The sequence below is a fragment of the Pholcus phalangioides genome, unplaced genomic scaffold (genome assembly GCF_987345545.1).
Source record: "Pholcus phalangioides strain wild (caught in Gottingen) unplaced genomic scaffold, Ppha-v1.0 ptg000024l_1, whole genome shotgun sequence".
NCBI classification, from domain to species: domain Eukaryota; kingdom Metazoa; phylum Arthropoda; class Arachnida; order Araneae; family Pholcidae; genus Pholcus; species Pholcus phalangioides.
Window position 1 is genome coordinate 14,826,757 of NW_028301616.1, and position 60,948 is coordinate 14,887,704.

A 60,948-nucleotide genomic window follows, 5' to 3' on the forward strand; every position below is an offset into this window, starting at 1 on the left:
TGTTTTGGTTTTAACAACCCCGGTATATTCTCATTCTCAATTACACGCCGGAAGTGGAAAGCCTACGCCAATGCATACTCGGTTAGCTTACGATTTCCGGGTAGGTCAGTCTGCCCGATAGGCAGATCTGGGGGGGGGGATATGGGGCGCGTTCAGGGGGAAAAAAATGGAAGAAATTGACATATATAGGCGGAAGAGTAGATGGGAACATTAGCCCCCGCCCGTCAACTATGCATACTTTCGGGGATTCACTCCCCCCGGGGGGGGGGCGTATTCGCTTATAGCAAAGGGTGCTCAACCTTTACGAGAGTGCGGACCACTTCATTGCTTTGAAAATGTGTCGCTGACCGCTTGAGTGATCTGAAACTGTGCCACATGTCACTTAATTGATCTGGGAATATGCCGCGGGTCACTTAGGCGATCTAAAACTGTTACGGATCTATTAAATTATCTGGAAATGTGCCGTGGGTCACTTGAGTGATGTGGAACAGCACCATGGGCCACTCTAGTGCTCTAGATTAGCCAGGCCAAGACTAGTAATATCCAGGAGGCTTTCGCAATGGGTCGGGTGTCTTAGACCCATCATCGAATACGTTGTATGAACAAATATTGAAACAGTTTTTTGCTTATAATATTTTGATTGATTAATGATTATATCATTTCAGTTACATTATAAATTGTAATTAAGGGAAATTAGCGAGAACTTCAAGAAAATAGTTCCTGCCACCTGTTGGTAAATCAGAGAAAAATACATGCGCGTGCGTCTCACAGACCCAACCCGTGCACTCGAGGGTTAATATTTCAATATGTGTTCAGAAATTGTGTAAGATATTTCAGGGTGCGGGCCCGGGCACGCAATGGAACTATATCAATATCTCTATATCCGCGTTTTCAACATTTCCATGCCAAGGCCCAGTATGAAACGATTCGACGGACCACTAATTCACAGCATGAGTGAGTTGACCATATGTCTCTATTTTATGATACAATTTCGTATTTCCACATACCTTTGACCGCTTTGAGTTCCTTCATACAATTGCCTAATTCTTTCAACGCGAAGCTTATTTGAATTTATAATCTTCACTAAAATCGTGAATGGAGTCAATTTTAATAACTTGTAAAACTATGTTGGGGAGCGATTATAGTGCACGCGTGTTTCCGATTCTGGAAAGCCACATCGTCTCCGATTGCTTAAAAACCTGAATTTCAACTTTTTTTCAGCTTGAAATTCGGGTTTTCAACCAATCGGAGACGGCGCGGGTTTCTAGAATTGGAGACACGCGTTCACTATAATCGCACCCTTATGTATGATAACTGTTGTTATAATTCATAAGTACGCACATTGATATTGTTGAATTTTTTTTTTCTTCCCTGGAAGTGTACTTCGATTCGCTACAATACACAGTAGCCCTTCATTTCTCTCTACCATAAATATATGTACTGTATATATTTTTAAATTTAACACAACAATTGGCGATTTTGCAAGTTCTGGCAACGATTTTGGTGACAATTGGCGATGTTTTTTTTTTTTTTTTTGGCCTTTTTTAAGTTTACTATTTTCAGTGTTTCTTTCAATTAAACATGGTTATCTTATCATGATGAATTTTTTTTTTCTTGCATGAAAGGCATTTTTGTTTACTGCAAAATTCGTAGCTATTACCCCATATTTCCCTGCGCTTTAGCAATTTTGGCAACGATTAACAAACTTTTAAAAAGTTAAATTTTTGGCTACAATTATATAGTACTTGGATCGTAATTCCCCGAATTTTCCCTCAATGCGATAGAGTTTCCCCCATAATTATAAAGATCTAATTTTTTTCCCTTATATCGGAATACCTACCTATTCTGTATAGCTAATACCTATTCTGGGGAATCCCAACGTCACCACAGTGGTGGTGGTAGTCAGCTGAAGTTGGTTTTCCGTGGTTTCGAGGCTCGGAAATACGAGCCAATCTTCTCCCTTCAAAAGATCTCCCCACAGACAGCAACAGGCCCACAACGGTACAAATTAGGTACAATTCAATCATTACACTTCCCTCCTGAAATATAGATGGCAGCGCTGAAAAAAATCACACAAAATACTAGACATGCATTCAGACTGTTAGGTACACGCACTCAGATTTCCGGCACAACTCACTCGGTGGTTAATTGCCCATGGCGATAGACCGGAGTTGTGTTCGGTTTGAAAGAAAGAAGGGACCAGAGGTTGAGAAACGTTGCTCTTATATGAATTCATAAAGCAATTCTTGTCGAATACATACAAGGGGGTGGTTCCATAATTGCCGTTGCCGCATTTTACTGGCGAACCGAACTTCCAGTTAGAAAAATTATCCAAGCACCGTGCAGAGCTCAGATACGCCATTCATGTTGTAAGGGTTACCAAAATAAAATTTAAAAAAATCAACTTTTGATACATACGCTCTGTGCTCAAAACCAAGTAAGTTGTTAACCTGTCTCTCCTGAAGCCAACAAAAAAGGTTCCACTTTCTTAAATGCAATATTCGCTGAGACATTTGAATTTAAAAATCGGGAAAAAGTTGGGGGGGAAAGAGCACCCCTAAAAGACGAGCTCATTATGCTCTTCTTTCTCAATTTTCCTTCGATTTTTGAATTCTAAGTGCAATATCACAGCGAATATTTCCCTTAGAAACGTGGGATTTTTTTTGTTGGCCACAGTAGAGACAGGGCAATAACTTTCTATTTGGGTTTTTGAGCGCAGGGTGTCCGTATAAAAAGTTTAATGGCTATACAACCACTTGCAACATGAATGACGTATCTGGAATTCTATTCTTTATGGAAGTATACCTCTAGGAGTCCTGGAGGTATACTTCCTCCAGGGCCGCAACTAGGGTTGGGGGAGCAGGCGGGTCTCGTGCCCCGTGCGCTGGACCAGAGGGGGCTCAAATTCTATTCTCAAACCTCTCCTTCAACATTACAAGGGGCGCCAAAATGCGCCCTCTCCCCGGATGACCAAGCATCTAGTTGCGGTCCTGCCCAGGATTAACTGTTCGCCAGTAAAATGCGGCAAGGGGTGTATATGAGTGTATCTAATTTATATAATTTTTGTGTTTCCCCCATAGAAAACCCGATAATATGCGATTGCCGCCTGAAGTGGATTGCCAACGCCCAACAGAAACCCGGCCAGATCTTCGCCGAATGCCAGAGCCCGGATGACTTGAAGGGGACGTCTCTGTCCACTCTTAAAGCCTCTGACCTGTGGTGCTGAAAACGCAATGCGACAACGAACAGGTGTAAATACGCGCAGAAATTAAATTAGGAATAATTCAGATCGTGTGTGATGGCAATTATTTTATCATTTCATTTCCCCTTCCAAGAAATTGCCAGGTTTATTTATTTTTTGCATATGGTTCTCAAAGTGTGCGCCGCCGTTCTCAGAACAGGTCGCCAAACATTTTCTGATATGCGTCCGCATGATATAGTAAGCAGGGCCGTTTTAAGAGCATCGTAAGCCCCTGGGCAAACAGATTTTTCTGAGCGCCCCCCATCTGACTAGAAATGGCTGCATACACCAATTTATTTATGCAATATTGTTGGCCCTGGGTCTCAATATTGGCCCTGGCTCTCCTCATCCTCTCGTCTAGCCTATACGAGAGTACAGGGCCGTCATTTCAACTTTTTCCAGGGGGGGGGGGGGTGCAAAGAACATGTACTCAATGTATTTATAATTTCATATATATATATGTACCATTTTTAGTGTATTTTCAAAAGCTGGGGGGGGGGGGCAACGGCCCCCTGACCCTCCCCCTCCCCTTAGCCCAGCGGTTCTCAACCGGTGCTCCGCGGAGCCCTTGGGGCTCCGTGTGCACTTCTTAGGGGCTCCGAGGTGACTTAAGGAAAATAAAACAAATAAGTAAATTTGATAGGTATATATAAAATGAAAAAAAGAGGCCTACATGGTTCCACCATAAAAATTACATACAAAAAGGGCTCCTCGAGTCAAACAGGGCTCCTATTTAAAAGTTATGTACTGAAAAGGGCTCCGCGAGTCAAAAAAGGTTGAGAACCGCTGATCTAAGTTGTTCCTGAAACGCGGATGTGTTTCCCTTTTGAAGCACACGTTACAAAACATCTTAGGAAAATAGCTTCCATAGAGTAACATGGGTAGAGAATCCATTCAAATGTCATTTCCCACGTTCTTTTTTGTTTTGCGAAGACATTGCGCATTCGTGATTCTGGCATGACGTAGCCGATATATTGGTTATTGTACAAGTAGAATTTGACAAAATTACATTACAAAACAAATTACAGTATGATACATGGTAATTAGCTCAGCTGAATAAAGGCATTCTTTAGTTTCGACATATTTTTTAATAAAAATTACTTATTTGTAAGTTTTAGTTTTGGAGAATCTCTCAAGCCCCTCCCCAACCTCACCTCAGTTCATTGACATGACCCACGGTTTGCGCACCACTGTGATTCGCTCTTACCATAGTTGAATAACAATGTGTTTCAACAAATGAATCACTTTCTCGCTCATTATTGAGCAACGGAATCTCTTAAAAATACATTTTGGAGCTCTTGAAGCGTCTGTTGAAAATCATTCGTGTTGGAGATTCCATTCCGGTAAGACGTGTTTGCATCTAACCTCGAAGGAAGGCCTCTGTATGAGGCTTAATCGAGATTCAGGTAAGAATTACAGTTTTCAGGGCTTTGGTCGTGGGCATTGACACGGTTAGGTAGCTCTGGGAAGGGTTCCCAATGTCTTCGTTTGACGTTTTTGTGGTTTTCGTTAGTGTTCTTTCTCCCCTGTTAGTTTGGCTTAGCTCTGTGGACCAGAGAGGTACCGGGCATCGTGGCCCCCGGCAGTTTGAGTGAGCGAACCCTTTGCGTTCGTCCTCTCTGCATTTGGAGGTCAGTTGCTCAGCCACTTACACTGAACATCGTCGTGGCAATGGTATCACTGGCTCGTTGTTTCGAGTCACTGTGCCAATGGTGCCGGGTTTTGAGGTGGTGGGCTAAGGGTTCGCAGAGCTGGGCAGAAACCGTTTCATTCAAGACTACTACAGTCAAACTTAGGTATGTACACTAAACCACTGTGGTGGTCGAATGCGAAAACCCGGGTTCGAACTCTACCGTCACCACAGCGGTGGCGAAGTTGGTTCATCTGAAGTTGGTTTTCTGTGGTTCCCGTAAAATTTTCATCGGGATGGATAGGATTGACCACATGAGTTATCAATACACCGTCAATAGACTGCTTCGACAAGAGGACACTAGTACCGTTTGAACTGTCTGAGCGGAATGGGGTGCTCCACCCCTCTGTCATGTAATCCTTGATCGATCAAACTTTTGATTGCTCCTGTGATATGATTTTACACAACTTTCTATAATTTATTATTGGTGCTCGTTGCACTTAGACTTTCACTTGATTTATTTGATTCTTCGATTTACATAATGTTCATTACGATGCACTACATCTAATCTTTGGCATATCAATAAATTCTGGTTTTACCCGAGATACCCACCACCAAACCAGAACATGGCTCCCACTCTGTCCCAAGATAGGGATATAAGCGGTTAACGAAGCCACGCTGGAGGAACCCGAGATACCCGGTTACCCCCCCCCCCGGGGGGGGGGGGAGATGAAGTGCTTACGTTGATTTTTGCGTCAGTCTGGGTGTCTCGCGGTTTCTCCAGTTACAACCGAAGTGACTCCACGCTGATCCAAGGAAAGCCGCCCATTATAAGTAAAGCCACCCATTTGCTTAGCTTAAGAGATTTAGAAAGTATTAATTTGTTTACTAGTGTAATTAATGAGATGATTAAGTACAGTAAAACCTCTCTTTTGCGGTCACTGGTGGGACGAAAATAAAATTCGTCTGTAAAAAATGGGTGACCGTTTATCAAGGGTTTCAATGGCATACTTTTATTACACCAGGGGAAAATACTACACTGGTGTAAGAAATTAAGAGAATTTGCAGACTTGGTCGATTACCTTTAGAACTACTGTACCGATTTTAATGAAATTTGATATGTACATACATTGATACAATACAAAACAAATAACCATTCAATAATTGTGTAATACACACGCATGATCGTGCATAACACTCGTTGGAGTCGGAAGGTATGAAACAGCGGTTGTAGAATAAACAAAAAAATGGGTTAATAGATGGGTTAATAGGGGGGTATGGTCCCCTCTAACAGATATACAGGTCTCGCAGCGTGATTTCATACTTGAAATAAGGCAGTTTATGGCAATTGGTCCCACTCGTTCAGCAACGCTGTTTTCATTCCCTGGATGGTTCCCCTCCCCAGAGCGTCCCAGACATGCTCTATAGGGTTAAGGCCAGGAGATCTGGATGGCCTATCCATCCGGCGAATGTCCTCACTCTCTAGAAAATCGTCGAGCAGAAGAGCTCTATGTGGCCTCGCGTTATCATCCATTAAAATGAACTCAGGGCCAACTGCACCCCTGGAAAGGCGAACATAGGGCTCCAAGACCCCATCCCTATACCCCACACCAGTCACAGTGCCTCTTTCAAAGACATGGAGAGGTGTGCGGCCATCCAACATGATGCCTGCCCAGACCATTAAACCTCCTCCGCCATAATGGTCGATTTCGCGGACATTGGAGGGTAGGTAGCGGATCCCTGGTTCTCTCCATATGAACGTACGACGAGAATCGGTGCTTAGGCTGAACCGGGACTCATCAGCGAAGAGAACGGTCGCCCATTGATCCATACTCCAATCTCTATGCTCTCTGCACCATGATAAACGGATTCTCCTGTCCGTAGAAGTGAGCGGGACGCAAACAGCAGGTCTTCTTGCAAACAACCCTCTCTCATGAAGTCTTTTGGAAACAGTCACCCTTGATACACGGGTTCCTGTGGCTGCATACAAGTCACGAGAGAGCTGAGAAGCTGTAGCACTCCTGTTACGCCTCCACGCAACCCAATCAAACATCCAAACTAGGCGTGTGCGTGTGTTATTCACATTGTATTTGAAAAATAGTTACTACAAAAAAAAAATTCGGTGGTTTACAGTTTCTTCTACTTTTTCTTTTCCAAGTTCACACGTTTGAAGTCTGACTTTTGGAAGAAATCAAGCACGACTGGATTTTGCTAATAGCGTAGATCTGTGATCTAGCTATCTCTATCTCCTTTGTCATATCCTTTAGTTGAGGCCTCTGTAACAATTTAAGCATATCCCTCAACTGTCCGAGTCTGACTGGAGCACTACGTAATAGCTCTCTTATACAATCGTCTCTCTCTGTACCATTCCTCCCCCACCCCCAATTTCTCTTTCCTTTCTTCCATTTTTTAACGTGGAACAAGGCTACCACACTTATTGCCTACACATCTAAAGGCGCGTATACACTAGCGCGCGGATCATGCAATGAAAGCATTCGCAATTGGTTGTTCAGTAACTTGTACGGTGTTGTGAACGATTCTTGAGCTGTTTTCACTGGACCCACCTGGAATCGGTTTCTTGAACGAACACGAAGGAAAGAATTTGTGTACCCATGAGCGGATTAGAACCGCTGCAGGGGGTCGTGCGTTGCAAGATTGGCTCGCTAGTGTATACGCGCCATAATACAAATCATTCAAATTTATCGCCAGCAGCTTGCACGCGAAGAGATTAAAGGGAATGGTCGAATCTTCTGAAGATGTAGGATGGTTTAGCTATGATACCAGAAGTATCGAAGTTGAGGTGACCGTGGAAAACCTTATATAACAAGGTTAATCGGGAAATGAGACGAAGAGTGGAGAGAGAACGAGGAGATTAAGTTCGGACACGGAAACAAAAGGTCGTGGATGAATCGGGTGGATTTATTTTGGATTGATTCGAGTTTGTCTATGTTACTGGAGATGTAGGGGAGGGGGGTTCCCATATTTCTAAGTGGCGTAGAAGAGAACGGGAGAGGTACAGGGTGGGCAAAAAGGGTGTCGTGCCTTGTGCGACCCGTGCCCTGAGCAGCCAAGATTGATATAGTCGTGCCTTGAGCGACCAAATCCTTCTCCATTCTTTACTTGGACAAATCCTTTCTTTTGTGATATCTTTGGTGAATAGAGTAATCTTTCGATTAGATTTCCTTTCTTCCTTTGTATTGAAACTTCTCTCAAATCATCAATATAGATGAAACTATAAGAATACAGTAGATACCGTTTATACGACCTTCTTTATCTCCTTTATGGGATTTTCCCATTTATACGACGCGTGGTGAGGTATTTTACCCGAAAACCTGGCTAAAATTATTTTAACATTTTCAGTGCACTATTTTGGGCTGATATGTCGACTAATTTATCGTTAAAAAACCGGAAAAAATAACCGAAATAAAAAACTTTACAGGGTTAGCATCGCTAGATCACTGGAATTTTTTTAAGACACGGAAAAAAAACGGCCGATAGGTGGCGCTGGTACGACCGACTTCGGTGGAAATACACAAATTAGACGGTTATAAGAACTTGCGCTCCTAATCCACAAACAGTTCATCGCTGTAAACCGTGTACGTGGACCTGCAGCACTCTGCCGTTGCAGGATTTGTGACTCGCCTGCGATGTGTTATCCCCTGTGGTGGTGGTGGTCATGTGGAACACATGCTGCTGTAATAAACGATTTTTGGAGGCATTCTGTTCGTTATTTGCGTATGTTTCTTTGACTTGTGTACGCCAGCGCCACCTATCAGCTGATTTTTTAGTTTTTTTTTTCCTGCCTTAAAAAATCCCCGTGACCTAGCGATGCTCACCCTGCGCAAACCGATTTTTATTTCGGTTATTTTTCCGGTTTTTATGAATTTTTAAAGTTTCTACGGACTTTTTGCCCACCCTGTATAGGATTGGGTAAGAGCAGTCCGATATCCCGATTGGAATATTTACAAGATTGAGGCGGAGGAAGAAAAGTTTGTTGCTTGAGACACAACATTTCTGGTAAACGTAGTCAACATGTTTATTCCAACGTAGGTCGGATAAGATTATGACACCGAGGTATTTATAATTTGAGAAGCAATTCACTCTCATGTGAACTGTTTTTGAGATATTGATAGGCATCTGCCATAACGAACACCAGTCACCGATAGAAGCCAAGTTGTGTTGGAGAAGTTCTTGATCGGACTCTTGGCGAATGATACGGTAAAATTACAAAGAGTTCAATTCACGTGCTCAATATAGAAAATTATATCCAGAACTCATTACATATATATATATATATATCATGACGCCCTTCCCTTTTGCACTTGAGGCTCCCCGGGCAGTGGCCGGGTGGACCTCCATGCGTTATGACGGCACTGATGATACCTAGAAATAAGAATTGGCCCGACAATAATTTGCGCTACTGTTATTTCTATGATAGCGTCGTGGGTAATATAACCATTTGAGTGATGGGACCATGGGTGATTAAGGGGGGTATATGGATTGACATCAGGGGCAAGGGTATCCATGGGTGAACCAAGGGTATAAAAACGGCTATCAGGGGCAAGGGGTCACTGGGCGATTGAGGGGTATGGGCAACGGAACCAATCATGCCGCTGTGGTGGTTTAGTTGTCATAGTGGCGGACTCGCATCGCGAGGACCGGGGTTTTGAACTCCACCGTCGCCACAGTGGTGGTCGACTGAAGTTGGTTTTCTGCGGTTCCCGACTTCGAGATGCGAATGCGAGCCGTGATCTCCCAATAAAAAAAGTCTCGCCACCGAGAGCAACAAGCCTACAACGATACAATTATTCAAACATTACACTTCCCTCATAGTTAGAAAAATTGAACGGCAGATGGCAGCACTGCACATAACAAGCATTTCACAGAAGCAAACTTCACGTTAGGTTCACAACACATACATGTACAGCTTCCGGCATGACCCGGATATTCGACTACCTGCTAAAATATCTCTTCATTAAGACGGAGCGGCGGGCCATGATCTGGTTAGGAGAAGGTAAGGGGAACCAAGGGGTAGGTGAATAGCTAAGGAATGCGTGGGCGATTGAGGGGAGAATATGGAGTACATGTAAATGACCATTATAGAGGATGTAATGGTCTTAGTAAGGGTTAATGGCCCACTTGAGGGAGGGTCATGTAAACGTTAGGGGCAAGGGATAAGCTAGCGTTTGAGGGTATGATAACGAAACGGAGGGTATATATAAATGGCTATTAGGGGATAAGGAATCCACGGCCGCTTGAGGGGGTATGGGTTATGGAACCGGCGGGTATGCAAATGAACATTAGGGCAAGGGATCCGTGGGCGCTTGAGGGTGATATGTAAAGGGGAAGTATGTAACTGACCATGATAGGGGCAAGGGGGATCGTTGAGCGATATGGAGTAAGTAAATGACCATTACGGGCAAATGACCCGTGGGAGCTTGAAGGGTATGAGTCAGGGAACCAAAGGTATGCATATGACCATTGGGGGGCAACGGGCACGTGAATATGTAAATCATTACGGTGATCGTGAGTATACGTAAGAAATCGTGAGTACATGAAGGGTAGATAACCATTAGAACACTGGGCCCGTGAGTAAATGGAGGCATGGTAAGGGATCCGCGGGTCATTAGGTGCTTTGGGTTAACGAGGGGTACATTACTTCAAGAGACCCACGGGCGAACGGATGGGGGAAGGGGATAAAGTTACGGAAGCGCGGATAAATGAGCGTTGATAGGGTAAGACCCTAGGGTATAGACTAGTTCAAGAGATGCACTTGCTAATGAGGGGTCTGGGCAAGGGAGCCGCGGGTGAATAAGTTCTGGTGTAAGCGAGCCACGGATGACAAAAAAAAAAATGTTCGGGATCTGGTTCCCCCGGACTCGTTAAGGCTGGTGGCGATGCGAATGATTTCCAAGGCCATTATATTTGTTCAATCAATTATATGAAGGGCGAATGATTTTTTTATAGTTATCACATAAATAGGCAGCAGGTGCTTTCGGTCTCGGTGCCACACACACGCGCGCAGGGCATAGATAACAAGACTGTACATGAAATATGGCGGGGGGGGGGGGGGCGGCAGGCCGAAATCTAATCGTCAAAATTGAAACAAACCTGCTGATGTTTCTCAGAGTCTCAAGATAGTCTTCATAATAAAATATCGCGATAATATTAAAAATAACAAAATGGCTACATTGTAATGTGATATGATTATTTCACGGAATTATATTTTCGTGTTCACGTGTGTGGACCCCGCCCCCCCCCACACCACCAAGCACATCATAAAATGCCCACCACAGATGTGGGCGAAACATTAGGATGTCAATTTTCCCGAAAGATGGCCCCAAAAACCAGAAAGTTGCATATATTTCATATTCCACACCACTAAATGATCTACTACTACTAAACCATACATGCACCTCGTTCGTATTCCTCTAACGAATTGGTACATGCGGGAATGTGCGTGTACGTGTAGTGAAACCTGACGTGAAGTTTGTATCTGTGTAAAAAGGCTTATTATGTGTAGTGCTGCCATCTGCCGCCAGTTTTTCTAACTATGAGTGAAGTGTAACGATTGAATAATTTATCGTTGTAGGTCTGTTGCCGTCTGTGGCGAGACTTTTTTTTTGGGGAGATCGGACTAAACCGATCGGAGATAAACCGACCACCACTGCAGTGACGGTATGGTTCGAACCCGGATCCTCGCGATGTGAGTTCGTCATTATGACCACTCGACCACCACTCTTTTGACTCGCGGAGCCCTTTCTGTATATAATTTATTTATGGCGGACCCCTGTAGCCCACTTTTTTTAAAATTTATCTATCAAATTTACTGATTTATTTTATTTTCCTCGAGTCGCCGCGTAGCCCCTGGGAAGTGCAAACGGGGGCTCCGCGGAGCACCGGTTGAAAATCACTGATATAAAATCAAAAACTCGAAAAGGGCCCGTTTCTATGCAAAGGAAATTGGTGACGATTTTGTTTCGGAAATCTGTTACGTTTTTCTGTTACGTTTTTCTGTTACGGAAATCGGTTACGATTTTGGGCCAAGTTTTAATTTAGCTCTTGAATATATCGGGAACAAGTTATGTGTATGTACCGAAAGGCAGGGCCCCTAATCTGGGATAGTTGGCGGGCCCCTCTCGAACCAGCTTTTTGGCCCATCTGTGGTTTATTTATAGAGTGCAAAAATCAAAAAGTGATAAGAATCGTTCCGGGCCCTGTCAGCCCTGCCTTTATGGGCCGTGCCGAGAGAGGTATGTATAATATACAGGGCCGAAACTAGTGGGGGGGGGGGGGAGCAGGCGGGACTCGTACCCCGGGCGCTGGACCAGAGAGGGCGGAAATTTTATTCTCAAACCTCTCCTTCAACATTACAAGGGGGGTGCCAAGATGCGCACTTGCCCCGGGTGACCAAACATCTAGTTGCGGCCTTGATAATATACATACACATTTATCACCAGTGCTCCCGACACACATGGTCGGGGTACCCAGGGCGGTTCATTGCACATACACGTTCATGGGGAAATTAAAAGGTTTCATTTTCAGGGGCCCTTGATGGATCTCACTGTGTTCTTGCTGCTTCAACATTGAAAAATTTGCAATAGCGGAAGCCCAAGATGTATCCAGTCTGGGGGTCCCATAAAAATTTGGGAATTTGGTCTCGGGTAATTGGTTGGGCTCCTAGATTTTATTCGTTGTTAAAATGTATGCAAGTGAAAATTTTTCGTGGCCCTCACAGGGGGGGGGGTATATCTGACAAGCCCCAGGGTCGAGGCCCCCCCATGGAAAAGTCCACAGGTCTCATTTTGGGGCCCCCCGGAAAAATCTCAATGATTTTTATTGTTTAAGATTGTGAAATTTGCAACAGCGGAAGCGCGAGATAAAGCCAGTCTGGGGCCTACTAAAAGTATGCGAACTGAGTTCCGGATCCTTGATTGGGGGCCCTGGAATTTATTTGTTAGTAAAATTAATACAAGTGAAAATTTTTCGAGGTCCAACAGGGCTCAGGTCTGGGGACCCTCACGGGGAACTTCGTTCTTCCAGGGGTGCTTGATGAATCACATATTTTGTTGTTTATTATTGTAAAATTCGTCAGTAAGCTGGTGCTTGCACATTCCACTTTTCATAGCACTCTGATGGAGTGGGAGCAAATAAACAAGATATGTTGTGAAGAAGGGGAGTGGGGAGGGTTGGCCGTCAAAGGCGGAGAGAGAAGCGGAGGCCCCCCCCCCCCCCCCCAGTTTCGAGATAACTTCAGTAATCCGCGGCATATTTCCAGATAATAAAATTATATATTAAAATTTCGAGTCGTGATTTCACCGAGCATTTTGTATGGGTGGGTGGATTCCTCTGGCAAAGAAATAGTTCCCGGATGCCATCGGGGGCAGGTCGGGGTAGCCATTATGCCTTCATAACCCTCAATCACTCACGGATCGCTCACAAAGGCCTCCAGACCAACCGTGGCCCCCGCTCTGTGCCCCTAGGAAGATATAAGCTGGCTCGTCTCAGGAGCTGTGGGCCGCGGTGGAAAATTCGACATCCAAGACCGGCAAACCGCCCGCACCAGGCCAGACAGCCCCAAGCTAACCAACAGCAGGACTCCTCCCGCAATTCTCCCATTTACTGTACATAAAATGACATATTAAATACATAGATATGGGGGGGGGGGAACATGGGCAGGTGCACAGGCGCACATCACCTGCAGGCCACGAATGGGGAGTGGAAACTAGTTATACAAGTTATTAAGCGTGTCAGAGGAAATCTGGGAACATCAATGTCCACGTTACACACACAAAGGCCAGTGTGCATACTCCATACTCCTCAATCACCCACGGATCCCTTGCCCCTCCCCCCCCCATAATAGCAATTCACACATACACCATAACCCCCAATCGCCTCCCCATTCAAATTGCATCGAATAATTCGCATTTCGGCCGGTCTTGATTAAAGCTTATATCAGAGTCGCCATATGGGTGTCTATTCTTCAGATATGGTCTTCATGAACGGTGTTCGCTGCTGTATACATACCTGAGCACCAACAACAAATCGACCATGACCCCCCCCCCTCCCCGCGCATAGGTGGAGATAGACTTGGAAGTCTGGGGGGGGGGGGCACGGTCATTATTTTTTGGGGGGCACGATGATGATGATGTCAATTCATATATGCATATATACATTAGATCAGTCAACTTCACCTTTGACACTGGCCCCCCCCCCGCATCTCCGCCCATGTCTCCGCGTCACCTAAGTTCTGTTACCTGAGCACAGAAAAAGCTGCAGGTGAAACTATATAATGTACAGCAGATTATTGCTCTGGCTCTAACTAGGAAACCCCAGAGATAAAAAACAACAACAACAACAACACCCGTTATCTGCAATCGAGTGCTCACTTTTCTAATCTTTATTCCTATTAAAACCGAATGTTCGGCCCGAGATCTACGCCATTAACAACAGCAATGGCACGAGGCAAGGCGGCTTTCCTGCTGATCGCAGCGATCCAATTCCTATCCGGAGCGAGAGGGGACTGCCCCGGGGTCAAGGCGCCGTGTTCCTGCGCAGAAGGACGCTACGGACAGAGCCTCGTCTGCAGAGACATCACCTCGGAGCTCGAGCTGGAAAATGCCGTTCAGCAGAACACCAAGGAATTCCACCCTGAGGAATTCGTCCTCGAGGATTCCGAGCTCAGGTTCATCACTCACGACACTTTCAAATCGCAGACGTTCCTGGTGAGTTACTTTTTACCGTTGTTGTGGTCACACGCTTAACCCCCTCTACGATCACGTCCAGGCGCCAGTGGAATAAATTCAATCCGATTCTCCGTGCCGTTTCCTTTCCCCTCTCCTCACCATCGCGTAGCTTTATTGCAATCCTGTGAACCAAAGTTGTTTTTTTTTTCCCTCTCCGTTTTTTCTATACTCCTGTTAGTGATCCCTTGATCTTGATTGTCAGTAACTTCCCCCCCACATATAATGCATCTTTTTACTGTAGAGCAGGCATCTTCAACCGTTGTTCGCGAGCACCACGGTGCTCCCCTGAAGTACCCAGAGCGCTCGATGCTCGTATTCGATTTCGTACTCACGAGTACTCGATCAACGTTCCAATTAAAACACCTTGTAAAAATTGCATTCGAAGATCGAAATCATCCTGATTTCATGCTTTCGTATGTTAAACTTATCGTAAGGGTGCTCGCCACTGGGAAAAGGTTGAAGCCCCTGCTGAAGAGCGAAAGAAAATGCGCAGGGTGAAAAGAGTAATCTATATATATATTGTATACTCTTTCTTCTATCTATTTTCTCCTTCTTCTTCCATTTTCTAAAGTGCGGTTAGGTTAGAACAAGGTTACCTCCTCCTTCAAACGAAATCATAGCTCGCCGCTCTGTCTCACTGAAGAGATTTTAGCTGGTGGTCGAAGAAGAGGCTGTGCATGCATGTGTTGTGAACCTAACGTGAAGTGTGTTTCTGTGTAACGCTTGTTATGTGTAATGCCACCACCTACCGTCAATTTTTCTAACTATGAGTGAAGTGGAATGATTGAGTGATTGTATCGTTGCAGGCCTGTTGCTCTCTGTGGCGAGACTTTTCAACGGGGAGATCGTCTCGCATTCGCGCCTCGAAGTCGGGAACGACAAAAAAAAAAAACCAACTTCGGCCAACCACCACTGTAACAACGGTGGGGGTTCGAATTGCGTTCACCGATTCGTCAAATAGAGATAATAAAATTCTGTCGACAAAGGGATCATTCAAGTATTACGTCAGCATCGGGGGGGGGGGGGTTTCGGATTTGCTGACTTTTGATGACAAAGGGGGTGGGGGGGGGGTAGACTGAAATTGGTTTTCAGTGGTTCCTACCTTCGAGACACGAATGCGAGCTACGCTCCCTGTTACAAAGTCTCTCCAGAGAGAGAGTAAAAAAGATTACAACGATTCAAATATTCAATCTTTACACTTCACTCATAGTTCCAAAAATGGATGGCAGATGGCAATACTATTACAAGCATTACATAGAAACAAGTTTCACGTTAGGTCCACGCAACACGTACACGAACGTTCCAACGTGTGCCTATTCGTTGGAAATTCCGTCGAAGAGGAATATGTACTAGGTTCATGTATGATTGAGTAGTAGTACGTTTGATCTCCCTTTGAATTTTCTCAAACCTCCCATGTATAATTACGCCTCCTAGGGGGTGAGAGAATTTACCCCTATGAATATCTATACAGATGGGATTGTGTTAACTCGCGCAAAGCATTAATATTCAGCCTCCATTCTCGCGCAGGCGAGGATCTTGCTTTCCCCTTCTTTTTCTATTTCCTAAGTGCGGTTAGGTTAGAACAACGTTGGATCCACCAGGCGCGGATCCATAGCGTTATGTCGGGAGGGGGGCGACTTCATTTTTCTCTTATTATCTGGCTCTTGCGGAGGGGGGGGGGAGTAGATCACCCCCACACTGGATCAGCGCCTGCCCAGAAGCGGATGTATGGTTATACTGCCTGTGGGCTGCACGAATTTTGCCGCTTATCCTATTACAGTCTGATTTTCTTGACCTTTATTCCTCGAATTCGCCTTTCTGTACTATAACCTGCTTGGTCCCCCACCCCTATAAATAAGTAAATACGTCATTAGTTTTTCATACCGATTAGAGACCAATAAATTATTCCAGTTATGAAATTATAACAGATAGATTTGTTTTCATTTTATAGGTGGCGGCAGGGGCGGGGAGGGTCCCATATTTTTTGTGATCGTATATTTTGCATTGTAGTCACTGAAGTTATATGGCTGTGTACATAGGTGCTGGAACCTGGGGGATGAGGATATTTGAGCCCCCCCCCCCCACAAATAATCAAAGGATATGCAATGAAACGCATCCCTCACCCTCCGGCGTGTCGACGCCTCTGGCTGTATATATACGAAATCAAACCATGGCAATAATTATGAGAAAATAACCGGTGTTCTCAATCTTGTTTCAGAGGTTCCTCATCCGCAACACCACGCTGTTGTCGCTGACGAACACCAAGAGAGCTTTCGAAGGCCTCGAGAAGACTCTGATCGAGCTGGTCGTCGAGAAGTGCGACTTCGTCAGCCACTGGGACTGGAACCACCTGTCGCACTTGCGCCACTTGACCGAAATCGAGATGACTCGCTCCGACCTCGTCTACGTTAACGACTTCCGAAGCTTCCCGAACCAGTTGACGGTGCTGAAGCTGTACAAGAACGAGATCACCGGGCTGGACAGCGACGCCTTCGCCGACCTCACGAACCTCAGGACCGTTCTGTTGAACGCCAACGAGATCGCGAGGATCGAGCGGGGCATGTTCCCGCCGAACGCCGACAAATTAATCCATTTGGATCTGAGGTACGATTGGCGCATCCACAGCACTCTTAAAAATATAACTAGTATCTCGTGCATATATTCAATCATTACACGTCACTCATAGTTCGAAAAATAGATGTCAGCAGCACTAGAACAAACACCATACAGAAACAAACTTCCCGCTTGCTTCACAACACATTCAAGCACATAAAATTCCATAGATGATTATTTACGAGGTGCAAGTGAGGCGTAGTATTAATTGTATCTTGGGCAAATCACAGGCTCACATCTCGGTATAATGTTAGCCAGTGGCGTTGAAAGTGTTTTAGACCCTTGGGTGCTCGACTTGATCTTTATATAGGAGATTTTGATTATCTGGGGGTGCTCATAGGCCGGTGCAACAAAATATTACGGATGCTCGAACGCCTACTGTAACCCCTGGCTCCGACGTTAAAGCCGTCAGCCCTGGGAACCGAATGAAAATTCAAAAGACGTATTAACGAGTAAGCCTAATTTGATAACTTTTATGCTGGCAAAAGAAACTTCAATAACTGACGTTATAACCAGGGTGACCTTAAAACAATAACCTTTATACCGAGGTTCAACTGCATTTCACTCCATAATTAGTAAACATTTGAATTACATATTAATTAAATGGTCGGATATGGACCATGCAGCTGGACTATCGTTACAGCTGTTGTTAATTTTTTTTAAGTGTGTAACCAGTGTTGTATTAAAGCCGCTGTGCGGTCGTGCAGGTTTGGTGCTGGAATCTTATCGTGAGGATCCAAGTTCGAAACCTGTTGGCGGCACATTAGTGGTCGGCTGCAATTGGTTTTTTCTGCGGTTTTCTGGAAGTGAAAAGTGTTTGCTACTTTTCACTTTCAAAGGGAGCAAGCAGGCAGGCCTTTAACATGATACTTAAATAACATGAAAATTCAAGCATTTGCATCTTTACTTCAAGATATGGAACACAGATGGCGTCACTAGCAAGAACTCAAAATAAGCACAACGTTGACTACGTGAATACGTTAGGACCACGCATATAGGCCTACATACGCTCACACGACACGTTCCAGCATGTACCGACTCGTTAGAAATTCTGTAGAGAATGTGTACGAGGTGCATGTCCGGTTAGTAGTATTAAAGCGTGGGCCAACAGGGCCCTACAAATTATTGAAGACCTTCATCAATTCTGAAGCTATTTCTTTCATCATTTCAGAATTTTCATTTTAATTCTTGAATTATTACTTTCCTTTTATTCCTGAAATTACTCCTCTGAATAATTCAGAAATTTTTTAAGAATTTTGAAACTATTACTCTCATTGATTCTGTATATTTCGATAATTATGTATACTTTCTTGGATCCCGGACAAAATAAATTATTTGGTTCTCAAGTATGTCCGAAAAAAATTTTGCGCCCAGGGTCCTTCAACTCGTCAAGTTGATTCCCCCATGTCCATATTAAGGGAAGTTTGACGCGGTGAAAAACTATGCTCTAATAGAAACGTCATTAAAAATGCTATTTAACCATTGATTTATTTCAAATATTTCATGCATGTTCTTGACTGTATGAGCTATCCTATGCTGGTATACAAGTATATAAGGTTTTATATATCTTGGATACTTAATTTTTTGTAAATTTTCAACAAAAAAAAAGCATTCAAAACAGCTTGCGCACATGACAAAATACCATGAGATCAATGTAAATGAATGAAAATTGATTCAAAATAAAGAAAATTAATCAGTTCATGAAATAAAGCAAGAGGTTGAGACTTCATTGAAATTAAATTAAAAAAAGAATAAATTAAGAATAAATTAAATTCAAATAAAAGAGATTGAGTCAATGAAGTCTCAACTTTTTTTGCTTCATTTCAATTGAACAATTTTTACTCAATTGCACTGATGTCAATCAATGACGCGAGCTCTTTTTAATGCATTTTTTTTTTTAAATTAACAAAAAAATTAAGTATCCAAGATGCACATACAATTAAGAACAAGTGTAAAAATTTGAAATAAATCAATCAATGGTTAAATAGTATTTTGAATGATATTTCTATTAGAGCATAGTTTTTCACCGTGTTAATATCAACTTCCCTTAAGACAATCCATAGGAAACTGCAGTGCTCCTTGAACTTTCCCACCAGCAGCTCCCTCTTCCAGTCATCGTCTACCTCCGGCTGCTATAAATACTAGTTTAGAAAAATAACTACTACATTAAAGCACTGAATAAGTCACACATCCCCTGAAATAAAGATCGGTGACGCCGCACTTTTGGGGGGGGGGGAACACTTTTGCATTCTTCAGCTTCTACCATCCAATGGTCCGCTCCAGCCACGGGGCAATACCACCTCTCTTTGGGAAACAATGCTGATAATATGTTGTTTCTTTGTAAGACCTTTATCATAAACATTTATAAAGTATGGTTTTGTGTCTTAATAACCTAATTACAGCCGGAATAGTCTGACGAGTCTACCGGATGACATCTTCACAAATATGCCTGCTCTGAAGAAAGTGAAGCTGGGTCGGAACTTGCTGAAGACGATCAGCCACGCCGCCTTCCGCCCAGTCTGGAAGAATCTAGAAGAACTCAACATGGAAAGTAAGTGCAGCCGATTTACGTGATTTCGGATGTTGAACGATTTTCTGTGAAAAATGTCTCTCGTTCTTGAATTCAGTATATTTCGTAAGCGTTATGGGATTTCAGCCGAGATGGAAACAATATATATTTTTTTATGTGGTACAATCAAGTAAAAATATACTATCCATTCAGTCAGAAGACCACATGCATACCATAAGTAAAAGAGTATCCTAATATGAAATGCATGATATTGAAATGTGGTCTGACGAGACAGCCTGAAGCAATAATAGACTTGAACCTAATTCCTTGATTCAGTGCAGCAATTTAGCTGTTCTATTTCTAGATTTTGTGCGTGGAAAATATTGTAGAAAAATACAGGGAGTCAAACTTAGATATAATTGCATCAAGTATTTGCAATGCATTACAATGAGGCACTAGAGTTCCCTTGATATAAGAACAGAGAAATTAGCTTTTGTATAAAGCCTTGAATTCTATGCCCTGATTGCTCGTTTAAAATGATAACAGATGTTGTACTAACGTCAACACCGTTGTACTTGAAATTTTAATACGAAAATTGGAAAAGTCTAGTTTTTTTTATCAAAACTCATTAAAACGGTGAAAGAATGAAACTTTAAGTTTTTTAGCGACATCATGCAAGTCGGAAACACAACGCAATAAATACATCCATCACACAATGGTGGCAAGAAACAATCTTGTCAATAGAATGTTTTTCATTTAGTGGACGCTGAATGACCCTTTGGTTGCACATCGAGAGCGAATCGCGAAACCTGCACCATATTGTGATACTGAGTCACTACAAGGCATTTACTTCAAAGTGGACGGAGGGCTCATGGATGAAAGCTCTCTACAAGAAAAATATTGATCCGTGAAGTTAATTTAGGCTCAACCGCCTTTCATGCTACATAAACTCAGATTTTTAATGTTCATATTTCTTGCTTGTGGTTCGTTTGTTAGCTTATTCATCAATTTGCTGAATTAATTTTGAGAGATTAGATAAGAAAATATGCATTCTTAATGATTAATAAGATTTGTTTCAGTTAATAAGCAGCTAGAAAGCAGCCAAAGATTACTACAGATTTTCTGAAAAATAATTCGAACTTGAGAACCATTTGGAAACATACCTTATATTTTTGAAGAATTGTTTGGGTACCATGTAATACGTTGAGTTCAAAATTATGTTATTTAAAATTTATTGGCAATGTCACAATCATCCAGTCGCTCAACTGCCACTAAAATCAACCCCTTCCACGTGCAGGCTTTTCGCAACAAATTCGGATGGTCTATATTTTACGTATCGGTGATAAATCTGGAAACCGTATCCTAACTGCACGTTAGAAAAAGGAAGAAGAAATTGAAAGGAAAAAATATAAGAAAAGGTAGAAAAAATAGCAAGGAGGGAAAAACAGTTTAGTAGATAATAGAGAGATAATACAGTGTAGATTTCTCTTTTCACCCTCACACATCTTATGTGTTTTGTTTCTCTCTCTTACATGTATATAGTAGAAAGATGCATTGTAAATTGGGGGGGGGGGGAAATCACAAACAAAATATTTCGCCCGTGATCGTAAAGGGGTAAATTTCGACATTTTTCTCAACTTTATATAGAGAAACAGGAACCAATAACAAAATTATCCTGCTTTAACACTAGAGGCTCAGTTCTTTAGATGGACCAAAGTGTTACCAAATATTGCAACTGCATTTTAATTTGCATATATTTGGATCAACTCAAAAGCACTAGTGAGAATTTTTTGATTGAATGTAAGAAAACATGCATGCTTATCGCAACTTTTTTTTCAAAACGATTGGTGTTTTTCAGAAATATTTGTTCCTAATTAACCACTGTTTAATGTATTTGTACAGTAAACTGCACCCCGACTTACGCGCTTAGTGTCAGTCCCACTTATTCCTTATATACTGTTCTGGATAATGCTTCTCACAAGCACTCGAGATGGCAAAGCACGAAGCAATGCGAAGGACAACGCAGATTTATTTCACAGAACGGTTATTTACACGTATTCACAAGCAGAGATTTTGACAAAACAGAGAGCGACGTCTCTGTCACACATACAAGAGATCTCGTCTCTTTGAGAAAACTCAACAAAACTTCTCTTAGTTCTCTTCTGGTGGCGCCCCTTTATAAGATAAGAAACCTTCCAGAATAATCTCCACGATTCTCGCCATATCTTTATACATCTTTTGGTACTATGACACCGCCAAATCATAGAAGCTGTAATTTGTTGCCAACTTGGCGATATTTACAGAGATGCCTAATTTTCATTTACATCTTAATGATGCAACATAAGAGGTAATACATATTTTACATAAGATAATGACCATTTACAGATTAGAATGACGTAATAAATGATAAATAAGGACAATTTACATAATTTTCGTAACAATATAACTCAGGGAAATTACTGTAGTTCGTATACAAATCGAGCGCGGATTAGGCGTCAATCCAATGAGATCTTCCAACTGTAACTATTGCAGCAAATTGTGCTCGGATGTGTCGCCAATTCACGACTTTCAACCAGCTATTAATACATTGTCTCAACAGATAACCCGATGGTTTGCGATTGCGACCTGAGATGGATCATAGAGCACAAAAGATTACCAAACCAGTTCGACGCAACCTGCTACATGTGGTCACAAGACGGAGGCAAAATGGACATCAAGGAGCTGAAGCCAATTCACTTCAGATGTAAAAACTAATTAAAGAAAATGTTTTTTGTGTTTTGTTTTGATGATTAGATTACAAGTTGTCCCCCCCCCCTATATAAATACTACAACTAAATACTACTCGGGAATCAAACCCCGGTCCACTTGTAAACCGGACAAGCACACTAATCAATATACCACGTAGACGTGGAATTTTCTTTCTTATAACGCGCACAGAGTAGTGACATAGCAGCCTCCCCTTTTTAACGGGGAGATCGACTCGTATTTGCGTCGATCTCCCCGTTGAAAAGTCTCACAACTGAGAGCAACAGGCCTACAACGTACAATTATTCAATCTTTACGCTTCACTCAAAGTTAGAAAAATTCAGCATTACACAGAAACAAACTCCTCGTTAGGTTCACAACACGTGCACGCACATCCCGGCACATGTACCGACTCGTTAGAAATTTCGTAGAGGAATGTGTGCGAGGTGCATGTACGGTAAAGTAGCAGTAGTAGCCTTCCTTAACTTTAGCAATTGTCCCTTTCCCCCATGGATCCTTCAACACACCTCTAGAGAATTTCTAACAAATCGGTTATTTGCTGTGCATATGTTTGTAGCTGAAACGTATTTATAATGTCGGAATTACACGTGTTTCGTGTCCGAGGAGTGGTGCTATCTGTCGTCCTGTTGGAAGTGAAATCAAACTTTCGAAGCTCAATTTTTTTTCCAGCACTGGTTTGGGCTGCCTTCTGCAAGAACGGCGAGCTATTCTGATCTAAAAATGCGTTCGGAACTGGAGGGGAATTGCCCCTGCAATATTTTGTACCGCGGAGCCGAGCAACCTTAGATTTGATTCAGAAATCGAAATCCCCCTATACAGTTTTTCCAAATGGGACACCGGCTCCAGGCCCGCCATTTTAGGGATCGGGGGGCAGCTGTTACAAAAATGTTAAAATACAGTATAAATAGACAAATAAGGTGAAATAGAAAAATAATATATATATATATATATGTGTCCCACCCCCCCACACCTTACTGGAAAAAATTGACATGAAGGGCCTGACCGGATAGCATTCGCGCCTCGAGGTTTGAAAACCGCAAAAATCCAACTTCAGTCGCCCACCACTGTATCGTGTCGCCAACGGGGTTCGGAACTAGATTTTTACGACATAATATCATACTGTGACTCAGTGACTAAGTGTTATGCACTGGTAATCACAGGCTCGAGTTCATACACAGAAAAACAAGAAAAAAAAAAGCCACATAGTCGTTTGGTCAGAGTCATTAAATTTTCAGGGGGATGTCCTCATACTCATGATCAGATAGTGTACTTAGGACATAAGGGTGTGAACATAGTGCATCCGTATTTCCGATTCTGGAAACCCGCGTCGACTTCCATTGGTTAAAAACCCGAATTCCAAGCTAGAAAAAAAAGAAGTAGAAATTCGGGATTTTAACCAATCGGAGTCGACGCAGGTTTCCAGAATCGGAAATACGGATGCCCTATGTTCACACCCTAAGAACAGATTCTGCCAACAAAACATGCTCAATGATGTGGTTTTCAAACTTTTTTGTCTTCCGCGACTCCCTTATCGAAGAGAACATGTTTTCGCGGCTCCCAAGGATAGTCTAACAAAGAACCGGTATTCATGGTATTGAATAGGCGCATACACATTAATAAGAAGAATATAGCACAACACAGCGCTCCAAGGAGCCGTGGCGCACACACACTTTGGGATCCAATACTCAATGACAGCGGTTCTCAACCCTTTTCTGACTCGCGGAGCCCTTTTTGGTAAAAAATTTCTATGGCGAACCTCATAAGCCTATTTGTTATCCTCTTCGTCAAAGTTACTGATTCATTTTGAAAAGAAAAATATTTACAATTACTTTTTTTAAAATTTGATGTTTTTTCATATTTTCCTCGAGTGGCCACGGAGCTCCTGGACAGCACGTTGGAGGGGCACCCCAAGGGCTCCGCGGAACAAGAAAAAAAGCGGCCGAACTCAGTGGACTGTCGTATCTCGTTGAGAACCGCTGCTCTATGATGTCGTTAGACCTCATTTGCTTGAAAAATAATTCCTCATACCAATGTCATATCGCTCTTCGTTCAATGTTTCCTTCATATGTGCTGCCGTCAGCGTATTTCCTTCTCACACAGGTTTGATCATTTCTCAAGAAAGGAGTATATAGCAACGAAGTCGTCTCTTATCGTAGTTCTACGTCTTGAAAAAGTAAAAAAGGAAGAAGGTAAAGAAGCAAAACGGAGACTTTATCTACACGTCCTCAGCTTCGTCTGGCCTATAAAAATTTTCGTATGACACAGAAGTATTTCATGCGGATGGGGAAGCATCGTCCGAATCGCCAAAACCCTCCCGCTTGGTTCCCGCTGCTGTTGCTACTGCCGGAAATTAGCGCCAATGCGTTTGGTGACGCCGGGAGCCATTGCTCGTGCGAGAATGGGGTACTCGAATGTTGTAACATGACGTCGGAGGTGGATTTGGATCTCAAGATTGGGATGAACGACGACTGCCACGCTCTTAGTTTCCGCATCGAGCTATCGACCATGAGATACATTCAAAGCGACAGTTTCCGCGATTCCAAAATTGCTGTAAGTAATAATAGTATTTCTTTTTAAGCATAAAAACATATGAACATCCTTAAAAGAGAGTCCTTAATGGCTGGTGAATACATGTACAAGCTTGATAGTTCGTCAACCCCTCTAGGAAGTAACGGTTTAATAAGGGAAGCCTACGTACAATGTATTTTGTCGCGGGCCGTATCACAACATATTATTAAATTAGATATTTAAATCGGGATTACGAAGTAGATGACTAAAAATTTATTTGATCATTCTTGTTGCACCGCGGTTATTTTCTGCACGCGCGGGCTAATCCGAACGGGACCTACAATTTATTGCCGATTCCGAACGGCAGCTTTTTTTTAATACTCACCGAGAAGTTGGTGCGCTAACCCATTGGTGTGGGATTCCCTGCGGTAGCAATATTTTTCTGTGATCATGTCGCTGTTTCTGACGGAATATTTATATTAACCACTTTACGATCAAGGACGGGGGATATTGCGTCCCCCCGTGTAGTATTGCGTCCAAACGCCAGTGGAATGAATTCAAACAAGTTAACCGTTTTCTTTCCTCTCTCTCTCTCTCCCCTTATCCTCGCGAAGAGTTGTTGCAACCCTATAAGTTTTTTTCCTCTCGGTATTTTGTATACCCAGCAAGTGATTATTTTTCATATATTACGCATCTTTCTTATAAGAGTGAAAGAAAACAGGTTAGGTGAGGGTGAAAAGAGAAATTTAACTTTGTACCTACATTCTTGTCAACTTATCTTTCTCTCTATTACTATTTTATTATATATAATTCACCGCTAGGAAAATTCACCGACCAACAATTCACCGCCATGCAATTCACCGACAGCAGTTTTAGTGTGAGGCAGTTAGCGAGGGTTGTTGGTCGGTGAATTTTCCTAGCGGTGAATTGTTGGTCGGTGAATTTTCCTAGCGGTGAATTGCATGGCGGTGAAATGTTGGTCGGTGAATTTTCCTAGCGGTGAATTGCAGGGCGGTGAATTGTTGGTCGGTGAATTTTCCTAGCGGTGAATTGCAGGGCGGTGAATTGTTGGTCGGTGAATTTTCCTAGTGGTGAATTGTTGGTCGGTGAATTTTCCTAGTGGTGAATTGTTGGTCGGTGAATTTTCCTAGCGGTGAATTGTTGGTCGGTGAATTTTCCTAGCGGTGAATTGCATGGCGGTGAATTTTCCTAGCGGTGAATTGCGTGGCGGTGAATTGTTGGTCGGTGAATTGCGTGGCGGTGAATTGCGTGGCGGTGAATTGTTGGTCGGTGAATTTTCCTAGCGGTGAATTGTTGGCGGTGAATTTTCCGTAAACCGTTATAACGAACCCCAGGAGACCGAAGAAATCACTTTGTTATAAAGGAATCTCATATTGTTGCATTATTCCTACGTAAACTTATCTGGGGAATTAGAAAAGTGTTCGTTAAAACGAGATTTTCGCTATAGTGAAATTCGATAAAAGGGTATTCGACTGCATTGTACAAAATAACAGAAACATCATCCGGTATATCAATGAAAAATTATAATAGAGTTCTGTTTTTCATTTGATAAGGTGGCAGCAGAGATTCGCGATGATACTTCTTTCATTTCATACAATACTAAATACTGCGGGGGTCTTCAACCTTTCAGACATAGCAGTCAAATTAAATTTTCCACGAAGCCCGCTGACCACCAAGTCATAACTTGGTTATTAAACATCGTTCCCCAAATTTTATTGAACAATTTCATTAACCCTGAATTTATTTCATTAAATTTCAATTTTTTTTGAATAACTACCTTTCATTAATTAATTAATTTTTCCATAAATTATTTTTTTATTATTCCCGATAATTCTCAATTTTTTTCATTAATTTTAAATGTTCGTTATTCATTAGAAACTATATATTTCTTTTCCAAAAACTCTTAACTTTTCGCGTGAATTATTACATCTAATAATTCTGAAAGTACTCTTAAAAATTCTGAAATTATTTCTATAAGTAGTTCTGCAATAATTTTTTTCAGTAATTCTGTACCTATTTTCTCATTGATTACAAATTCTCATCAATTATGAAATTATTTTTCCCAATAATTCTAAAATTGTGTCTTTCTTTAAAGTGTGGTTTTTTTTTTTTTAGAATTTCTGTAAATTCTGTAATTATGCATACCTTTTTAGATGCCGAATTTCTACCCTCAGACGGCAAAATGTAATAAGTTACGTTTTGAAAATTTCACGAGGGCAAATTTGTAAACAATATTTTGCAATTTGACTTATTGCAATTTGCCTCCGCTGGTTCCTAATAAACCGAAAGATACGAACTAAATTTTGTCACCTTCCAAAATCATGACGAACGAGACACCAGAATGCGAACAACTCAATTTTTTAAGAAAAGTGACTCGTTACATTTTGCCATCTGATCACAGATTTGGTCTCTCGAAATATGCACCCCCTATATGAAATCATCTTGCTCAACAACACAGAGATAGAAGAAGTAGAAAGCTATGCATACCTGGGACAAGAAATTACCGAGAACAACGGAATCATTAATGAAATGAACCGAAGGATCAGGATTGGATGGAGCACTTTCGGCAAAAAACTGCAATTCTGAAAAGTCACATGCCATTATGCCAAAAAAAGAAAACTTTTTAACCAGTGTGTGCTACCAGCACTGATTTATGGAGCTGAAACATGTACACTCACAAGCAAGACGATACAAAGGCTACAGACAACACACAGGAGCATGGAAAGATGTATGCTAGGCATCACAAGGAGAGACAGAAAACGGATCACTTGGATAAGGAACCACACAAAGGTGTATGATATCATGGAAAGAATTAAACGTGTGAATGGAAATGGGCTGGACATATTGCAAGAAGACAGGACAACAGATGGACCACGAGTATTCTAGATTGGTACCAACGTGGTGTTAAACGTCCGAGAAGGCATCCCCACGCAAGATGGATTGACGAGATCAGGAAAGTGGCAGGAGTCAACTGGATGGCTAAAGCATCAGACAGAGCAAAATGGAAAAATGTAGAGGAGACCTTCATCCAACAGTGGATTGAAAATGGATGATGATATGAGAAATCATATGCCTCGAAAACTGTTTTGCCTCAGGGTCCCCCGAATTCGTTGCGACGGACCTTTTAATGTATCAAATGCAACAGCATTACTATCGAATCTGGAAAGCATCTAACACTTCTAAGTATTGCCGTGCAGATTTCTCAGTGTGGTCAGAGCTCTTTAACGAATTTACTTTCTCTTTTTGGATTTTAGCTACTTTGCGTAGAGAAACGATTATTTTCCAAAAATGCTCGGAGGGACACATTTTGATGCGGACAATAGGTTGAAGACCCCTGGTGTACTATTTATTTACTTTCATTATTTCCCAGAAGGCATGTTTTTTCTTATGGAATTTTATTTTTTCCGTTTATCCGTTATAGACAAAGGTATCAAACAATGGCACCATTTTTTTCATGAAGAACTTTACAAAATATTGACGTTGTTCAATTGAGTCTGTGATTGACTGAGAATGAGCTTCCGTGTATCCAGAATTTTTTGCTGCGCAGAAGAAAAACAATTTCTCCATATCGTATAAGGTAGCAGTTATTTTGTCCTTCCGCACATATATCGGAATTCTTTGTGCAATGAAATAGGTCTGTGCAGGTGAAACGAAAGACAATATGCATCCAACAAAAAAAGAAAGGATCCTTGGTACCACCGTATTTAAAAAAAAATATTAATTATTCAGTTCAGCGGGATTGTTTTTAAGCGGGCCGATATTCAGTATTTTTATGACAGTTCGGGTGACAATGTGTAATAATATTTACGTACTCATAAACTTGGACATGAGGACGCATCTTTAGCTATGTTCGTTACATATGTTTACAACAGATATGGCATCACCTCACCAACAAAAAGTAACAATTGCTGTCTATCCCAAAACAGAACCGCTATTGATATGTACGCATTTTTATGATGGTGCTTTTCAAAGGGGGATGTTATTTATTATCAGGAATTGAGTGTTGTTTCACCTATTTTGTTTGTACGTATATGAATTGAAGAAAGAAGATATTGCTTGATTGTTTTATAAGCTACCCCAGGGCCGTCTTAACGCATAGACCCACAGAGCCTTCTCAAGTGCATAAGGGGCGTTCCACGATAATGGGGATCAGGTGCTATGATAAATAGCAGGTGCCACTTGGGCAGTTGCCTCGTTTTTGATTTGTTAGAAGCGAAACGGTTTCCTGCCAACCCCCATCAACTTAACATTGGATTTTTTTTTAATTTTTTGTTGAATAACTTTTATATTAATTTGTTTGCACTATGATCGATACCAAACACCTGCATGTAAAAGACTTGAGGATAATTCATCTGAGGAGATGCCAACCCGTTTGCCCCAGATTTTCGTTGACTCTTCAAACAAGTCAACTCGCATTGTTAAGTAAACTCAACATTGTTTCATAAGTTTACGCACATCAGGAATAATGTAAAAACAGAAAACTAGACAACGCAGAAGAAAAATTTTTCGACATTGACATGTCTAAAAAGATGTGCGACAAACATAGTGGATAGATAAGACAACCATAACGCTTTTTATAGCCATTGGGTTGCTGTATTTGGTTATATTTGACATCGATATTTCTTTAGGCATCTCGCTGGGTAACTTGCCTGTTGTGGCCTTTGTGTTTGTACATGTGTTTGCTACCCGTTCAAACGTGCCACTAGTTCCCAACTCCCCGGGAGAGTCGACTCGTAATCTCACGTTCGGCCACCGATTGTTCACTTGGACAGTCAGAGCTATCTTCCATTATTTTACGTTTGGGCACCCAAACAACTACGTCTCATCAAGCAAGGCTTCACTTCCGTGGATAAACGCAAGGACTAGAAGCTAAATATCGCAAATCACAACTTACGTCGGGAGCCTCCGCTTCGGAGTGAACACCTAAATCAAGCATAAGCTCATGGAACATGCTTAGGGAAGTTGAGCATGACCATGGAGAACGAATGACCGAAAAAATGTGTCCAATCCTCCACTTCATCGACTAAATGCCACCATGTCACTCCTTGAACTCACGAATCCCCCCACTGTGTGAAGTAATCCAGCTAAGGACCTAGTCTTGAGAGCTTAGAATAAGAATAACTATTATAATGACATTCACACAAGCCTCGAACAACCGGAGCTACCATAACCGCAATCGGGACTCTTTATATAGGGTTCGAAGAATCAGTTTTGCATTGTTTGTTGTTCCAAGGACAACAATGCGAGAAACTCCCATCACAAACAACAAAGACGGAATTTCCGATTCTTGCAACAATGAACATAAAAAAAAAGCATGGAATGCATGCTACTGCACCCTCGCGCGAATCTCTATCCGCCGTAGACTTGACGATGCGTGAAAATTCACAAGAACGAGGATTTGAGAACAAAAAACTTTTGTTTTCAGCAACTAGAAGTCTTGCTAAAATATAGCAGCCATTCGTACATACATCTTTTCTCTTTGAATTCTTCAGTCCGAGTTCATATTATCTTGCTCTTCTATTCGAAAATTCAAATGGCACGCGTTCTTAACATACAGTAACATTTTTTTTTTTCAAATTTCTACCCTTCGTAACATTTCCAAACTTCTCGACAGTTGCTCGTCTCAAGCAATGTAGTCCTGAAATTAGTGAGTCCTCCGTTATTCATGTGATGATAAGTGATTCTGTTAACATGGACAACCTTGAACTTCCGTGTCCTTCGAATCCACTCCACGAAGTTGGTTAGTTTCTTCATGACACGATAACGTTCTTCATACGAAGCCTGGAGTTTCGGATATACGGTCCTTTGTCTTCGAAAGTTTCAATCTATAATCATTTTCAACTGAGTCACGGTACGTATTTAGTCCCGTATGTACAAGTCCCGTCGCTATGCTTCTGAAGATGAATTGTACTCTTCGCAATAGTGCTAAAGATTTAGTTAATTTGGACAATGGAAAACTTAGCGTTAAATGCGTTTTCATCAAGCCCAAAGTCAGAGAGAGGTCGTAATTATTATTTCAGTGACTCACATTGCGCGGGTTCGCATTCGAACCTCATTGGCGACGCAGTGGTTGTGGTCGGCTGAAGTTGGTTTTTGTGGTTTTCCAACTTTGAGGTGATATATAATGCGAGCTTTCTCCCATTGGAAAAAGTCTCTCCGGAAAGAGCAGGCAGACTTTCAACACGATACATGCATTACATGAAAACTCAGGCATGCGTCATTTTACGGAGGTTTCAACAGCTGCCTGATGCGAAAATGAATTTAGGAAAGAGAAAATTCAACTGCTCTTGTGGGGAATGGAACCTATGTACTTTCCGGACACTCGCGCTATAGAACACTACGCTACAAAGGCAACGGAACCTCTCTCCCCTTAGAACTTGTGTGCGCTGAACGGTACCGTACATGGACAGCTAGACCTAAGTCATTTCAAAGCTCCATAATGCTGACAATGACACCAGATAGCTGGAGCTTTTGTAGCTTAGTGTTCTAGCACGCTCGCCCGGTAAGTGAGACGATGTAGGTTCGTTTCCCTGCAAAGGCTTCCATTCACTTAAACTAAGCATAACTCCAATCTATCGTCATGGACAATTTACTACCGATTGAGTTTTGACGGAAGTCTGTGTGTGTAGAGGTACCTAATAGTTTTGAGTGCGTATCTAGTGTCTTGCTTTTGAATTCTAGTGTTTTTGTTTTTTCAGTGCTGCCATTTAAGTATGAAGTGTAATGATTGAATATTTGAACCGTTGTAGGTCTATCGCTCTCAGTGGCGAGACTTTTTTGGGATAGAGTGGGAGATCGGCTCGCATTGGCTAATCGAAATTGGGAACTTCAGAAAACCTGCAAATGCAGTTGCATTTTTTTTCCTGAATTCATCTTCTCATCAGCTAGCTGCTTTGATTCCTTCGTATGATCAGCGGAGACCTGTATCTCCGTATATACATAATCGTATCACCTGTATATACATAATCTTCGGACCTGTAATTTTCACTTTCAATACACGCTCCTCCGAGGAAAAGCTGTGCAGTCCTGGTTTTCGGTATTTCTTACGTGCGTGGTGGAAACTGCGCTGATTTGGTGGACTGTTCAGGCGGCCTCATTAGAAAATGGCCTGATGAAAAAACGAGTCTGAATAACTGCGCAGTCTCGAATTGTAAAGACGACCGGAGTGTGTGTGTGTGTGTGTGTGGTGGTGCTGTGTCAGTCCAGTTTGGTTGAAGCCGCTGTTGAGTAAACATGAGTAGGGAATTTCTGGAAGAACTTTATGTAGCGTTGAAAGCTTGAGAAATTCGTAACTCCGGCCAGTTGCGGAAAATCCACGCTTGTGGGCCCCAAAGACAATTACCGTCTTTTTTTTTTTTTTTGCTACAAATTCACTCTAGATGGGACCATGAAAAGTCTAGCTTTCTTTCAAACCGAACATAACTGATCCATCACCATGGGAAATTTACTACGGTGTGAGTGGTTCTCGAAGAGTGAGTGTGTGTGTACCTAACAGTCTGAGTGCGTATACTATGTTGTGAATGATTTGCCATCTATATTTCAGAACAAGTATCGATATATATACATAGACAGAACCGCTAACAACCCCGGAAGCGTAATTAGAATCCCTACTCTCTTAGTAACACAGGAGGCGTTAGCACGCAGGCGATTGGAAAGATACCAAGATGTCACGAGGGGCGGAGCTTTTGGCGAAATCGAATTCCGCCAAATAACTCGCTAAATGGTTGGTAGTTGACACTACAAAAATTAGTTATGAAAAAAATAATATACCGTATATACTCGTGTATAAGCCGAGTTTTTTTGTGGAAATATTCGTTCCTCAAGTGGAGGGGTCGGATTATACTCGGGTCAGTTTTTGATGAGAAAATTTCGACCCCACAATCAGTAGTCATTTTTGTAGTAGTGTCCGAGAAACCGGCATTATTGGTATGGGATATGTTTAAAACCCCGATAATGTCACAAACGAGGCAAAGAAATCGAAAACATCATTGGCTTTGATACCAGGTGGGCTAATGTCGATTGTAAAGCCTTATGTGAGCATCAACAAGTCTTTCAAAGACCATTTGAGGAATTTGCGGATCCGAACGGATGAGTTCCGATGATAAAAAAACTACAAAAAGTGGTGCCTTGAAGAAACCTGACATTGTTCTAGTGTGCCAATGGGTACAGGAGGAGTGGAATTCTGTTTCCACCGATCCTTCCAAAAGTGTTGCATCAGCAATGCGATGGACAGAACTGAAGATGATATCCTCTTGGAAAGTGACAATGGCGATGGCAGCCCAGATGAAGAAGAAAACAAAGATGCCACACACCCATGATGGATTACGATGAGTTGTGAAGCGGGGTGTGACCGGTCTTCAAAGATTCCCAGCAGGCCCAAGCCCCTCCAATAATTTTGAAGGAACGGCTCAACGCCTTCTCCCTCCCCCCAAAAAAAAAAAATTCGCGTGGATACGTTTCCCATATTTGGCTCGGAAAAACAATTTTTACGATTAAAAAAAATTGCCCCCCAAATTTAATAACAAAAATCTCAAAATTTTATTTTAATACTTTTTGTAAAATCGCAATCGAATTGTCCTTGGCCTTTTTTTCGTAACAATTTGTAGTATTTTTCTGACGGTCAACAACGACACTCCAATTATCATTCTCCCTCGGTGCCAATCGTAGGTGCCCGAAGGCGTGCATCTCTGGATGGCATCTGGAGACGATATGGGGTGGAGGTGCTTTGGTCCTTTCTTGTTCCCGCTGTTTGTAAGCATCTCTTCTTTGGTTTGAACGTGACCCTTCGGGAAGGAGGCTTCCAGACGATGCAGCAGGAGGAAAAGTAAGGTCGGAAAATGGACCGGTAATGATTGAAACCGAAACAAGTACACTCCGAGAGCCATATTTTACTTATCGAGTTTGGGAGCCCGGGACGAAACATTTTTGACAAAATACTGTATGACTAATAACACCGAGACAAATAAACAATAGCTAAATGAAATGCAGTGAAACCTCGATAATGATCACGGACCAAGAAAAAAAAATCGTTGTAGAGGGATTATTGTTATATCGAGAGGTAACATTATCATCACATGCCCTGAAATTTCTGTTGCTGTTGGCATCTTTTCTGAATCATGTTGTTAGTGCCACCAAAAAAAAAATACGCTTTTGAGTATTTATTCACCTCAAAAATAATTTAATCTATATATATAAAATTCATTTTCTGTCTGTGTGTGTGTGTATGTTTTCTATACAAATTTACAATTTTAGATCGATCGTCGCCAAATTTTGCATATATACCAAATGGGACCCGACTTGAATGATAGGCTACTTTAAAATTTCGTCAGAGCAGGGCAAGTGCCCCAGATAGGCAGAAAGCTGTCGGGCAACAATGCTTTCTCGGCCTCAACAATATCTTTCCGAACGTTTACATTGGTTACCGTGGTTCCCTAGCAATGCGTTTCAGACGTGTTTATGCCTTTACAATGGCTTGCCACTTCTTCAATGCTGTACGTATATGTATAATAGTATATGCCTTTATAATGGTTTGCCACTTTATTCAATCCTCCCAGTAATGAGAGCTTTTTGAATAGACACCATCATCAGCATCACTTTGAGGGTCAAACAAAGGATGATCCCCCATAAGAAATCAGTGTTAAAATTGCAGATTTTACTGCATAAATGCGGAAATTTGTTGTGAATTTTTCTGTCACATCAATAATTTTAAAAACTGTATTAAATACTCGATTTTTGAAATATCGTGTTCGCTTAGAGATATACGAAGCCCAGGAGATTAAATATGAAGTAATTAGCCGGACCTACTTTCGAGTTGGATATCCATACAATAACATTGATTTCAACTTTTTATTTATATCTTCTCAAGCATGAAAATAAATGTCTCCGTATTGTCTTTTAATATTCAACTGCATAAATTCATATAGTTTAGGTTGCTTTAAAATTAATTATGGGCCCGTGAAAAGTACATCGAAAAAATTCCACAGCTTTAATTAAGCATTTTTTGAAGTTCAAAGGGGGGAATCGAAATACCTAGCACCCTTTAAAAAAAGAAAAATATATATATTTATTTTTACGTTTCTTTAAATCTAGATTTCTTTCTTTCATGAGTCGCGTAGGAAGTCGCCATATTGGTGAACTTAGACACGGTTTGCATGTCCCTCAAAGAAAGAGGGAGATATCACGTGATCCAAAAAAAGTCTCATTGAAGAAAACCCTGGCAACGCCAGGTATTATAGCTAGTTGATTAATAAAATTCATTTGGATGTATTGCCCCCGTAAAGAGCTGAATCGCAATAGGCCGTGGCATGGCCCCATGGCCCGGGACGGTTATCATAATTTTTGCTTTTCCACGCTATAAACTAACTACAGAAGGAGCCCGTTAAAAATCTGACCGAGGGGCCCGCAAAAGATTCCAGCCTAGGGCCCCGCTACAGGATGTGGGGGCCGTGATGGCCCTCATATCCTGTAGCAGGGCGCAAGGCTGGAATCTTAGGCAGGCCCCGAGCCAGACTGATTCTCATGGGCCCCTACATAGTAAATTTACAGCGTGAAAAATAAAAAAAATGACAAGAATCATCCCGGGCTCCCGGCCACCCCAACCAGTGTGGGGAGGGGCATGCAGAACCACCCACATGAAGAAAACATTGAAGGGGGCTGAAAGTTGCTGGTCGTCCCGAATATATGGGACACAAGCGCGTACGCAGGAGAGAGAGAGGGTGCCATGGCCCCCACATCTTGGTGCAGTGCCCCCTAGGCTGGAATGTTTGTCGGGTCCCGAGAACCAAATTTTTCACGGGCCAAAATTTATAGCATGAAAAATCAAAAAATGATAATTGTCCCGGGCACCAGGGCTGGAGCCCTGTCAGCCCTATGTAGGACCATATCTACCCATGTGGGAGCCATGGAGGCTGCATTGCATTGTTTTTACAGAAATTATTGGGGGCCGTTCCCTCATAATATATATTGGAAGGGGCCTCAAATGACTCCGTCGGCCCAGGAAACAGGGAAAATAAATTTCAAAGAAATTTTTATTTGAATATCATTATTTCATCAGCCACTGCAGAAAAATAACGAGCGGTGTGTAAAACGCTGTGACGTTTCTACAAAAACTTTTGGCCCTGGGCAGCAATTTTGAGAGGACGGCAAATTTTAGGGTAAACAAAAGCTATCTTTCAAAGTCATCAATTTTTACACTATGGAGGTGATGTAAAACTACATTTGTGGCAGTCCACCCGCCCAACTCGACAGCAATAATCTACACTGTTAGTTATGGCCCTGTGCGCAGCACCCAGAAAGTGCTGCAACAAACAGATTGGGAAGCGGAGCCCTATAAAAACACAGTGCAGTATAGTGTACATTCAATATAATTTATCTGCAAAGTATCTCTCAGCAATGGGCCCCCACGTCATCGAACAAGGCTTCTGGATTGAGATGTTTTGTGGGTATCAGGGCAGGATTTCCCAATCACATCAGGAATAATGTAAAAACAGAAAACTAGACAACACAGAAGAAAGATTTTTCGACATTGACGTGTCTAAAAAGATATGCGACAAACATAGTGGATAGATAAGACAGCCATAACGCTTTTTATAGGCATTGGGTTGCTGTATTTGGTTATATTTGACATCGATATTTCTTTAGGCATCTCGCTGGGTAACTTGCCTGTTGTGGTCTTTGTGTTTGTACATGTGTTTGTTACCCGTTCAAACGTGCCACTAGTTCCCAACTCCCCGGGAGAGTCGACTCGTAATCTCACGTTCGGCCACCGATTGTTCACTTGGACAGTCAGAGCTATCTTCCATTATTTTACGTTTGGGCACCCAAACAACTACGTCTCATCAAGCAAGGCTTCACTTCCGTGGATAAACGCAAGGACTAGAAGCTAAATATCGCAAATCACAACTTACGTCGGGAGCCTCCGCTTCGGAGTGAACACCTAAATCAAGCATAAGCTCATGGAACATGCTTAGGGAAGTTGAGCATGACCATGGAGAACGAATGACCGAAAAAATGTGTCCAATCCTCCACTTCATCGACTAAATGCCACCATGTCACTCCTTGAACTCACGAATCCCCCCACTGTGTGAAGTAATCCAGCTAAGGACCTAGTCTTGAGAGCTTAGAATAAGAATAACTATTATAATGACATTCACACAAGCCTCGAACAACCGGAGCTACCATAACCGCAATCGGGACTCTTTATATAGGGTTCGAAGAATCAGTTTTGCATTGTTTGTTGTCCCAAGGACAACAATGCGAGAAACTCCCATCATAAACAACAAAGACGGAATTTCCGATTCGTGCAACAATGAACATCAAAAAAGGCATGCAATGCATGCTACTGCACCCTCGCGCGAATCTCTATCCGCCGCAGACTTGACGATGCGTGAAAATTCACAAGAACGAGGATTTGAGAACAAAAAACTTTTGTTTTCAGCAACTAGAAGTCTTGCTAAAATATAGCAGCCATTCGTACATACGTCTTTTCTCTTTGAATTCTTCTGTCCGAGTTCATATTATCTCGCTCTTCTATTCGAAAATTCAAATGGCACGCGTTCTTAACATACAGTAACATTTTTTTTTCCAAATTTCTACCCTTCGTAACATTTCCAAACTTCTCGACAGTTGCTCGTCTCAAGCAATGTAGTCCTGAAATTAGTGAGTCCTCCGTTATTCATGTGATGATAAGTGATTCTGTTAACATGGACAACCTTGAACTTCCGTGTCCTTCGAATCCACTCCACGAAGTTGGTTAGTTTCTTCATGACACGATAACGTTCTTCATACGAAGCCTGGAGTTTCGGATATACGGTCCTTTGTCTTCGAAAGTTTCAATCTATAATCATTTTCAACTGAGTCACGGTACGTATTTAGTCCCGTATGTACAAGTCCCGTCGCTATGCTTCTGAAGATGAATTGCACTCTTCGCAATAGTGCTAAAGATTTAGTTAATTTGGATAATGGAAAACTTAGCGTTAAATGCGTTTTCATCAAGCCCAAAGTCAGAGAGAGGTCGTAATTATTATTTCAGTGACTCACATTGCGCGGGTTCGCATTCGAACCTCATTGGCGATGCAGTGGTTGTGGTCGGCTGAAGTTGGTTTTTGTGGTTTTCCAACTTTGAGGTGATATATAATGCGAGCTTTCTCCCATTGGAAAAAGTCTCTCCGCAAAGAGCAGGCAGACTTTCAACACCATGCATGCATTACATGATAACTCAGGCATGCGTCATTTTACGGAGGTTTCAACAGCTGCCTGATGCGAAAATGAATTTAGGAAAGAGAAAATTCAACTGCTCTTGTGGGGAATGGAACCTATGTACTTTCCGGACACTCGCGCTATAGAACACTACGCTACAAAGGCAACGGAACCTCTCTCCCCTTAGAACTTGTGTGCGCTGAACGGTACCGTACATGGACAGCTAGACCTAAGTCATTTCAAAGCTCCATAATGCTGACAATGACACCAGATAGCTGGAGCTTTTGTAGCTTAGTGTTCTAGCACGCTCGCCCGGTAAGTGAGACGATGTAGGTTCGTTTCCCTGCAAAGGCTTCCATTCACTTAAACTAAGCATAACTCCAATCTATCGTCATGGACAATTTACTACCGATTGAGTTTTGACGGAAGTCTGTGTGTGTAGAGGTACCTAATAGTTTTGAGTGCGTATCTAGTGTCTTGCTTTTGAATTCTAGTGTTTTTGTTTTTTCAGTGCTGCCATTTAAGTATGAAGTGTAATGATTGAATATTTGAACCGTTGTAGGTCTATCGCTCTCAGTGGCGAGACTTTTTTGGGATAGAGTGGGAGATCGGCTCGCATTGGCTAATCGAAATTGGGAACTTCAGAAAACCTGCAAATGCAGTTGCATTTTTTTTCCTGAATTCATCTTCTCATCAGCTAGCTGCTTTGATTCCTTCGTATGATCAGCGGAGACCTGTATCTCCGTATATACATAATCGTATCACCTGTATATACATAATCTTCGGACCTGTAATTTTCACTTTCAATACACGCTCCTCCGAGGAAAAGCTGTGCAGTCCTGGTTTTTGGTATTTCGGTGCGTGGTGGAAACTGCGCTGATTCGGTGGACTGTTCAGGCGGCCTCATTAGAAAATGGCCTGATGAAAAAACGAGTCTGAATAACTGCGCAGTCTCGAATTGTAAAGACGACCGGAGTGTGTGTGTGTGTGTGTGTGTGTGGTGGTGCTGTGTCAGTCCAGTTTGGTTGAAGCCGCTGTTGAGTAAACATGAGTAGGGAATTTCTGGAAGAATTTTATGTAGCGTTGAAAGCTTGAGATATTCGTAACTCAGTGCGGCCAGTTGCGGAAAATCCACGCTTGTGGGCGCCAAAGACAATTACCGTCTTTTTTTTTTTGCTACAAATTCACTCTAGATGGGACCATGAAAAGTCTAGCTTTCTTTCAAACCGAACATAACTGATCCATCACCATGGGAAATTTACTACGGTGTGAGTGGTGCTCGAAGAGTGAGTGTGTGTGTACATAAAAGTCTGAGTGCGTATACTATGTTGTGAATGATTTGCCATCTATATTTCAGAACAAGTATCGATATATATACATAGACAGAACCGCTAACAACCCCGGAAGCGTAATTAGAATCCCTACTCTCTTAGTAACACAGGAGGCGTTAGCACGCAGGCGATTGGAAAGATACCAAGATGTCACGAGGGGCGGAGCTTTTGGCGAAATCGAATTCCGCCAAATAACTCGCTAAATGGTTGGTAGTTGACACTACAAAAATTAGTTATGAAAAAAATAATATACCGTATATACTCGTGTATAAGCCGAGTTTTTTTGTGGAAATATTCGTTCCTCAAGTGGAGGGGTCGGATTATACTCGGGTCAGTTTTTGATGAGAAAATTTCGACCCCACAACCAGTAGTCATTTTTGTAGTAGTGTCCGAGAAACCGGCATTATTGGTATGGGATATGTTTAAAACCCCGATAATGTCACAAACGAGGCAAAGAAATCGAAAACATCATTGGCTTTGATACCAGGTGGGCTAATGTCGATTGTAAAGCCTTATGTGAGCATGAACAAGTCTTTCAAAGACCATTTAAGGAATTTGCGGATCCGAACGAATGAGTTCCGATGATAAAAAAACTACAAAAAGTGGTGCCTTGAAGAAACCTGACATTGTCCTAGTGTGCCAATGGGTACAGGAGGAGTGGAATTCTGTTTCCACCGATCCTTCCAAAAGTGTTGCATCAGCAATGCGATGGACAGAACTGAAGATGATATCCTCTTGGAAAGTGACAATGGTGATGGCAGCCCAGATGAAGAAGAAAACAAAGATGCCACACACCCATGATGGATTACGATGAGTTGTGAAGCGGGGAGTGACCGGTCTTCAAAGATTCCCAGCAGGCCCAAGCCCCTCCAATAATTTTGAAGGAACGGCTCAACGCCTTCTCCCTTCCCGAAAAAAAAAAAAATTCGAGTGGATACGTTTCCCATATTTGGGTCGGAAAAACAATTTTTATGATTAAAAAAAATTGCTCCCCAAATTTAATAACAAAAATCTCAAAATTTTATTTTAATACTTTTTGTAAAATCGCAATCGAATTGTCCTTGGCCTTTTTTTCGTAACAATTTGTAGTATTTTTCTGACGGTCAACAACGACACTCCAATTATCATTCTCCCTCGGTGCCAATCGTAGGTGCCCGAAGGCGTGCATCTCTGGATGGCATCTGGAGACGATATGGGGTGGAGGTGCTTTGGTCCTTTCTTGTTCCCGCTGTTTGTAAGCATCTCTTCTTTGGTTTGAACGTGACCCTTCGGGAAGGAGGCTTCCAGACGATGCAGCAGGAGGAAAAGTAAGGTCGGAAAATGGACCGGTAATGATTGAAACCGAAACAAGTACACTCCGAGAGCCATATTTTACTTATCGAGTTTGGGAGCCCGGGACGAAACATTTTTGACAAAATACTGTATGACTAATAACACCGAGACAAATAAACAATAGCTAAATGAAATGCAGTGAAACCTCGATAATGATCACGGACCAAGAAAAAAAAATCGTTGTAGAGGGATTATTGTTATATCGAGAGGTAACATTATCATCACATGCCCTGAAATTTCTGTTGCTGTTGGCATCTTTTCTGAATCATGTTGTTAGTGCCACCAAAAAAAAAATACGCTTTTGAGTATTTATTCACCTCAAAAATAATTTAATCTATATATATAAAATTCATTTTCTGTCTGTGTGTGTGTGTATGTTTTCTATACAAATTTACAATTTTAGATCGATCGTCGCCAAATTTTGCATATATACCAAATGGGACCCGACTTGAATGATAGGCTACTTTAAAATTTCGTCAGAGCAGGGCAAGTGCCCCAGATAGGCAGAAAGCTGTCGGGCAACAATGCTTTCTCGGCCTCAACAATATCTTTCCGAACGTTTACATTGGTTACCGTGGTTCCCTAGCAATGCGTTTCAGACGTGTTTATGCCTTTACAATGGCTTGCCACTTCTTCAATGCTGTACGTATATGTATAATAGTATATGCCTTTATAATGGTTTGCCACTTTATTCAATCCTCCCAGTAATGAGAGCTTTTTGAATAGACACCATCATCAGCATCACTTTGAGGGTCAAACAAAGGATGATCCCCCATAAGAAATCAGTGTTAAAATTGCAGATTTTACTGCATAAATGCGGAAATTTGTTGGGAATTTTTCTGTCACATCAATAATTTTAAAAACTGTATTAAATACTCGATTTTTGAAATATCGTGTTCGCTTAGAGATATACGAAGCCCAGGAGATTAAATATGAAGTAATTAGCCGGACCTACTTTCGAGTTGGATATCCATACAATAACATTGATTTCAACTTTTTATTTATATCTTCTCAAGCATGAAAATAAATGTCTCCGTATTGTCTTTTAATATTCAACTGCATAAATTCATATAGTTTAGGTTGCTTTAAAATTAATTATGGGCCCGTGAAAAGTACATCGAAAAAATTCCACAGCTTTAATTAAGCATTTTTTGAAGTTCAAAGGGGGGAATCGAAATACCTAGCACCCTTTAAAAAAAGAAAAATATATATATTTATTTTTACGTTTCTTTAAATCTAGATTTCTTTCTTTCATGAGTCGCGTAGGAAGTCGCCATATTGGTGAACTTAGACACGGTTTGCATGTCCCTCAAAGAAAGAGGGAGATATCACGTGATCCAAAAAAAGTCTCATTGAAGAAAACCCTGGCAACGCCAGGTATTATAGCTAGTTGATTAATAAAATTCATTTGGATGTATTGCCCCCCGTAAAGAGCTGAATCGCAATAGGCCGTGGCATGGCCCCATGGCCCGGTTATCATCATTTTTGCTTTTTCACGCTATAAACTAACTACAGAAGGAGCCCGTTAAAAATCTTAACGAGGGACCCGCAAAAGATTCCAGCCTAGGGCCCCGCTACAGGATGTGGGGGCCGTGATGGCCCTCATATCCTGTAGCAGGGCGCAAGGCTGGAATCTTAGGCAGGCCCCGAGCCAGAATGATTCTCATGGGCCCCTACATAGTAAATTTACAGCGTGAAAAATAAAAAAAATGACAAGAATCATCCCGGGCTCCCGGCCACCCCAACCAGTGTGGGGAGGGGCATGCAGAACCACCCACATGAAGAAAACATTGAAGGGGACTGAAAGTTGCTGGTCGTCCCGAATATATGGGACACAAGCGCGTACGCAGGAGAGAGAGAGAGGGTGCCATGGCCCCCACATCTTGGTGCAGTGCCCCCTAGGCTGGAATGTTTGTCGGGTCCCCAGAACCAAATTTTTCACGGGCCAAAATTTATAGCATGAAAAATCAAAAAATGATAATTGTCCCGGGCACCAGGGCTGGAGCCCTGTCAGCCCTATGTAGGACCATATCTACCCATGTGGGAGCCATGGAGGCTGCATTGCATTGTTTTTACAGAAATTATTGGGGGCCGTTCCCTCATAATATATATTGGAAGGGGCCTCAAATGACTCCGTCGGCCCAGGAAACAGGGAAAATAAATTTCAAAGATATTTTTATTTGAATATCATTATTTCATCAGCCACTGCAGAAAAATAACGAGCGGTGTGTAAAACGCTGTGATGTTTCCACAAAAACTTTTGGCCCTGGGCAGCAATTTTGAGAGGACGGCAAATTTTAGGGTAAACAAAAGCTATCTTTCAAAGTCATCAATTTTTACACTATGGAGGTGATGTAAAACTACATTTGTGGCAGTCCACCCGCCCAACTCGACAGCAATAATCTACACTCTTAGTTATGGCCCTGTGCGCAGCACCCAGAAAGTGCTGCAACAAACACATTGGGAAGCGGAGCCCTATAAAAACACAGTGCAGTATAGTGTACATTCAATATAATTTATCTGCAAAGTATCTCTCAGCAATGGGCCCCCACGTCATCGAACAAGGCTTCTGGATTGAGATGTTTTGTGGGTATCAGGGCAGGATTTCCCAATCACATCAGGATTCCAGCACATCAGGAATAATGTAAAAACAGAAAACTAGACAACGCAGAAGAAAGAATTTTCGACATTGACATGTCTAAAAAGATGTGCGACAAACATAGTGGATAGATAAGACAACCATAACGCTTTTTATAGCCATTGGGTTGCTGTATTTGGTTATATTTGACATCGATATTTCTTTAGGCATCTCGCTGGGTAACTTGCCTGTTGTGGCCTTTGTGTTTGTACATGTGTTTGTTACCCGTTCAAACGTGCCACTAGTTCCCAACTCCCCGGGAGAGTCGACTCGTAATCTCACGTTCGGCCACCGATTGTTCACTTGGACAGTCAGAGCTATCTTCCATTATTTTACGTTTGGGCACCCAAACAACTACGTCTCATCAAGCAAGGCTTCACTTCCGTGGATAAACGCAAGGACTAGAAGCTAAATATCGCAAATCACAACTTACGTCGGGAGCCTCTGCTTCGGAGTGAACACCTAAATCAAGCATAAGCTCATGGAACATGCTTAGGGAAGTTGAGCATGACCATGGAGAACGAATGACCGAAAAAATGTGTCCAATCCTCCACTTCATCGACTAAATGCCACCATGTCACTCCTTGAACTCACGAATCCCCCCACTGTGTGAAGTAATCCAGCTAAGGACCTAAAGTCTTGAGAGCTTAGAATAAGAATAACTATTATAATGACATTCACACAAGCCTCGAACAACCGGAGCTACCATAACCGCAATCGGAACTCTTTATATAGGGTTCGAAGAATCAGTTTTGCATTGTTTGTTGTTCCAAGGACAACAATGCGAGAAACTCCCATCACAAACAACAAAGACGGAATTCGTGCAACAATGAACATCAAAAAAGGCATGCAATGCATGCTACTGCACCCTCGCGCGAATCTCTATCCGCCGTAGACTTGACGATGCGTGAAAATTCACAAGAACGAGGATTTGAGAACAAAAAACTTTTGTTTTCAGCAACTAGAAGTCTTGCTAAAATATAGCAGCCATTCGTACATACGTGTTTTCTCTTTGAATTCTTCAGTCCGAGTTCATATTATCTCGCTCTTCTATTCGAAAATTCAAATGGCACGCGTTCTTAACATACAGTAACATTTTTTTTTTTCAAATTTCTACCCTTCGTAACATTTCCAAACTTCTCGACAGTTGCTCGTCTCAAGCAATGTAGTCCTGAAATTAGTGAGTCCTCCGTTATTCATGTGATGATAAGTGATTCTGTTAACATGGACAACCTTGAACTTCCGTGTCCTTCGAATCCACTCCACGAAGTTGGTTAGTTTCTTCATGACACGATAACGTTCTTCATACGAAGTCTGGAGTTTCGGATTTACGGTCCTTTGTTTCAATCTATAGTCATTTTCAACTGAGTCACGGTACGTATTTAGTCCCGTTGCTATGCTTCTGAAGATGAATTGCACTCTTCGCAATAGTGCTAAAGATTTAGTTAATTTGGACAATGGAAAACTTAGCGTTAAATGCGTTTTCATCAAGCCCAAAGTCAGAGAGAGGTCGTAATTATTATTTCAGTGACTCACATTGAGCGGGTTCGAATTCGAACCTCATTGGCGACACAGTGGTTTTGGTCGGCTGAAGTTGGTTTTTGTGGTTTTCCAACTTTGAGGTGATATATAATGCGAGCTTTCTCCCATTGGAAAAAGTCTCTCCGCAAAGAGCAGGCAGACTGTCAACACGATACATGCATTACATGAAAACTCAGGCATGCGTCATTTTACGGAGGTTTCAACAGCTGGCTGATGCGAAAATGAATTTAGGAAAGAGAAAATTCAACTGCTCTTATGGGGAATCGAACCTACGTACTTTCCGGACACTCGCGCTATAGAACACTACGCTACAAAGGCAACGGAACCTCTCCCCACTTAGAACTTGTGTGCGCTGAACGGTACCGTACATGGACAGCTAGACTTAAGTCATGCCAAAGCTCAGAAATACTGACAAGGACACCAGATTGCTGGAGCTTTTGTAGCTTAGTGTTCTAGCACGCTCACCCGGTAAGTGAGACGATGTAGGTTCGTTTCCCTGCAAAGGCTTCCATTCACTTAAACTAAGCATAACTCCAATCTATCGTCATGGACAATTTACTACCGATTGAGTTTTGACGGAAGTCTGTGTGTGTAGAGGTACCTAATAGTTTTGAGTGCGTATCTAGTGTCTTGCTTTTGAATTCTAGTGTTTTTGTTTTTTCAGTGCTGCCATTTAAGTATGAATTGTAATGATTGAATATTTGTACCGTTGTAGGTCTATCGCTCTCAGTGGCGAGACTTTTTGGGATAGAGTGGGAGATCGGCTCGCATTGGCTAATCGAAATTGGGAACTTCAGAAAACCTGCAAATGCAGTTGCATTTTTTTTCATAATCGTATCACCTGTATATATACATAATCTTCGGACCTGTAATTTTCACTTTCAATACACGCTCCTCCGAGGAAAAGCTGTGCAGTCCTGGTTTTCGGTATTTCTTACGTGCGTGGTTGGAAACTGCGCTGATTTGGTGGACTGTTCAGGCGGCCTCATTAGAAAATGGCCTGATGAAAAAACGAGTCTGAATAACTGCGCAGTCTCGAATTGTAAAGACGACCGGAGTGTGTGTGTGGTGGTGCTGCGTCAGTCCAGTTTGGTTGAGGCCGCTGTTGAGTAAACATGAGTAGGGAATTTCTGCAAGAATTTTATGTAGCGTTGGAAGCTTGAGATATTCGTAACTCCGGCCAGTTGCGGAAAATCCCCGCTTGTGGGCGCCAAAGACAATTACCGTCTTTTTTTTTTTTTTGCTACAAATTCACTCTAGATGGGACCATGAAAAGGCTAGCTTTCTTTCAAACCGAACATAACTCTGGTCCATCACCATGGGAAATTTACTACGGTGTGAGTGGTGCTCGAAGAGTGAGTGTGTGTGTACCTAACAGTCTGAGTGCGTATACGATGTTGTGAATGATTTGTTAGGGCTGCCATCTATATTTCAGAGCAAGTATCGATATACAGTATATACAGTAGATAGATAGAACCGCTAGCACACAACCTCGGACGCGTAATTATAATCCCTACTCTCTTAGTAACACAGGAGGCGTTAGCACGCAGGTGATCGGTTATGCGAGCAAGAAAGATACCAAGACGTCACGAGGGGCGGAGCTTTTGGCGAAATCGAATTCCGCCAAATAACGCGCTAAGCGGTTTGTAGTTGACACTACAAAAATTAGTTATGAAAATAATAATATAATTAAAATAATATAATTAGGGACACGTAAATTTCGTATTTACGAAATGACTGCGATAAATGCAAACTTTGCCAATTTTGACGAATAAATGCTAAAATTTTTTTTTTTACAACTTTTTCACGAAATCTTGGCAATTTGCACTTTTTGAAGTGGAAACTCGTAATTTTTGCTTCGAACGTGTGTGCGTGCTTAAAAGGGGGGGGGGGGACCACAAGCATCATTTGTTTCCCCCTCTGACATTGTGACGACAGTTTACCGAATACACGTAGTAATTAATTCAATGTGCCCCCCCCCCCTTGCGTACGTGTTTGGATTCGTCATGTACAGGGGCGTCAGTAGGACAGATATTTGGAGGGAAACACCGGGTTTTTAGGAGGCACAGGTAGAGAAATCACACTCTAACAGAGAAATTCTGAGTTACGGACTCTCACAAAGAGCGTTTTAACCCCTTCACGTACAGACTTTTGGCAACAAATTTGAATGGTATGTATTTGAAGTATCTGCGATAAAACTCGAGAGACACACACCAGTTTTCTTGTTGGCATCTTAGAAAAAAAAGGGGAAAAAAAGATTAGCGCAGACACAAAGATTTCGCTGTCATCCTCACATCTTCCTTTTCTTTCTCTCTCTTATAAATATATACGTGGGAGAGGGGGAATCACTAAACAGGAGTAAAGAAAGAACGAGGAGGAAATACAACAACTTCCGTTCACAAGGTTACAATAATAAACCGTGAAATGGAATGAATTTCTTTCAATTGCGTTTGGACGAGATATTTCGTCCCTGATCGTTGAGGGGGGTTAAATTAACAAAACTGATTGAAACATATAAAGGTCTTTCTTTTAAAAATTTAACTATTTGTAATGTTTGATTATCTCTTGAATGCGCCCGTCCCCCATGCGTACGGCTCTTGTCAGATCACGCATTTTTGGAAGATTGACTACGCACATCAAATATTTCTTAATAAATTTCTTCTGCATCATACGTGTAACACCAAGGGAAAGCGAAACTGGGGACACAGCAGAAAAGATACATGGCGACGTGAGTAAATCCCTCGTGCCTTCAACCCGGGAGAATTTTACTTCATTTCACCCAACAAAATACACATTTTTTCCAAGAGGCGATCCGAAGTGTAATAGTCTCGAATAGCAAATCTAAATCCTCTGGAGGAAAAGATATAATGAATTGGTAAAGCATTGAGAATGGTTGGCTTTCTTCAGCAACAGATTTTGGTGCACAGTAAACAACTCTTACAAGCAATCATTACATCTAAGTTTAGTGTTATATATCCTTTGGAGTTCATAGCCGTTGGTCATTTCCTTGTGTTGATTGCAGTTCCTGTTTGTTGAGGATTCTTCTCTGATGTCGTTGACCGACAAGGACGCCGCGTTCGTCGGTCTCGAGAACAGGCTGCAGCGCCTGACGGTCATGCGAAGCGAATTCATCGACCGTTGGAACTGGGGTCACTTGAACCACCTGCACAGCCTGTCTTACATCGCCGTCTACGAATCCGACATCGAGTACCCGATCTCGTTCGAGAACTTGGCTCTGAACTCGTTGCAGTGGATCACGCTGTCCATGAACGAAAGACTGACCACTTTGCCGACTTACGCATTCGCCAAACTCAATGGACTGTCGTATCTCGTCCTGCAAAGCAACCGCATCGAGAACGTCGCCAGAAGCATGTTTCCCAACTATCTTCGGCACATTGAACTTGGGTAGGTATAAGCACACAATAAGTTTTATCTTAAGCATAAAACGAACGCAGCCAATCCATCATGATACTGGCTGGCCATGAAATTTCTAGAGGTTAGTGTTCGGTGTGTCTGTCCTATGAAAAAATATGTTTGTTGTACGCTATAGCATCAGAGGTGCATTTATGGTTTTGCCGTCCTTTTTCAATTCCACTTCTAATATTCTTGACCGCTCCCTCGCCCTTGTAAGTACGTCACTGTCTTTGAGTTACTCTCATGTTCACACACTTTCTAATTCACTCTTTTGGTCACCCACATGCTTGCACACGCTGTAGGTTACTGTTTTGGTCACTCACATGCTTGCACACGCTCTAGATCACGCTTTTAGTCATTCACATGCTTGCACACGCTCTAGATCACGCTTTTAGTCATTCACATGCTTGCACACGCTCTAGATCACGCTTTTAGTCATTCACATGCTTGCACACGCTCTAGATCACGCTTTTAGTCATTCACATGCTTGCACACGCTCTAGATCACGCTTTTAGTCATTCACATGCTTGCACACTGTTTTGGTCTCTCCCATGCTTTCACTCTTTAGGTCACTCTCATGCTTGCATACTCTCTTGGCTAGTCTCACGCTCATGCACTCTCTAGCTCTCAGATGATTGCACACGCTCTAGGCCACTCTCATCACCTGGTCCTTCACTCTCTAGGTCACTTTTGGTCATTCACTGACCTAGTCCTTCGCTTTCTAGACAGAGGCAAATTTATCATTCAACCCCCGTAGGCTATACAAATTTTGCCTTCCTATATAGTTTCATTCTACTAATTTTCTTGACCACTCATTCGTCAAATCTGCTCCCTCTCCCTGAACTTGACGCTATGGGCTATAGTCTGTTGAGCCTCCTATAAATACGACTCTATACTGCAGTGCTTTACAATAACAAGCTCCAATCATACTTTTGTGGACAGGAAAGAAAACATGCTATATTCATACTATTCACGTTTGGAATTTCATGGCAGGCAGAACAACATAAGGACTTTACCAATGAATCTATTCCATGACATGCCACTACTCGAAGAGGTCCATCTCGAAGGTAACGAATTGATCACCGTCGATGAGGACGTTTTCAAGGACGCCTGGGCAAAGCTGGTTTCTTTGAGACTCGCAGGTAAGACCACGATATCAATTATAAACTTACACCATTCAGTAATCATTGGATAATGTTTTCACGTTGGCATCGTATTGGCGACGGTTTACACTGTCAACCAGCGTCATATAAAATTACGTATCACTTCTGTAAATATTTCTGCTTTTAACGTTTTTTGTTCTCGTTGGCGACCTTTTGCTTGAATTAAGGTAATGACAGGAGAGTCGACCAATCTAATGCTGGGTGTGCCCATTTGTTGTCCGGATGCCCGTTTCCGTGTCAATATGAAACACGAGTCCTAGAACTCTACCGCTGAAATAAGAAAGGTGATAATGCACGTCAAGACAAACAATTTTCTCAATGGAACCCAGGGTCGCAATTAACTTATTCGATTGATACGAGCATTACTCAACTTCAGAAGTCACCAAAATATGGTAACCTTGCTGACGTCTTAAGAAGCGACAGGGAAATTTTATCTCTCTTACAGTTCTTTTCCCTTCTTTCTTTCTAATAGTAGTATGTAGCCCCGTTCACATGTGCAAGATTGGGGGTCGCTTTGGTGATAATTACCGGCATAGCAACTTTTTTTTCTTCCTAGGGGGAAAAAAAAAGCCCATCTTTCTTGAGGTGGATTGGTGGTCCGACATTCTTTCCCATAATCCTTTGCGCCGCGAAAACTACTGCAAGCTCCTTCGTCAGCCATCTTGAATCAAGCACTTCCGTTCAACCCACGTTACCAGTGACGACTTCCGGAAAGAAGAGGGGGATTACCGGCATAAACTAAACGTCATGTGAATGGTTTGTAGCGAAAATTACCGTTACCGGGAACTTCCCGGGATGTTTTATTGCACATGTGAACGGGGCTTGTGTGTGTGTGTGGGAGGGAATTTCCCTGTTCCCCCCCACAGGGTTACTTTTTTGGCGTCAGAGGCATGATGTTAACATGCGATTAACGCTTCAATTACAAGAGATTGGCAAGAAATTCGGATGATCTGTTTCACGAATCGGCAATAAATATGGTAGCCTTGTCCTAACTTAACCGCATGTTAGAAAAAGGAAGGAAAGGAAAAGTAGAAAGAGTAAGAAAAAAACAAATGAAAAGGAAACAGAATACTACATAAGTATGAGAGAGAGAGACACTTATCTATTGTATTTCCCCCTTTCTCTTGTCTGTAATACTTACAAATAATAGAGTAGGTACGAAGTAGATTTTCCTTTTCACCCTCACCTACCTGCTCTTTTTCGCTCTTAGATGTACATAGTAGAAGGATACATCACGGAGGTTAAAAGAACTACTTTTTTTTGTAGGGTTGCAACAATGCTTCACGGTGATGAGGAGAGAGGAAAGAAAACAGAAAAGAGAGAAATTTTCTTCTGAATTTATTCCACTGGCGTTTGGACGCAATATTACGTCCTTGATCGTAAAGTGGTTAAAAAAGAAAGTCATTTGCGACCCTGGATTCCTCCGGAAAAGTATTTGTCTTAATGTGCACAATCACCTCTCCTCTCATTTCAACTGTAGAATTCTGGGACACCCTTGGTTATCACCCCCCCCCCCCACTAACTTTAGAGGTTGAAGCGTGTACTTATTTTAAAATACAGCTGATGTTTCTGGATGTTTTTTCCCCCACAGGCAACCCGATAATATGCGACTGCCACCTCGCCTGGATGTTCAGGTCACCGATACACCTCAGAAGATTCAGCGGCAAATGCGTTTATCCGAGCAACTTGAAAGGCAAAACGATCTTCCATTTGGACCAGGAGCCACTTTGGTGCTGATCCGAGAATTTTTTTAATCGTCAATTTAATGTTTCCTAATTATTCTAATTTATATTGCATTGAGTTTAAATAAACGATTCGAACGAACATTCGAGATGAAAATATCAATCAGTGGTTTCAAGAATTTCGATTTCACATTAATTCAGTATCTTATTTACCTTGGGTAATACACGCTGTCATTTGCATGCTGAATTACAGTGAAACCTCGGTACAATGGTATTCGATATAACGATAAATCCCTCTGCAACGATATTTATTTTCCCGAATCTTGTTTAGAATTGCCTACAGTCTAATTTTCAACTTCTCTCGATACAATTACATCCTTTAATACGATACATATCTCTATAAACCAATATTTCTTGAGAATATTTTAAAACTGCTTCAACGATATTTTTTTTTTCAGTCAACCCTCGGTATGCAAACGGCTAGGTTTACGAACACAAAAAAATGATTTGGTTTACGTACACGTAACAGGTCTGAGGGTACGAACATGGTGCACGCTGGTTTCCGATTATGCGGGTCGGAGTCGGTTATCGTCAAACCGCAACGGCACCGAATCGCCAGAATTGGAAACCAGCGTGCACTATGTTTGTACCCTAAATCCCGAAGAAAGCATATTTCAGGAGCCTGAGATCGCAATTTTTCTGTCTGGACAGAATTTAGTTGAACAGTTACACATTTCGTCAGAGTAAAGAGTTGCCGTCACCGAATACGGCTCCTCTTATCCAGCCCATGGATCAGCAGATCACTGCACATTTTATGGAGCTCTAAAGAAAAGAACATTTTGAGAAATGTTTTGAAATAATATTTGACGTAGAACTAAACATACAATGGAAATACCTTTTTTTAGCACAATGTAAAAAATACAGTCCAACGATTTTCGCTAAAAATACAACTATGAGAACTTCACTAAAACTACAACTGCTGTATTTCCACCGAACATCGTTGGATTTTACCTTTTTATAGAGGACTAACAGCCAAAATTAACTTCTGGAAACAATATTTTATCATCCTACATTGTAGAGTTCTTATTTCCAAAGCTTGGTAACAAGTGTCACACATAGAACCATCAATTTGGCTTGGAGTAGGCCTACTTTTTGTGGCCAAGATAGCGTTGCAAACGGAGATTTTGAGGGGCTTTGACACTGAGATTATAGATGATACACATTCACGAAACCAGACTTTTGCCATGGCATCGTTTTCATTTCATCTCTTTCCGGAATTATGGTAATTTTTTCAGTGTTCGTTTAATGGTCAACATCGGTTATATGCACAGGTGCTGTGCTATGAAAGTTCACACTAAAAATCTTTGGACTCTCAGAAACGAATTTTTGGGCTGCTATTTCACTTTCATTCCTACGGGAAACATTATTCCGGATTGCGAACAATTCGGTTTACGAACAGACATCAGGAGCGAATTAACTTCATAAACCCAGAACTGACTGGATTCCGTCAAAAAATCACCTTCGATATGTTTTTTTTCTCCCGAGAATGTGTAATAACTGTGGCATTTTGTACTACGGGGGGGGGGGGGGTATCTATTCTTTGAAAGCACTAATAGAGTTTCCGTGAAGCTATTTTCTGCGTAGTACACGATAGCTGCCGCTGTGGTGGTCGACTGGTCATAGTTCCGCCGGGTTCGAACCCCACCGTCGTCACAGTGGTGGTCGGCTAAAGTTGGTTGTCTGTGGTCCCTAACTTCAAGGTGCGAATGCAAGCGAATCTCCCCGTTAAGAAGTCTCGTCACACACACAGAGAGAGAGAGAAGCAGGCCTACAATGGTACAAATATTCAATCATTACACTTCACTTCTGAAATATAGATGGTAGCACTGAGACACAAACTATATACGCACTCAGACTGTTGGGTACACAAACTCATACTTCCGTCAGACCAGACACGACCCGGGCTCTGTCCCTCCCGGGATATAAGCCTTTTACCCGTGTGGGTTGGGGCGCACTCATACTTCCGGCACAACTCATTCGGTAGTAAATTGTCCATGGCGATGCTACCGGAGTTTTGCCAACACCATCTATAACAGAAGACTCGTGACGTCACTGAAGAAGGTTAACGCACTTATTGGATATACTTAAAAAAAGGGGGGGGGGAAAGGTGAAGATGATGGCGCATGCGTCGGCCTGCTATAGCCATATCCAATGGCTATAGGTGAGATGACCACCTTCAGTGACGTCCCGAGTTTCACGCGGAGGCCTTCTGCTATAGATGGTGTTGGTTGTCTAGGTTTGGAAGAAAATACACTATAGCTTCACAGAGTGAATTAATTAACTGACTGAATTTTATCAATCAACTAATAAACCCTTTAAGCAGTTTTTAAAATTTTCCTGACACGCATTACACAATTGCTACAGTAGAAATCATAAACACCTTCTAGAAATTGCCATTTTCAATTTTTTCCCCCGATTTTGTGCGATGATATTGTTCTCCCCTCCCCGAAACCAATAATACAATAATAATAATAATAATAATAAAAGGAAGAGAAACACTTTTATTTTATTTCTACTATTTATTCTGCACGTGCGCATATTCCAATACTACCCCGAAGGGAAGGGGGGGGGGAAACACTGCTCCTCTCTCCTTCTGTTATCAAACTTTGAACAAAAAAAAGCCAACTCCACCCACTGGCAAATGATCGACAGGTGTGTGTGTGTGTGTGGGGGGGGGGGGAATGAATACATGCTCGAAGATGAAGCCACCAATAAAACTATCTGAGCTCGATATTACCGAAATGAGAGGGTATTGAAGGAAGCGAGATATTTCGTGATTACCAGAATATAAAGTGCATCAAGTAAGACGAGATATTTCGTTATTGCTGCTCTAAGGGTCAATTGGAAGTTTTGCTGCGCATGAATACCATGGGCGGAGATGGGGGGGGGGGCGTGGGGCTCTCCCAGCGTCAAAGGGGAGTCGACTGATCATATGTATGAAATGACATCATCATCATCATCGTGCCCCCCCCCCAAGTCCATCTCCGCCTATGATGAATACTTATAAATGCATTTTATGGTGCTACTTAACGACGATAATTCAAAAAAAAGCGCCAACAACAGCACAAATTTGGCGGTGTGACAAATGTTGCATCTCGATAAAGCGATAATTCCGCTAGAGCGATATTTTTTCTTGGTCAGCGGAGTATCGTTACATCGAGGTTTCACTGTAGTGAAAATTATCTATAATGCCGAGATTCGAGATATGCAAAACGCCATCTACGGCTCAAAACAATTTTAACAAAATTCGAAACAAACTGGAGCTAAAATGAAAGAGGAAGCCACGAATAAAACAGGATAACGTATCAGGCCAAATTTCCATGACAATTCTTTTCTTTTCCAATTTTATCATATCTGCTCCCCCCCCCCCTCCTCCTCTTGTCCTTTTTTTCTTTTTGAATAGATAAGTTATCGGCTTCACCACGGCCATTATTATTTGTGAAAACCTGGAGGAAGCACGGAAACAACAGACATGGAAAACGCGAAGCTGTACTTCTTGCTCGTCTCGATTTGTTTCTCGGTGGCTAATTTCCATGTCTCCGGAGCCGTCAGTTGTCCGAGCATAAGCGCCAGCACTTCGTGCGCATGTTCGGACGCGACTTACGGGAAGAGGATAACCTGTACGGGACTGACCACGGAACTCGAACTCGATCGCGTGATACGATGCACCAACAAGTACCACGCCGAGGAGTTCGCAATCAGCGATTCCGAGCTCAGATTCATCAACCAAGGTAGTTTCCAAGGCGCTACTTATGAGGTAAGTAAGCGGCTCTAAGGGGGAGGGGAGGTCAAAATCTCTCTTCTTGTCTTAGTTAAAACAAAACTCCCTTTTTAACGATCTGAAAAGCGAAAATCTTATACTGTGTAATACAGTACAAGATTATACCATATGTTTCAATCACAATTACGAGATAAGCCAAAAATTATGTTTCTAAATACCGGCAGAATTGTGCCGCAGAAATATCGTGCATCGCTGCCAATCAACGTGCTTTCTAACACAGGCAGAAGCGTATTTAAAGTTGGGGGAGGGGGGGGGGTTAGCAGGCAGAGCCCAGGGCAGCTACTTGGAAGGAGCGGCGAAATTGAAGAACGAATGATCAAGAAAATTGTGGCGAGAAATGGGTGAAAGGTGGCAAAATTTACATAGCCCATAGGCGGCATCCGACTCTCCCTACAAAGTGAGAGACTAGACCAGTGACTGACCAAACATGAGACCTCGAAAGTTTGCAAGCATATGAGTGACGAAGAGGGGCAAGGAACCAGGTCTGTGAGTGGTTAAAAGAGTGTTTGGAAGCATGTGAATGAGCAAGGGATCACGTCAGTTCAAGATCTAGAGTATTTACAAGCGCGTTAGGGTAACCAAATGGGCCACCTTGAGTGTTTTGAAAGATGTTAGTGAGAACGTTCGCCGGCAGTCTACTGGTTAGAGATCTAGCTTCTGACTGTGCGGGGTCTGGGTTCAAATCCCGGTTTGTGCATGGATGTCTGTCTACAAATACTAACGAATTTCCTGGACAAATCCTATAGATCTCTTGGGAATACGTGAGGACCACGTTATCAAAATTGGAAAAAAAGTGAAGTAGACAGTAAGAGTGACTACGTCATTGAATCACCAAAAGTGTGACCGAGAGCGTGTGCGAGCATGTGAATGACCAAGAGAGTGACCTAGAAAGCAAGGAACTAGGTCTAGCGACCAGAAGAGTGACTAATAACATGTGCGAACATATGAGTGACTAATAACATGTGCGAACATATGAGTGACTAATAACATGTGCAAACATATGAGTGACTAAAAGAGTGACTTAGAGATAGGGGTGTGGAGCTAAACAACCGAGGGACGCAAATTTGAGGAATGGATGGTCCCGATAATCAGACCAGAATGGTTGAACGGCGGGAAAACCTGTGCAGCCCACACGCGGCAGAATCGTAAATCCGCCTCTGTAGGTTAGTAATATACTACCCAGCTTTAGAGCCCCGATGGACTTTCTCTTCCTACTACAAGTGAAATTGCGACAAGCGCAAAAACTATTGTGAGTGGTCAAAAGTGCTCGGGCCCAGGGCCGTCTTAAGAGTATCATGGGCCCCCGGGTCAATTGGTTTTCCGGAGGCCATCATAGAAAATTTCAACCGGATCTAATTTTCGTGAGGTCTCTCTTCTCTTGAGGCTCCCGGGTGGGCCATGCATGCGTGAAGACGGCACTGCTCGGGCCACGGTTCCTTCAAAACAGAAGATACGGAACTAGATAAAATTGAATATACGAGAGATTGAGTAGCACCAAATTATCACCAGAGGCCCTAAAATTCTTGTAGAGGGCAGGGTATTCTTACTATCGCCATGGCCCACAGGGCAAAGATATGTTCCGAGGCCCCTGCCAAGCTAGAAGTACGGAGCTGTCCCATAAATTCTTAAATTATTTAAAAATTCATCAAAATTGAAGGATTTCGTATATTCGAATGAGGCTTGCGAAAAAGTTATTCATACGAAAAAGGGGGGGGGTGTTGTTTATTGGTACAAAAATTTAGTCCATAGAGGGCGCAGCACGAAAGTCTGACAAGATGAAATTGGACCTGAACCTTTCTTCAATCTCTTCTGTGTCCAAAACGTTCGTAAAGCCATTCCGCCGGCGATTAGTCACTGATGTAAAACTGCTTCAATAATAGTAATTTATCCACCAGTGTCAACATCACAATGAAAACTTTATGCAAACCCAGGGCCACAGTCGTGTCAAGCCTGGTCCGATAGTCATTCGTAAATATTTGCTTCCAATATTTTCTCTTCCCACGATGCAAAAAACGGCGCCTGGTCCGATATTCCGTGGCGAATATTCGCTTCCAGAACACTTCGTGTTATGACTGTTGGCTTTCTTCGACCAATGTGTGGCCTGGGAGATCTCTACCTAGGCTCTGAAAGAAACCTGATCGATCCGGCCATAGCAATTCGAACGGCAGAGACTGGTTCACCCTAGTCTCTGCAATTGCGCCCGAGTGGTGCCGCGGTAAGATGCTCGCCATCCACTATGAAGGTTACTATCAAGATCCATGGGTTCGAATCCAGGCATAGAATGTTAGCAAGTTCTTCACCTACCGAACCTGGGGCGACCACCGATGGATGGAACCTTCATTTCCCACCCAACTTCTCTGGTTGGAAATTGCCGTATGGCGATATATGACCGGAGTTGGCGTACGGTAAAGTAGCCTTCTAATATACTTTCCATCCTCTAACATTTGACGATCATAGTTAGTGGTGGAGCGGCCGCACTACTTGTCGACGACCAACCTTGGAAAGTATTGTGCTAGCCTTGACATGAACGTGGCCCTGGCTTAAGCAACAGTAAAAACCAGGAATGAACTTATATTAATCGTACACCCTACGTAGGAGCTATGATTTGCGTATTTCAAGATTTCCCCACCCACTTTTGCGTCTGTTTTGTAAGGCAATACATAAGCTACACAAGCCTCTTGGTATCACTATCGTATATTGCACAAGACTTCTTCAATCAATCTATATTGGCTACGATTTGCACATCTTGAATTTTCACCCGGCTCTTCTGCTTTGATTAAGTTTTGTGGGAAGGGATCTTTGCGACAAGTCTGGTGACGTGACAGGGTTCTCGTGTTCGTGCTTCTGCTTTGGAAATGTGACTGGACAGCATTGGAATAATCGTTAACAATAGTCTTCACATCTGGGCCGGTTCTGTACATTTTTCAAGTGTAAGCGAATGATATTTTAGTGATAAAAAAAAATCACCCCTCCCCTTCAGTAGGCACCCTAAAAAGTTGCACCGAAGAGCACCATGGGGTCCCCCGGGCCAAGTGATTTTTCTGAGGCCATACCAGGTAAAGTAAATTTACATGCATACTCCTCGAAAATTTCAACAATATCTCATTTTTGTGAGGCCCCCGGGGCCCGTGTGGGCTTTACACGTTAAGATGGCACTGGGCGGAGGGGGAGGTAGCGTGAGTAAATATCTAAAAATAGTATTATTTCTTCATCATCAGGTGTTGACAATCCAAAAGACAACGTTGACGGCCCTGACAGACAGGAAGATCGCTTTCTACGGCCTCGAGGACACGCTGCGGCGAATCAGCATCGCCGACTGCACCTACACTGGCCGCTGGGACTGGAGCAAGCTGAAGGACATGCGCAAGCTGGAGGCCATCGAAGTCGTCAGGTCCGACATCGAGTACCCGATAGGCTTCGATCAACTATCCATAAAGTCGTTGCAACGCGTGTTCATGACGGGCAACACCGAATTGACGAGCTTCCCGAACGGCACTTTCGCAAATCTACCGGCACTGAGAATGCTGCTGCTGTCGGGCAACGCTATCGAGAGCATAGAGAGGGGAATGTTGCCGAGAAGCTTGACCAAACTCGACTTAAGGTATAAGTGTGGAAAAATTAAGTAATCTTTAAAAAAACATTTTTTGTTGTTGTAACTCTTAAATAATATTTAATCTGTGTTTTCTGCATTCGGCAGTGGCAACAATATAAAGGCCTTACCCGCGGGCGTCTTCAAGGACTTGCCGTATCTAACAACGCTCCACCTGGGCAAAAACAAATTCCATACTCTCGACGAAGAGGTCTTCAAGCCAGTCTGGTCGAAGCTGATTCTCTTCGATTTCAAGAGTAAGCCATTTTGCTTTCAATAGATTAGCGTGGGTCTATGACAGTATTTCCCAAAGTGTGCATCGTGGCCCTTGGGGGCGTCGCAAATCTTTGCCTGGAATGTCGCGGCAAGCTGAAGATATTAATGTGTGTGTGTGTGTCTATTTATGTATTGAAGGTTTTTTTTCAAGAATGCACAGTATCAACTAAATTAGCGGTTCTCAACCTTTTCAGCCATGAATCAAAAACAACCAGGTCAGCTTTGCGACCCATAGGACTGTTTGTTCTTAGAAATTAGTGAAACCAGTGACTCAATAAGTGCATTTATAACAGGTCTGTAAGTGGATTCGTACGATCCATCTCGGATGCCCCTGCAAATAAAGTTTGGGAGATGACCTACAGTTCAAGAATCCCCGCCTGTAAGTGTATTTTCATAACCCATATCAGAAGCCCCAGCGAATCAAATTTGGGTCATGACCTATAGCTCAAGGATACCCGGCTGTAAGTGTATTTTCATAACCCATATCAGAAGCCCCAGAGAATCAAGTTTGGGTCATGGCCCATATCTCAAGAAACCTTGGGGCTATAGGTGAATTTGTACGACCAATCTCGAATCAAGTTTGCCAAAGAATCGAATCAAACCCCCTAGCAAAGCAATTTTGGGGCCACGACCCAAGTAATACATTCCATAGCTCTCAAGAATTCCTGCTGCAAGTGGATTTGTATGACCCATCGTGGAAGCTCCCTCGAATCAAGTTTGGGTCAAGAGCCCCTGGCTGTTGGTGGATTTGAACGAGCCACCTCGGAAGCCACTGTGACCCAAGTTTGGGCCACGACAAATGAGTTAAGAAACTACTGTATTAAACTATTCCGGGGAACCGCAGATTAACCCCATTAATAGTGCAGGGGGGGGGGGGCCCTCGGGTCACAAAAGTCTGAGAACCTGGTCTATGGTAAACATGCAGATTTGAGACAAAAGAATCTTATTGTCGTATTATTATTATTATTTTTCAGGGAACCCTCTGGTGTGTGATTGCCGCGTCAAGTGGATCGTGAATACGAGCGCTTCTGTTTCGCCCCGGGCGCTGGACGTGTACTGCGACGCTCCGAAACAGCTCAAAAATATGAACATCCGTTCGGTGAAACCAGGAGAGTTGTGGTGCTGAAATACTGATTTTGAACAATAAAGCTTTGTTTTAATCGTCAACGATTGGTTATTTGGATGTCTTTGCTGCTACTGCTTTAACCGTGCATGCACCTCGTACGTACAGGGTGACCCGAAAATAGATGTTCAAACTTTAAGGGGAGGTAGAAAACATCAAAAGGATCGAGAATAGCGCAGGAACCCCCGACCGGAAAGACAATTGTACATCGCTAGGCGGCGCTGTTTATAACTGCAGCTGGAGGGGAAGTATGTGATTTTTTTCCCCTAATGAGCCCCTAATTGAGCGGTAGATTCCGGATGGAGGAGGAGCATGCAACGGATCACGATCAGGGAGCTGAGGAATTTCTAACGAATTGGTTATATGCAGGAACGTGTTGTGCGTGAGTATGTGCGTGGCTCTAACGTATTTATGTTTTCAGAGTTGGGCTTGTGTGTGTTTCGTGTTCTCGCTGGTGCTGTCACCTGACTTCCATATTTTGAAGTGAAAATGTCAAGTGTTTGTATTTTCATGTTATCTTTGTGAGTATCGTGTTGAAAGTCTGCCTGCCTGCTGTGGATGTGTCTGTTTCAGGGAAGCCTGATTTCAGTGGGAACCTCCTAGATAAGAACGTACGTGTGAGAGGCTTTACTGCTGTGCAGGTCGTGTGGGCATCACGATGGACTCAAATTTCGAGAAGGTTCGTCTCTCTTTGACGTCATCTCTCCCTCCTTAAGCCGGGGATTACACTATAAAAGTTTGATAAAAGTTCTTTTATAAAACCTACAAAATGCAGCCAATAAGACA

At 42.4% G+C, this 60,948-nt stretch overlaps 4 protein-coding genes across 4 annotated transcripts in view; all 4 read left to right on the forward strand.

Moving 5' to 3' along the window:
- Nucleotides 1-3,289, forward strand: part of LOC149068815 (leucine-rich repeat transmembrane protein FLRT3-like) — a 13,499-nt gene extending 10,210 nt beyond the window's left edge. The window contains exon 4 of the mRNA XM_089250811.1: nucleotides 3,081-3,289. Within this exon, the coding sequence (XP_089106937.1) occupies nucleotides 3,081-3,226 (146 nt within the window). The 3' untranslated portion in view covers nucleotides 3,227-3,289. The remainder of the gene's footprint in view (nucleotides 1-3,080) is intronic.
- An 11,005-nt stretch (nucleotides 3,290-14,294) lies between these two features.
- LOC149068816 (oplophorus-luciferin 2-monooxygenase non-catalytic subunit-like) lies at nucleotides 14,295-22,517 on the forward strand. Its single transcript, XM_089250810.1, has 4 exons — nucleotides 14,295-14,596; nucleotides 16,836-17,221; nucleotides 19,633-19,781; nucleotides 22,339-22,517. Exons 1-4 carry the CDS (start codon nucleotides 14,327-14,329, stop codon nucleotides 22,491-22,493), a joined length of 960 nt encoding a protein of 319 aa, XP_089106936.1. The 5' UTR covers nucleotides 14,295-14,326; the 3' UTR covers nucleotides 22,494-22,517.
- A 2,198-nt stretch (nucleotides 22,518-24,715) lies between these two features.
- Nucleotides 24,716-51,494, forward strand: LOC149068817 (uncharacterized). The gene is made up of 4 exons (XM_089250807.1): nucleotides 24,716-25,055; nucleotides 48,097-48,479; nucleotides 49,482-49,630; nucleotides 51,243-51,494. The coding sequence occupies exons 1-4, from the start codon at nucleotides 24,762-24,764 to the stop codon at nucleotides 51,386-51,388; spliced, it is 972 nt and encodes a 323-aa protein (XP_089106933.1). The 5' UTR covers nucleotides 24,716-24,761; the 3' UTR covers nucleotides 51,389-51,494.
- A 3,316-nt stretch (nucleotides 51,495-54,810) lies between these two features.
- LOC149068818 (oplophorus-luciferin 2-monooxygenase non-catalytic subunit-like) lies at nucleotides 54,811-60,206 on the forward strand. The gene is made up of 4 exons (XM_089251099.1): nucleotides 54,811-55,150; nucleotides 58,393-58,775; nucleotides 58,872-59,020; nucleotides 60,014-60,206. The coding sequence occupies exons 1-4, from the start codon at nucleotides 54,866-54,868 to the stop codon at nucleotides 60,163-60,165; spliced, it is 969 nt and encodes a 322-aa protein (XP_089107225.1). The 5' UTR covers nucleotides 54,811-54,865; the 3' UTR covers nucleotides 60,166-60,206.
- The last annotated feature ends 742 nt before the right edge of the window (nucleotides 60,207-60,948 follow it).

Excerpts from the sequence above, each read along its gene's own strand:
- LOC149068816 (XM_089250810.1), top strand. The coding sequence starts at position 14,327 with ATGGCACGAGGCAAGGCGGCTTTCCTGCTGATCGCAGCGATCCAATTC. Across the intron at positions 17,222-19,632 it reads TTAATCCATTTGGATCTGAG|CCGGAATAGTCTGACGAGTC; the intron begins GTACGATTGGCG and ends ACCTAATTACAG. Across the intron at positions 19,782-22,338 it reads AGAAGAACTCAACATGGAAA|ATAACCCGATGGTTTGCGAT; the intron begins GTAAGTGCAGCC and ends TTGTCTCAACAG.
- LOC149068817 (XM_089250807.1), top strand. The coding sequence starts at position 24,762 with ATGACACAGAAGTATTTCATGCGGATGGGGAAGCATCGTCCGAATCGC. Across the intron at positions 25,056-48,096 it reads TCCGCGATTCCAAAATTGCT|TTCCTGTTTGTTGAGGATTC; the intron begins GTAAGTAATAAT and ends TGTTGATTGCAG. Across the intron at positions 48,480-49,481 it reads CTTCGGCACATTGAACTTGG|GCAGAACAACATAAGGACTT; the intron begins GTAGGTATAAGC and ends ATTTCATGGCAG.
- LOC149068818 (XM_089251099.1), top strand. The coding sequence starts at position 54,866 with ATGGAAAACGCGAAGCTGTACTTCTTGCTCGTCTCGATTTGTTTCTCG. Across the intron at positions 55,151-58,392 it reads TCCAAGGCGCTACTTATGAG|GTGTTGACAATCCAAAAGAC; the intron begins GTAAGTAAGCGG and ends CTTCATCATCAG. Across the intron at positions 58,776-58,871 it reads TTGACCAAACTCGACTTAAG|TGGCAACAATATAAAGGCCT; the intron begins GTATAAGTGTGG and ends TGCATTCGGCAG.